Raw genomic sequence first — 71,074 nt, 5'->3', positions numbered from 1 at the left:
AAAAATCGGCAGTGCATACCATTCTAACACAAAATACAAAGATAACAATACGGCTGACATGTCTAATGTAATCGCTAAAGAGCATCGGGGAAGGAAAGGCTGGTTTTAAAGTTTTATTGTAAGCGAATTCAAACACTTTACACTTTACACAATCAATTCGGTAAGTCAGCGCCATTATATACTCATTTAATTTGTTGTCCATTCCATTATCACTGGGCTGGGTTTTTGTGATTTTACGGGCCCGCTGCATAGCTTAGAATTTCGAAACCGACCTGCAAAAGAAAACTTTGCCCACACCTGCATGGTCTATCCTCTTTTTTTTTTTTTTTTGCGATTAGGCCCAATGGTCGTACTCTTGCAGCCTAAACTACTGTACGTAATTACGATCAGATGCAATGATGCCCCCCCCAGCCCCCCACAAAAAAAAAAAAAATTGAAAAAAATTGGACAGGTTTAATTATGTCAACGACAGGCCCAGCAATGGGTCGTTTTCACTCACGTGATACACACGTTAGCAACGAGGCGCTGTCCGCCATCTTCCTTCCCTAACGCTTCGCGTTTTCTTCAGCGGCTCTATATCGGCTTGTGTTACCGACACCCGCTAGCGTCTCTCGAGCACACCACGGAGTCAGACAATTGCGTGCTCTTTCACTCAAATAAACAAAACGATTTTTGCCTATACGAGTCTGCCTATGTTTATTAATAAAAAAAATAAATAAATAAAAAAAAACCCTATGAAAACACCGTCACTATAACAATGGCTCTTCCTTCGTCAACACATTTACCAAGTCCACCGAACTCCTTGCACACTATTAAAACTCACTGTCTTGGCAATGTCTCCTCTAACACAATCACACAAAATCCTGTATCTATTACTATTCAAACTCACTGTCTTGGCAATGGTTCTTCTAACACAATCAAATCAAATCAAAATCAAATCAAAACAGACTTTATTGTCTGCCCAGGAGGACAGAAATTTGTCTTTGCTCACATACACATACAGACATTTAACAAACAGTTAGGAGTAAAAGTGAGGAGTAAAATAGTGTTGATTGCACCAGTCCATCAAGGCAGTGTATGTTTATCCTAACAACAAACCTTGGGTGACCAAGGGCCTAAAAGCATATCTCCACTGAATCTTCTACACATTATGAAGCACACTGTCTTGGCAATGGCTCTTCTAGCACAATCACAAAAATCCACGGAATCTACTATTAAAACTCACTGTCTTGGCAATCACACTTCGACTAACACAACCTCCAAACTAAAATGTACTCGATCTCTTACACACTAGTGAGACACACTGTCTAGCAAATGGCTCTCTACTCTTAAACAAGCGTCCACCTCTCTCCGAATCCTTTTCTCTTCTCCCTATTAAAACACACTGTCCCGGCAGTGGCTTCTCCCTTCAATAAGAAACACAATCCTCATCCCCTTCATTAAGTGTCCAGTTTCACCTCCTCTCACTCATTGCTTGCTACCCCAATCTCTCCCTCTCCAGTCACACCTTTTCTTTCTTTCTTCTTAAACATCAAACAAGAACTTTTGCACATTCAAATGCATATTTATTAATTCTTTTCAGAAAATTTTTTGTGTCTGCTGACAGAACATAACTTTAAAAAAATCATTACAGGGTAAGAAGGAACATATCAAAATCACAATCTAAATAACATCACTGATATGGATTACTAAGATTACTATTGGTTAAGTAATCTAAAATCCACAAAGAAGCTCTGGCATCAATATTGCTCTGAATTAGCTTCTGAGCAAGCAAACGGCATTTGCATTCAAATGACAATAACATTTGATTCAATTATACATGTTTGAGTAGCCTGTTAATAAGCAAAAATTATTAACAATATTCTGTCAACAGCAAATATTTTGATCAACATCATACAAAGCATGACATCTCCAGCAAAGAACAAATTCTATATTGTTCACAGTTTCACATCAATTTACCAAGTAACTTATCTGATCAGTTGGATATCGTCATGCTATTATAAATAAAGTGCGAAAGAAAAAGAACTACAGTAAGGTAATTGTGCATTTTATATCTGAGAATAACTTCTATGGTAATGTAAACATATACAGATTGCAAGCATGCATTCTGAAAATAAATGCTGATTTCAAACTAAAAAATTGCACTATAGCTACTCAATAGGCACTATGGATTTATGTAAATTTACAATGCAGCAACAAAGCCGAACTATTTGTCTATGACTGGATTATCATCACCAGGCTTTGTTGCCATCAGTCAATAGGCACTTTAGACTGCAAAATTCCAAACTTTCTGCGAACAAAGCCTATAACTCTCTCAACATGAATTCGTACAGAGGCTATTTTTCTCGAATTTTTCAACTTGTAGTGGGTGAAGTTGCTTTTTCCCATGGGTAAAATCTGGAATTATTAATTTAGCTTGATAAAAAAGAACTTCATCTTCAATGTTGAAACCTCTGTCGGCCATAATTACATCTCCTGGTAACAAGTTGGACAACAAAGAATATTTTCAATGATGTGTTTGTCTGAAGCCCTGCCACCAAATGCATCTGAAATGTAGCTGATTGAACCTTGTGGTGCGATCCCAATCAGATATTTGGCAGAATGATATTTTTATAGTTGGAATAAACTTGGATCTGATTGGTTTGGCCGAGGGTTTCTGTGCTTCAAGTTCAAAACAGTCAACAATAACAGCAACTTTATCTTTAAAGTTTTCTCTAAAGCACATAGGCATAGACAGTTTCAGAGCTTCTCTTGAAGGCCAGTGCAACAAAAAAGACAACCGTGCTACAAGTACATCAAGAGTTCTATGAAAACTCCTTTGCACAGTTGACACGGATACTTTCAGCTGATACCCTATATCCTGGAATTGGTAGTTCAGTCTGATCTTAATTAAAACACAGCAAAAACTCTTGCTCTTTGGACAGTGACTGTGTTTGATTAGACATGTATGGCTCTACCGATCTGAAAATAAGGTCCATTACTGCCAATGAAGGAAGTCCCGTGTAGAATGGAACTTTAGCTTCATCTTCAACATACACCTGTCTTTCATAAATAGAACAATGTTGTCTGTTTTAACGGAATCAAGAAGTCTGGTCTCAGAGTCCTGCATGATAGCATCTATATTTAGTCCAGTCAAATCTGTTTGAGTGTTCTGATTCATTTGAACATGAATCTTCTATGCCACCATATAAACTTTCTTCGCAAGCACTTGAGCAACCAAAATCTGTTTGAGTGTTCTGATCATTTGAACATGAATCTTCTATGTCACCATGTAAACTTTCTTCGCAAGCACTTGAGCAACCAAAAACACTTTCACATATTTTTCTTCCTGGCTTGTTCTCACTGCTGATTGATTTTCGCTTCTTGCTTGCAGTATGTAGAGTAGGTACGGATGCATTACTTCTTTTGCGAGACACAAGCCTTGAATACCTGTTTTTCGAAGTCTCAGCTTCTGAGCAAGTACTTGATCGCTCATGTCCCAAGTGTAGAGTGGGAAGCCACGAAGGTGTTCCGGAAATTCACATATGCTGGCTTTCCTAGACACAAGAATAAAACAACCCATGAATTACATCTTTGTGATATTAACTACAAAAAATAATAATAATCAGCACTGAAACAAAATAAACCAAATACACGTCTAAAAAGAAAAATAATGAAGTAGAAATAACATTTTTTATCCTCTCTCTCTATAGCTATAGTTTATTAGTCGTGGTCATGCATAATGAAAGTCTTGTTTTGATGTTCACTCAAATCACGTGAACTGTCACCAACCTACAATGAAGAGAATATTTATCACAATGTGTACAACATGCAGAACAATGTTAAATACTTTAGCAATTTGGAAAGCGTCTGGTTTCTTACCGCAACAAAGTGTTTCGAACAGATAACTATTTTGTTCCACTTCTCTTCTGTTGTATATCCTCTCGGTAAAGCAGACGACGTCGTTCTTCTGTAAGTTTTCTTGTTTTCGTCGCCTTGGTTCAAAAATTTTGGGTATCTTATGAAAAGATACATCTAGAGGAACATTTCGCTTACTGCAGGGCTTGTTTCCTCATCCTTTTATACCGCAGACGACCATGATAACCGATCAGTTGCCAGCAAGCTTCCGTAACCACTGCTTAGTAGGGAAAGAAAAATGGCCGCTGAAGCAGCTCGCAAAAACTGATGACGTCACGTGAAAACCACCCATTAGCACATGCAGTGTGTACTGTAAAGAAATCTATGCGTGTTTAAGGGCTGCTTCACAGGGGTTTTTTTTTTTCTTTATTTATTTAAGTATCAATAATTTTAGCTGGTACATGCAACTATATCAAGAAATGTGTAGTGCGTTCTGCAGGTCTGGTTTTTAGAAATTTTTATTACCACCGATTTAGAGTGCATCTCGATCTTTGATGCGAAGTAAGATCGATGTAGTACCCATAATCAAGATATGCATTATGTATGGTCCTCTCGAAACTGCTTTAAGGGCTGTTGGGTTTTATATAGTGAGTACGTGTGCCTGGGTTTGATGATGACGATGATGATTGTTATTATTTTAACGGTCCTTTACTTTTCCTGATAAATCATGTATCCATTTCTGCTGGCCAGCTTCTCGGTGAGTCCTAATCCACAATTAGTCCCAGCAAGAATAGTATCAATACCACCATGAACGCATGGGGATATTAGTTCGTGATACCACTGAGCTGAGCCAAGAGACGTAACTCAGATCGCCGAATTGAAGGAATGCAGTTACTTCCCATAATCGCGTCGAAGGTTGCCAGCAATAGATAAGTGTTCGATATCAACAATCTCACTCTCCATTGTGGACTACACGAAGTATGGAACAAGTCAGTAAGATTTTAGTACTCCGGGTAGGATAACAAATAAAACAATTCTGATTCTTTATTCTGTTACGTTAGGGACACTGAAAACTGACGACTTTTTTGCGTCGTTTTCTTCAGATCTTGATTTGGTGGTACAATGATAATTGATCTTCGATCTCGGCACTTGATCAGTTTTGATAATGCTGTTTGCTAATATATAATAACCTAAATTAATAAATGCACCTTAACTTTTCGCGTATTTTCAGCAGTTTATTTACAATTAATGTAAATGCGCATGTTTTGCGAATAAAACTTCTCCTATGTAGCCTTTTACTTCTTATGTCAAGTTAGTCTTGGTCACGGTTATGAGGTAAAATGCTGATCGGCAGGCATTATTCGGTCAACTTGAATTGCCCTTCATGTGCAGAACGTATACTTTGGCCTGCATGCACTTGCGGAAGAATGCTAGTCCTACGCCAGCCAAATCACAGATATTGACCTTCATTCAAGTATATTGCATATACTGTACATTATACAATAATCAGTGAATATGAGACAAATATGCTACTTTTCGTCACTACCCATTAATCCAATAGTGAATGAGAGGTGTAAGTTTTCTTTTATAAATTTAACCTTCAGTTGTGAATACTGCTTTACAGTGATAATAATAGTGAAAACATTGTAAAGCATTTGTAGGATACTTACTTTAGTTCGAAAGGTGGTGAAACCTACTAGAAGATTAGGTAAGACTCCCATGCTCGATGACTGGGTATTGGTGAATGAGAGTAAATTAATTTTAGACTCATTTTGCCTTGTAGTTAAAAGTGATCATGATGTATTATTCCCAGTTGTTTATTTTATTGGGTAATGATAACCAACATATGGCATATGTGTATAATTTAGGTGAAGGTAATTATGATAAATTAAGAGTGCAATTGTGTTTTTCACAAAGAGTTGCTACCAATAGAAACTTACTTCTGGCTATCATTAAATATGCTCTAAATTTGAATAGCTTCAAGAAGTCTCAGTAACATTCCAAAATTTATAGATTGGTTTTACAGCTTTGATGGATGTATGTGATACTCAGACTCAGACAATAATAGGGACATTAAGATGCGACAATAAATGGGTTGCAAGGCCTAGAAAATGATAGCCAGTCTCTGCTACTACTTCTTCATCAAATCACGGCTTATATATTCCAATGCAAATCAGTTCTACAATAAATTTTCATAACATTTATTTGTTAAGTAACTTTAAACAGTTTCTAAAGAAATGTAACTGCTTAGGATGGAATAGAGCTATTAAAAGAAATCTGTCGTTGAAAAAAGATTTTTAAAAATATGTTATTTCTAATCATACATAAAAGGTAGAAAAAAATCTTACATTAAATTACATTCAAGAATATTTACTCAAAAGCTTGGATAAATTTCATGAAGTACAAATCAACTGGTTTTTTTTTTAACAATATTTATAAATTGCACATAAATGAGGATTGTGATTTTCTACTGCGTGATCATAATGGTGTATGTGCCTTTTTCTCAAAACTGACAGAAATATGATTATTATCATTACTGGGGAGATCATTGTACCAAATATAAGACATGACATAATAATAATTATAATCATTTATTTATGATGTTTAATTTAGAATAAATAATTTAGCATACACATATGCACGCATACTTTTTCTCTCTCTTTTTTCTCCACCACTTGCAAGCAGATGCAAAAAAGTCAATCTCATATATTTCTGGTAAAGATGTACTTAAGGCATTTTTTAAATGTGCTACTTGCTTATTACTGTCACTCAGATGAATCATTATTGCTTGTTTTGTTACAGGTGTGTACATTTCCAGAGTTCTTTTTTCTTTATTTCTTTTTACCAGCTAATATAACTTTGTCTGAAGATGGAATTGTGAAAAGAAGGCAGTAAAACAACAAGATGGCATTTCTGACTAGGTGGGTAGCGTCATATGTCAGTTAAAAAATGTTAACAGGATTTTGACTTAGGTTATCAAATTTTAAAAAAATGAATACCATTGTCAGGAGTCTGTTTTGTTATGACAGTTCTTTCTTGCTACATTTATGTCTGTAAAACATATAATTTTCTTTATATTTGCTGCATGTCAAATACTTAGAACATGGGGGTTGTTTTGTTAGTGCAGTTTTATTGAGAATTTTAGAATTTTGAACATTTCTTATTAATATTGGAAAGATCTAAAGTATTATGTAGAAAAACTCGTTGAAATTTTTTTTCATGCTAGAATATGATTTAGATGATTTTGCATATTACTTGTAATATAATACCAGATTTTGTTCTTCATAGCAGTATGGCCAAATATAAAAGAAAACAGCCTTAAACATAGTGTATGGTCAGACAAAAATTAAAAAAGTAAAATGAATAATGATTTATCTGGATACAGTTGTGTTGAAAAGTTAGATATTAGAAACAAAGATCAGAAAAGATGAAATAAGTGAAAGGGAAATAATCATGTGCAATGATGCATTTAAGAAAGTAGTTTGAAACCCTTAAACATTACTTGTCTAGATGACATTAGAAAAATAGTTAAAGGCTACTGCAATACACTGGTCAGTAAACATGAATAAATATGTTGAAATGAACCACTAAGCAGGAATGAGAGTAAGATATAATGCAGAGTCCTTTTTAGAATCATGACTGTAAAGGAAAATATCAGTGGCTGTTTACTGAAAACTGCAGTATGAAATAGAAGGGGCACAGTTTCAAGAGAGCAGTGGTAGTATAGTGGTTAAAACACTCGCTTGTCACCACTGCAGTGAGCAGCTTAGGGTTCAGATCTCATCTTGGGACACTGTATGTGACACCTGTTTGCAGGGCTGGGCATTGGGGGTTTTCTCCGGGTACTTCGGTTTCCTCCCCACTCCCTTGTGAAGCACTTTTCTACTAAATAAATAAACCAACATACCGTTCAAAAGAGCATTTTGCTTTACATTACTTTTCTTTATTGTTGATTCATTATATCTGGTCCTTTTTAGCAACATTTTCTTCTCATTCTTTATCTAAAATTGCCTTTCTCATTAGAAAGAAAAAAAATATGTATTTAACCTTTCGACTGAAATATGAAACTATGTCTGTTTGGGTAGTACTAAAAGCTTGAACTAAATACTCTTGAGACATGAAAAGCTGGTGCAAAGCAATCTTTTTCTTCTGGGAGGAGATCAGTTGCAGAATATGGTTATGTGAGCAGGTATTTTATACATTAAATCTTGTTTATTTTATAGGGAAAGTGTCTTGGTTGATTCTGCTAATCGTGACAACCAGGACCTACTTCTTATGGCACTGACTGGTGCATATGGTAGCTACACGCAAGAAGAGGTGGATAATGCACTTATCCGAGCTGCCATCAATGGAAATAGTCGCTGTGTGTCACTGTTACTGGACTGGAATGCAGACTGTGATGCAGAGGACATGGATGGCGATACCCCTTTGATGCTAGCTGCCTGCAACAACCATGTTGATGTTGTGCAGCTACTCATCAATGCTGGTTGTGGTGTTAACCATGTTAGCGACCGTCATCGTACAGCTTTGCATATGGCAGCTTGGGTTGGCAATGTCAAGGTTTGCCAGATGCTTCTGCATGCAGGGGCAGATCCCACCATTCAAGAAATGTATGGTGACACTGCACTAATGCTTGCTGCACACCGGTCTCCAGATGTCGCTAGTCTTTTGGCAAAACACAAGCAGGCAATCAACATTAGAAATGAAAACGGAGACACTGCACTTAACTGTGCAGCAAAGTCAGGCCATACAGAGAGTGTTCGGGTTTTAGTAGAAGCAGGTGCAGATATCAATGCCAGAAACAGAAATGGAGAAACAGCTCTGATGTATGCCACATATGAAAATCATGTAGAAACAGCCAAACTCTTACTGCAGTTAGGAACAGATCCCAATATTGCCACCAATAGTGGGTTAGTGCCTCTCCACATTGCCTGCCAGAAAAAGATGGAAGAAATGTGTGAAGTACTTCTGCAAGGAGGAGCAGACCCAAATTTTTCCGACAAAAGTGGCCGGCGACCATTAAGTTTTGCAGTCAGCAGTGGAAGAGCAAGAATTGTGCTTCAGCTGATCCAAGCTGGAGCTTGTTCACAATATCAAGGGCCAGCACTTTTCAACAAGCGGACTGTTGTAGTCTCCCCTTTGTACAAAGCATTGCTTGATAAAAGGCTGGATATAGCAGAAATGCTATCAAGGACAGGGAGTAGCACCTCATCTGACCTGTTCCAAATCTACAAATGTGAAGAGCTACAGTCTGAGCTGGAAGATACAACACGTGGCCAAGAGGTGCTAAGCTACATCAAGAGCATTGCATGCTCACCTACAAGCTTGCGACTGACGTGTCTGCAGGTGATACACTCTATGGTTGGCAAACAACAAGGATGGCAAAATAAAATCAGGTCACTTCGTATTCCTAAACCTCTTATAGCATTTCTGTTACATGAGGATCTGATTCATTGTTAGTGTGCTTAATGTGTGCAAGCAAGTGTATTTACATACAAGCATACATACAATGTCTGTCAGTAACACATGCATGTGTATTTCCTTTTACATCATAGCATGTGTCATGTAAGAAACGTATAAGAATGCATGGACACGCATACACGTATATGCACAACAAGTCAAAGCTTTGCATTGATGGGCTGGTCATGTGTATTTGTAAATTATGAAGATGAAATTTCATGGGATTTGTGAAAAAAAATGATCCTGTGATTAATTTGGTACAATACAACTAAAACTGTTGTTGTAATTCTTGTAATATACTAATTTAAGCTATTCAAGTAATATATATATATTTTGGATATGCATACTTAACTGAATCTAGAGTATAATGCAGAAATGAATGTGTGATTTGGTGAAAATATCATACATTGTGGTAGAAATTATTCAATTGTGCCATGCATAGATTTTTATCTCCTACACTGAAAATTCATTGACAATATTCAATTATGTAAACCTAACAATATTTACAGAAATTTAGTAAAATTTTGGAAATTAGATTCTTTGGCTATCTTCAGTGTTAATTATGAGTTGAGCAGACTAATTTTTGTCTATAATATATTAATTTATTGGTAAACTAATTGATCAACAGCTGCAGTTAAGAAATGCTTTTTACATAAAGAAGGTTGATGGATTTTGTAATTGATTGAAAATACTGGACAGTGTTTGGAAATTGTTTTCTTCTTTTTAGAGCATGTAGGCAGTTGGATCAAAGAGGATACCCTTTGGTTGGATATTGATGTAAAAACTTTGAAACCCACCAGTGGCTCAGTTAAAAACTATGTATTTATTGTCATTGCACTATGTGAGGTGCACACAAGTACACAACGCGTACTTAAGATCTTTCACGATAAGCACAGCAATACTGTGAGACATTTCTCTAGTCAGATTTGCCTCATCCTGCTTAAAATTGAGGACTTTTTCTTTTGAGTGATGTTATTCATGTAAGAATTGTGTTTGTAGTGCATTAAAAGTAATATTTTTTGGGGCGAAAGTAAATTTCAGACTGACATAAATCTATGTTTATTTCAGTTATTTTGGATAGCTTTTCGCATTGTTTGAAGTACTGTCTGATATGTACTTACTAGGACTCCATCGCTTTGTTCATTAATATTTTAATCTAAGAGTTTTGTAGGTAAATGGTTTCTGTCCTTTGCATATTCCTTTGTCTGAGAACAGCCGGAGTCTTGATTAGTCACACTGTCAGCAAGTCAGATATTTGTTTTGGCATGTTTTTGAAGAAAGCCCAGACCTCTTGGTATTATTTGAGGTTAATTGGGGAGATACTATATGAGTGAATTGTTTGTAATTACATAAGAAAAACTCAAAAATGATAATTTAGTGATGTTTGACAATTACTTAAAAATCTAAAGGTCACATTTGTGCATTTTGTGTGAGACACAAAATAGGCAGGTCCAATAATGTGACTTTAAATTATCATTCTGCTTCTTTGGCTGGCAACAGCAATGGTGATGGTTCTTTATGTATATGTACAATATAACAGAAACTCAAATCTTAGTAAGAACCCAAATTATCAGATATGTTATATAGATTAAGAAAGTTGGACATCTCAGTTATCCCCGTTAAACTGACTTGATGAGTCCTGTAAAGTGTCCATGGTTAAGGTGATAGTGTTGACATCTGCATTGCCTGAGCCTGAGTAATACCATTGAGTCACACAACACATTGTAATTACCTGACCTTGCATGTGGTTTGCTTATAGTTTTGTAATGTGATATTTGGTTATTATATTGCATGCAATGTGAAGTCTTGTAATCTTATTGCTTGTAATTTGTAACTTGGTTGTTGATGAATAGTCCTGCTATGTTGGTTATTTCTAGTGTGTCAGTTGTGTTCATTTTTCATCTACCAGTCACAATTTCAATCATTGGAAACCATATAGGCAGTGCTTAATCAGTAATTTATTTTTAATGGCTTGTAGAGTTTCATAAGAGGGATTTATGTTGTCAGTTTTCAAGGTTAACCAGTTTTCTTCGCTTGACTTAATTATTCCCTATAATGCTATGTAGAATGCTGTGAAAGTATACAAGTCATGGGTGGATGCACTGAGCACACTTTTTGTGGACTGCTGTAGTATGGTATTGCTACAGTCTTTCAGTGTTTCTTGGGCAAAACAGGCTTAAGTCTTTGGTATATTGGAGTACTTGTCTAGCAAAAAAAGGTGTGATTTTTATTTACAGATGTTTTTATAACCTTTGTTCTCTTGTATCCAATTTCTTTACTGGAGTGTTGTTGATTACTTATCACACATAGCAAGATATGTGCCTGAGTTAAAGTTTAGATGCAGCAATGTGATGTGCATGTATACAAACCTCTCCTGTGATCTGAGCATGCTATACATTTGTTGAGCCACCCATTGGTGAAATAAACAGTTGGTCCCATTGTTTTTAATATTTTTTTACAGTGTGTTTAATGTGAGCCTGATGTGTCTCTGTTAGATAAAATAATCTACATAAAATTTGGACTGACTTGCCAAGATATAATAATTGTTACTGATGCCATGTAAAACTTAAGCAACCAGACTGGTCTGGGAAGCTTTTAAAGGCTAACCTGAGAGCAGAATCGTTTGGATTTAGTTTATTAAACGATGCTAGTTCCCATAACATAGTCCTCTTTTCCATTAAAGAAATTAAATCTATTGAACATCACATTTCTTACATGGGTTTGTAAAGAAATCCTAAGTTTGTCCTCTCCATTAACTTACGCTTGATGCTCATGTGTTGTTCAGCAACGTCATTAGCATTTAGGTCAATGCACAGTTGTCTCCAATAATAAACTAGCCAGGGTACCAGGCTATAGAACCACATTGTGACACTGCTTTATTTGTGAGATAATAATAATTCACTACACATTGCAACAAACTGATGAAAGTTGTATGTTTCCTGCCAGCATCATCCACTTTTCATGTCCAAAAAATCCCCAACACACACATATGTAGAATAGGCACATACACAAATCGCGTACAGTAGAAGCAAACACAACACAAACACCCACATGGGTCAAGCGATTACAACGAATTGAAAAGTGAGCTAGTAATTTCAGTGGAAGAGAAGTGAAGACCACGGACGTGTATAGTTCATGAACTGTTCAGAATAAATCTTAACACAGACTGGTTGAACAGCTGCAGCACTTGATCACATCACATCTATCTCGCTGAGCTGACGCCACGCAATGTCAATTAAATAAACTTGACTCCAGTAAAGTGGTATTAGTGTGCTATGTATATGTGTCCTTTACTGTACATCTTTTACTGCCATCAAAGTGCACTTGTTAATTCAGTTACTAATTTCTATGCGAACGCTGCGGCAAATCGTGTTGTGCTTCTTGATGCATCACTTTTTGCAGCTAAGGTGGATATTTGGAAGTCATCTGTACCTGGAAATCCAGTGGTGACCATATGTAGTCAAAATCCTAATCTCTTGATTGTTGAAGATTTCCACTGTGGTGTTTCAAATCAGTCTACCAGCAAAGCTGAACATTTGCTCTTCCTTCTTCGCTTTAGGATGAATTCTGTTGTGAAATGCGCTTGTTTGCTGACTCAGCTTTCCTGTCGGACATTAACAAACCTATTTTTATGGTAGAAAAATACCGATGCTGCTTCTCACGTTCCCATATGGGTAAGAAGTCTGAGAAAATGTACTTAGTGCTGCTCTGTAAATTGGACTAGTCCAAAAATACAAGTGCTGCAGCATGTGTTTGTACTACTTGGGAAAAGGAAACTCTGCTATCACTCCTTAAAGGTCCATAGTGGGGTGCAAATTTGTTTGATGGGTAAAATCTCGATACCATTTGCCCGAATCCAGGTGAATATCTCCCTTCCATTCTCGAAATACACACCTACAAACATCACCATGCAGAGAAGGAGGTCAAAGTCGTGAGTTAACGTAGAACACATACATATAATTACACATGGTCCCAACTCTCCCTCAGGGTAAATGTAACATGTACAATCTCGATGTCTGTCACTTCTTTCTGTGTCTTTGTAGGCGTGTAGAGCTGAACTGAACGTGGTTATTCACTCAAATCATGGGAAATATTATCTTGCACTAAGTTTGTACCCACTCAGCAGAAAGCAGAAGCCGTCACCCAACTATAATATATGTGGGCCATCGTGTCCCAAGCCAACGCACTCTAAGGGTAGCATCGACCCATTTCCTTCGGCCTCAAGAGTTTTTTTTTTTTTTAAACCCTTAAATTATCAGATTATATGTACCTGACAATAAACTGTGCTTAGTCAAACTTAGTGGAAACCTTCCTATCTCACTTAATCTCAGCACCCAAATGAACGCACCTTTCTTGGCCCGTACGTAGGATATGTTTGAGGCACACGCACGCACTCATAGCCGACCGAGATTTATCGTCTAGCTGTGCGGGAGCAGCGTGTACCCAAGTGTACTCAGGCTGCTTCGTTCCCTTTTAGGTAACCCGGCCTGTTCCTTTATTATTTTTTTTTTCCTTATTCCGAGTGCGGGAGAAGTACCATTGCGCGTATAGGTGTTCTGGTCCGCTGTCAAGTAGTCACGTGTACCTCTATCCCCTTAGTTATTATAGTAATTTCGTAGCACCAGTTTATAGCTATGTGTAGAGCAGGATGGAATGGGTTAGCATGTGTAAATACTGCAAATAAATTCATTTTGAAATTCATACGCCTCTATATCTTGTATGTGTGACTCAGCATTTGTCGTAGTGTCCTCGTCGTAAACGAAAATTGTACAGTTTCATCGGTAAAATATAGCGAACAAAAGCAGTTGTGAAACACCGAACAAACATGCATGATGAAAGTGTGAAGCCAACCGACACGGAGCTGAACGGTACATCAAAGCAAACACACTTTAGGAAAAAGCAGGGTCTTTTGTGAACTCCAACGTCCAAGGAGTGCAAAAAGTGTAAGTAGATGGAAGCGTGAGATAGAGCACTCGATGATCGAGTGTAAAAGCTTAGGACTGCAATGGGAGGTTCTACACGGAAAATGTCCTCCTAGTCCCTGGAACAATCAAGATAAACGGACTGATTGGCGTTATATAGGGCTTTTAGGAGCAGTGACTAAGCGATAGTCCGGCTGCAGTGTGCAGTCACCTTTGTAAAAAGCAGGCTAGTTCGGCTAAGGTGACCTTAGACTAGTCGGCATGACCTTATACTAGTTACGGACATGGGTTCTTTGGAACACTCTATCACAAGGTCTATTGACAAGTCCAATAGACAAATAAGTAAGGACTGGGGGAACTATAGTTTGTTGCGCTATTACGTGGTATTTCTGAAAATTTTTTCATGTTTTGTTCATTTAACATTTTTAGAAAGAGGTGAGAGAGAGAGCGCGCAGGCGGGTATAGCAGTGGGGTATCCAGCACCTCGCGCACACAGCGCTATTTGTGATTGGAAGACTCGCTGCAGTGTGTGTGTGTGCAGCCTCGTGTGTGTGAGGGTGTTGCCTGCTTTCTCGCGGGACACATCGTATGTGAGGTGGTACGTGTCTAAGCAGCAGTCAGCTGAAGGTTGCACCAACATGCCTGTGGCAGGAGCACTGGGCGCACCGGGGTAACTGCATTTATCATACTTTGTTTTCACAAGCTTGAGCGTCGATGATGAGTTGGCGAATGTTGTGCGGGTTTCACTGAACCCTTGCCTTGTTGCTCTATCGCGATTGCTCGAATATGTTCTTTCCCTACTTTCTTACTTAGAAGCGTTTATAGAGTTTATACACGTTGTTTAGTTTTATCTTATGACAGTTTGCATGTAGGTGTGTGTGTTTTCATGCACGTGTGTCTTTGCTTATATGCATGCTGGAATTATTTAGTTCGTGCGCTCGCTTCTTTAAAATTGTCCTCCACATTCCTGCGCATGTTTGACCGAGGTGCTCCCCACACGAGTTTTCAGTAATACAGTATTTTATGTGAAAAAAAAATATGGAAATACGAAAATAGGAGTTTTTAACTATTGGTACGATCTTTTTTTGGTAGCGGCGATTATTTTTTGTTAAATTAGGTTCGTTCTACACCCGATCCTAGTTTTCTGTCCTTGGTTTCCAATACTTGATTTGCATGTGCGCGCTGCAGCAATGCCGGCAGCGAGCTCGCCAACAAACGCTGTCGTCTGCACGCACTGACCTTGCCCTCTGGCACTAAAAGTCAGAAGCAGGCCATTCGAAACTGAAACACAACTGACGTTAAGTACATTGAAGGTGTGAATGAAAATAATTTATACTCAAATAGCATACCGGTCAAATGACATTCCTCTGCACGAAAAGTCCCCAAAACATGCAGTCACAGAGAAGGGTGTAGCAAAATGCTAATCCATTTTTTCCCAGTACTTTTATAAACTTTAAAATATGGGGAAAATGATTTCTGACAATGCATCCAGATTTCTTCATTTTCATTTATAATCTGTTAAGATTTCTATTCTCGTATAAATAAATAAGCTGACAAAAACACCGCACATTTGCTATTTTTATACCATCCTTCGAACAGTTGTGTCATGACAGTCAAACCCTCAGGCAGAAAAAAGAGAGATGGATAACAAGCGTGGACAGAATTGCTTTAAGGTGCAAAGATATTTTCTCATATCACAATGATACATCTTTCCTTAATGGGGACAGCACTACGACTGAAGTGTTCTTCAAACAGACGACACTGCACACACTCCTCCCCTCTTTCCACCAGGGTTCTTTTATTCACTGAGTCAGCACGCGTGTCATGAGTTACACACTGAGACAGCACGCTTGTCATGAGTTACATCAATGTTCCAGCCGCACTTGCGACATCTTGTGAAATCTTGCGACAAACTAAGGGAAGAACTAAGTCGGTGACAAGCGAATGATCTCCAAGCAACTTTCAGGGGAGTGGGGTATGAATGGTGATGGCTGATAATCAGTTATACGAGAGTGTTGCTCCCACTAGACTAGTTTTTTTTCTAGACGTGGTACTCCATGAAGATGGCGATGTACAAGTTTTAAGTACACTGTATAGGCTGAAGTAGAGAGACTACTTTTACAGTAGGATATAATCTCATAATCTCATAGTGTATATTTTAGCCACATATGTCTTAGAAGGGGATGGTTCACTAGGTTCTCACTATTTCACCGTACGCTAGTGTACTTTAACTATTTTCAATGATATATCCTTCTACTGAATGTTAAATCCTAGAACTATCACAGTCCTATGATATACTTGAAACGCAACATTTTTCTAATGAATCATTGAGAATTGAGCTGATTCTATTGTAAAGATCTTGAACACAATGCAGGCCCGGAACCAGTGTTCTTTGAGGAGAGAAGATATCTAACATTTCTCGCAGCTTCCAAAGTTGTGTTTATTCTGTCGCCTGAACTGCACTGACAAAAGAAGCATAGCGAAGAAGTTACTGGGCTCTAAAGTAGAGGACAATTATACAGGATTAATTAGGGTGTATTGGGGAAATCCACTGTTCATTTACCCTCAACGATATAAATGATTTCCTTTTGCACATCGAGTGAACGCAAAATATCTGAGCACTGAAGAGGAGCGTGTTTTCAAATGTTTGCATTGATCCTTCGACTTGCAAAACTTGAGTAAACATTTCAGAAAAGCTGAGTCACTGCTGTCAGTGTCGTGCTCCAGCTTTCTCTAGCGACATTTACCTGCAGTCTTCTCGCACATTGAACCCTTCCTTCGTTCCTTCCTTCGTTCGTTCGTTCCTTCCTTCCTTCCTTTCTTCCTTCCTTCATGACGGTCTCCATTTGATTTCAGATACGGTCACGACAGCAACGTTACTTTTTACCTGAATGGCCAGCACCACACAGGTGAGTTTTAGAAGTCGAGGAAAAGGCAAATAATTTTACTGTATGTTGAAGCTGTCATAAAAACGTGCCCAATTTACCCAATGGGCATGAAATAATAATAATAAAATACATTCGCTTCAGTGCAGACACCAATGATACTTTAATCCCCGAAGGCGATTTAATACTTCAGGTGTGTCCGCATCTTCTTTGTGACAGTCCATTTTATTTCCGTGAATTGTCACATGGCATGTATTCTCCCTCCCAACAGTGTCGCTGGGGATGGGGAGCGCTGGACAGCGAGGTCCAGCCTCAACGAGTACATCCGCGAGGCGGCAGGTCTGTCGGGCACCAAGGTCATGTGTCGCGAGTCTGGCTGTGGCTGCTGCGCCGTGACTGTTACCATACCCAACCCCCTCGGGTCAAACTTGTCGACGGTCTCCATCAACTCTGTGAGCCTCTTTGGTCTACTGGATTACTTCTCTGTCTGCTCTTTTTGGACTGATTTTCTGTCTGGTCTATTGGGCTGCTTCACTGAGTGACTATAATTTATAGGAGCTAACTGGACTCGTGCAGCTTTTCTTGCTGTTGTTGCTGTTATTACTACTACTAGTATTTATTGTTATCATTATTTATGGTCCCTTACTATTTTTATCATTAGTTGAAAGTTCCAGTTTTGATGTGTAATTGCGATCTCAGTCTTTGAGAACGTGACAGTAAAATATGATATTATAAATTAATCCATAACAGTTAAGAACATAATGGTAGTTTGTAACCCAGGCCACATAAACAAATAATGGTCTTGTTTAACATTAACCTCACCACACACACGGTATCAACTGAATGACTGTGCACAGTGTGCAGTGTGAGCTGGACAGCACAAAAAAAAAAAAAAAAAAACAATGCTGTGTGTGCAGTACGGTAAAAGAACTCAGTGGTGTGTGTGTGTAGAAGGGACAGTAAAAGCATTCAGTGCTCCGTGTGTACATAGGGTAACGAGCTGACTGAACAACAACAAAAAAAAGAGCCAGTAAAACCTATAACACCTGGTTACATCAGCAGTCATGCAGTGACTTATTACATGTAATCGGGGTTTAAACGTTTATATGCTTGTTGTTATTTGTGAGTCCTGTTCGTGATATGCAAGTAGCAGTTGTTGCGGTCATAAACATGTCATAAAGCTCTCTTGCCCAGTGTCTGTGTCCCTTGCTGAGTGTGGACGGCTGGCAGGTCACGACTATTGAAGGTATCGGAAACGACAAGGAAGGTTTCCACCCGATTCAAAAACGTATCGCCGACTTCAACGGCACCCAGTGTGGGTACTGCACTCCGGGAATGGTCATGACCATGTATGGGTAAGTGACCTATAAAACTGCCTTCGGTACACACCACCCTTTGAGATCTCCCATCTATAGTTGTGCTACCCTATGTACCCAGCCCAGAGTGCAGTTTGTTTACGTGATTGGCATTTCTGCTTGCGAGAAACAGAAACAGTTCACATTATTGACAGCGTGTTCTAACCTAGACATTACGTTGTCAAGCCAACCGTAGTTATACAGCAGGGTCAAAGGTTCCTAAGGGTAAAGTGACAAATAGCAATATCCGCGGGGGTCTAGACTCTAGATAATCTAGATAACTACAGAAATTAGGTCTTTTTTTTTTTTTTTTTGCTCCATTGGTGCTCACCTTTTGCCTCTGGATAACGATTAATTTCGCTTTATGAATACACCATTTGGGGGTTAAATTTTAATACCCAGGAGTTTAAATAGCAACATATTCTCAGTCCAGTCATTTGAACACTCACAGGCTGCTGCACTCTAGCAGCCAGCCCACGGAACAGGAAGTAGAGAACAACTTTGATGGCAACATCTGTCGCTGTACCGGTTATCGCTCCATCCTCGACTCTATGAAGTCCTTCGCCAAAGATACTAGCATTGCTGGTGGAGGTCTTATTGACATCGAGGTGAGAGGCAAACGACTGCCTTCGCTAACACAAAATCCTTTGAAAAGTTATTGTGTAGCAGCACTTCACAAGCTTTTAAAGTGTACCAGCCAAGTATGACTTTAATCGGTTCTACACACAAGCGACCTGGCGAACACGAGAAAATGCACGCACTTAGCCCATATGGCAGTTACATGCATAGCAGTTATACTTATGGCAGCTATATATGCATATCGAAAACCTTATGCTGCTGTTGCTGCGAGAGTTGTTAAATTGCTCGTTTTACGAATCGTGTTGCAGGATCTGAATAAAAAATTGTGCCCACAAACAGGTCAGCCTTGCAAAGACCACTCATCCAACGGTTCGTTAAACGGCGCCGCCAAAAACGGTGCCGCCAAAAATGGCGCCTCTAACGGCAGCAGCGCTCACCCGACCGGCCTGCACCTGCGGTATGGAGGGGTACACTGGTTCCGCCCCAATAGCCTGCAAGAACTGAGCACCATTTTGCGCAAGTGTGTGGACGACCAAGTGCGCATGCTCTTTGGAAACACGTCTGCAGGTAAATCTGAGAAAGGAAAAGAACAGAACGAAAGAACTAGCTTGTATTTAAAAGAAAAGATAGTGAATCGATTCCACAGTCTTCTCTTCAATTATCTTTTAATCGCAACCTTTGCAGACTAGAAAGCTGATTAATAAAAAACGGTTATGTGTTTATCTCAGGAATCTTCAAAGACGAAGGACCATTTGAAGTCTACGTTGATCTAAGAGGTGTGAAGGAATTGTATGATATCACAGTGAGTCTGACACTTTTCTTTTTAGTTTCAAAGTATTTAGTTCCATTTGTATGCTTCTTCTTCTTCTCATTCCTATTCACCCAGTGGAGGTTAGGGCTGTCGATTTGTATGCACTACACAGTTATCTTACGAAGACTCGCATGACTGGTCGTAAGTAATTGTAATTGAAAGTCGCTGAATGATTAAGAGTAAGAATATTGATTCAATTTTAAAAAAAAGTATGGCTTATGGCAACACGCGTGTGAGCAGACTGTGCCTTGCCCATGGTACCCTTTGCACTTCCCTACATACAGAGACAATTTTATGTTTCCTGGCCGCATAGCTCCTGTTGATTGTCTGTATCTGCTTCAGACGGTGTTTGTGCGATAAGCCGAGGTTTGTCTTATTTCACATCCAGACTATTATGCTTAGGTGACGGAGACCTCGGCCAAGTTTGGCGCAAATACATCTTTGACCAGTCTGATCCAGCACTTGACATCACTGAAGGACACACAGCCAGGCTTCCAGTACTTTGGTCATCTGGTCCGACATCTTAATCTGGTTGGCAACGTCCTCATGAGGAATGTCAGTGCACAAATATTTTCCCCGTGCAAGTTCTGCTAAATTGTTCAATAGTTTTTCTACTTTATTATAAGTAAAGATCATGAACAGAGTGTTAGGTTTCTTTTTCTATTTACTCTTTGCTGCAGCCTATCACTTCTTTTGTGTAGGTGATGTCAGCTGTCACTAGATGTCAGGCACATTCACTCTTTTCATTTCCTCTTTTGATCGTTTATTTTCTTCTCTATTTTTTTAAAACTAATTTCTGTATTGTCAGTGTGTATATTTCACATTAACAATGTTCGACATCTCCACGAAGACGATAAAATCACTCTTTAACCTGCATGTGTACCCAGGCAGCCAGTGTGGCGGGTAACCTGATGATTAAACATGCGCACCCCGACTTTCCCTCTGACGTGTTCACCATGATGGAGGCTGCAGGAGGCAAGGTTGAGGTGTTTGGTAAGAGTTGCTTTTCCTTCCTGGCGGTTAGTCTATCGTAAAGCGATTGAGTGAGGAACAATATTTGACTTTCCTGATTGCACTGGGAGCCACGCATGTACATCCAGACCCCATCCACCTATTGACACCCAAGCCTGTCCACAAGACGAGTAACAATCACGAAGAACAGAGCATAGTACTCTAATTTGTTTTTTTGTTCCCCAATTCCACTCCCCCCATCTCCCATTTATAATATGTTCCTCAACACCATCTGACACGAGGGCTACCTTGCTGACACATCGTGTTCTACATAGTTGCTTGCTTAGTCGAGTCGTGCACTGTACAACTTCTGTAAAATAAATCAAAATAACATCTTTTGAACGACTGATTTGACAGACACCAAGGACGAGTCGCTGAAAGCATACACAGTGCAGGATTTTGTGATGAAGGTAAACATGAAAGGAAAGGTGTTGACAGCGCTGGAAATACCAGCCTTCGAGCCTCTTGACCACTTCCGCTCTTTCAAAATTACTCCGCGGTCACAGGTAAGTTTAGAAATAGTAGGGCCTATCGCAAATGTCTGGTTTGTAACATTACATCATGTAATGTAAGAGTGTGTAATATAGTGTGCAGAATTACTTTTTATTTGTAATATTACAGCACGTAATAAAAGAGTATGAAATCTCACCTGAATTTAATTCTTGCATACTATATTACACACTCTTTTATTACATTCTGTAATATAGCAATTCAACAACATGTAATTCTCTAAAGCTGTACTTGTCTGCGCTAAAAGCACTTAAGAGAACAAGACACTGAGAACAGTCAGTATTTTTTGGTTTTATATTTTAATCATACGTTGACGAAGCCATTCAGCTGTTGTGTCTAATTTCCTAGCTGTTTGCAGAATAACCATGCAGTAGAAATAAATTGTGTGGTAAGGTGCTCAGTTCCACATAAATTTATAGAATAAATTCATTTTTTTAATTCATAAATCTTATGCCCCTGTACTTTTGAACCCCATAGCGGTTTTCAATGCACCGAGTAATTTTTTACATTGTTCTTACCAGAATGCTCATGCTTACATCAACGCCGGCTTCCGTTTCAAGATCAGTCAGGAGGGAAAGCAGGTGCTGGGCAGACCGGCCATCGTCATCGGCGGGGTGAACAACAAGTTTGTGAGTTGCTGCAATCTGACAGAGCATCTTTCTTTACCATTACATGCAAAGGCAAAATAGAAATCAGTTAATTGAACAAAAATCACCAGAAGATGAAATAGCTAAAAGCACCAAGTGTTAAAATATTCTAAAACCTGTGATACAGCTCCGTTGCACTTATGCAAAACGTTCACTTCAAAGTTGCTGGAACCACGATGAAAAAAAGCATTGAAATACGTAAAGACTCAAAGATAACTGAAAAGCATGTTGACACATTGTGTAAGCATCTTCCTGCACTGGCAGTAACAGTGTATGTGCTTTGTTTGGAAGATCCACGCTGAAAAGACTGAAGAGTTCCTCCGGGGTAAGACCCTCAAAGATGAGATTGTGAGAGGTGAGTGTTCTTTCTTTGTTTTTCTATTTTGAGAGTGGCTAGTTATCACTTACATTTGTTTCCTTCTAAAAGATATACAGGCGACTTTCAGTGGACCCGAGTTCCAACTGAAGTGTCTGGCAGAAAAACGGCGCTTGAGCTGATCTTGACTACTTGTGGTCCCTCTCTTTGTTGCCTCCAGGAACTGGGAGGGTCTTTTAGCCCTGAGACACCGCCACTGTCGTCAAGCTGACACAAAAGAAATATGCTAGAATGTTATCTACCCATGCCCCTGTTATTCATCACTTTTTTAATTCTTGCAGTTTTACTTTCGTTTGCTCGTTTCTTGTTCCTATTTTTTTATATATATTGTTGGGCTTTTAAAAATGATTTACTGTTTAAAGGCCGAACTTTTAGCCTACGGTGGAAAGTATGATTCGACTCGAGGAGGGGAGGCGAGGAGCACAGACAGTGCTGGAGACTTTAGTGGTCATTCTTATACCCTAGTGGTCATTTCTTGATAATTGCTTTTATCTGTCCGACAAGCAGGGCCACTGAGAGCCATCAGGGCTCTCTTAGCCCCTTGTAATTGTAATCGTAAATTATTTTCTCAGTATATAATAATATGCTTAAAATTCGATTGAGCAAGGCTGGGCTGCGGACCCGGGCTCAGCATCCCCCCTGCCTCCTTCCTCTCGTCAGGTCTGCCGACAAGTGCCTTCACCTCCCTCCGCCGAATATCATCTATTCCACTTTTAACTGATTTTGATAGTGCGAACACTTTTCCCCGTGATTGACTTCTTGCGCTGAAAGGCCTTAAGTACCAACTGCCAACCATTCTTTCTTTTGATCATTTTACTCAGGTGTCCTGTCACGTGTGTTCTTTTTGTGATTGTTCTCAGATGCCCTGGCGCTCATGAAATCGGAGATCGCCCCACGCCTGACCTGTGCTGTCCTCCGTGCAGTACAGAACTGACCTTGCTGTCAATCTGCTGTACAAGGTATTCACGTGACTGTCACTCAATGCGACATTACAGTTTATATCAACTACTCTTCACACACATTATCATCAGTGTACAGTTGATTTCAACTACCCATCACACATGTGCTGATTACATTGTCATCAGTCAGTGATAGCGACGACGGTAGTAGGCTTATGTTCGTACTTTTCATGGAAACGGTTGATGGTATAAGTCGTGTCTGGGTCCTCCTTACAGGTCTGCGAAAAATCTCCAATTTTTATTTGATAAATTTGACATTGTCAGTTATATGCCGACACGGTAATCAACTAAACGCTAATTAAGAAAATCTTAATTTTGAAATTAGACACTTCTGGAGTTCACCGGAAATGCCGATCCCAGACTTGCCTCTGGCGCTCCAAACATACAGCGCCCTCTGTCGTCTGGACTGCAGACGTATGAGGAGAAGAAGGAAGAGTTTCCGCTGAAGCAAGCCTTGCCTAAAAAAGACTGCCTTGCTGCAGGTTAAATGTTTTAACTCTTCTTATTTTCAATAAACTTCACTAGCTTTCGGAACCAATCCTCGTTTATCTAAATGTTTAACGTTACTTTGTGCTACAAGCTTCTGCTCTGTTCATTTTACAACATAGAAACATTTTTGTTAAAGATATTATCATTTATTTTGTCGTTTTTTCTACATTACATAATCATTTTCAGAAGCTTAAGAGGCAGTTAATCTAATTTCGTTTTCATAACACTCGATCCCGTTTGACCATGTGAAATGTATTTAATACTCTTAACTGCTATCACTAGTTCGTGTTTGTTACCACCGACCACGTTTCTTTCAATTTCTGTTTTCTTTAAAAACTGCTGCCAGCAGACTTCGTTCTTTTTCAATCGCTAACACGGTAAATGCTGACAATAATTTTTTTCTTTTGTTAGTATAGTTGGTTGGAGATGATTGTTCCAACTTCAGTCTCTTCTCTTTTGTTTCATGGCTTGTTCCCAACAGGCATCTGGACAAGCGGAGTTCGTCAACGACTTGCCAACATACAAGCACGAACTGTGTGGCGCCTTGGTGCTGACCACTGTCTCTAACTGCACTCTCCAGTCCGTGGATCCTTCGGCTGCTCTGGTCAGATTTCGTCGACACTGACCCATCGAAAATTCATTCTCTAATTTTGTTTTGTTGTGCATTATATTTGCTTTTGTCTCTTTTTATAAATGTTTTAAATACTAGCACGCTTAGTGACTTGTCGCTCTCTCGACTCACTGGAGGAAACGCACGCATCGATGTCTGATAAACACCACACTGCAGTCAGATGGGTGACTGAGGATTACAAACACACACCTATACACACCGCAGTGCAGTCAGGTGGCTGTCAGTGGGCTATACCCCTCTAGGCAGTCAATGGCTGCTTGCATACAAACGGGGATAGCATAAGAATGAAAAACCGAAAGTACAGAGAAGAATTTCAGAGATGTGTAGAGTGATCATTCGTGTTTGGCAGGAAAGGAAAACTTGCAACAAGCTGCTCTGTCCGGCGTGTAATGTTTGTTGTTTCTTCTGCCAGGCTGTGCCAGGTGTCCGCCATTTTATCACAGCGCGCGACATTCCAGAAGGAGGCAGCAACAATGCCTTCGCCGCCTATAAGGGGGCGTTCGTTTTCCCAGTGGAGGAGGTGCGCACTCATAACATTTATTGTATTAATATTAACAGCGAAAGACCACGTGGCGCTATTTGTAGTCTCAGCAGATAAAAATACATTGTTGTTGCTAGTTATTGCTAGCTGAATGCATCCACAGAATGAGTTACTAATGAGGGGAATAGTAACAAGTCCTAACATTATTTTTCACAGATTTTCGTCACGAAGAAAGTGGAGTATGCAGGCCAGGCGGTGGGCATGATTCTTGCAGGTAAATAATGGAAGTATTCAGCACCACCTAATTGTAGGCGAAACAGAAGTGTTCGTTCTTTAAAACTGCTAGTCATAGCGATAGTCCTCGATGTAGATTGCAAGTCACTCAACGTCCAACGTGAGAGAACGGATAGCCAAGGTGGCGCAAGGAGACAACAGAAAATCTACAGCGAAGCATGCTGAGTGACCAGATGCAATAATTTACAGTGGTCAAACACGTACGTTGCCAAACTGCTAACCCGATAATTTTCGAATTTGCGTGCTTGCTAGATGACGATCAGAGAAGAGATGGTGTATGAAAGTAGTTTGTGACAGACATCACGTGCGCTGTCCGCAGATAACCAACTTGTGGCCGATGAGGCGGCCAAGAAGGTGATTGTCAAGTACTCCGATATCCAGAAACCTATCCTGACCATACAGGAGGCCATTGACGCCAACAGCTTCCACTCCACCTTTGTCCAGCCGCATGTCGTGGGTAACCCTGATGGTTAGTACAGCAGCAAATATTTTCAGCATGCCTAACGTTTTTTTTCAAGTCAGTCTGCAAAAAGTGTGCTAATTTCATTCACTCGCTCACTTTTGCCTTTGCTCACTTTGGATTGAAAAAGAAAATTTTAAGTTTAGTAAATGGATTTATTTACGCCGTTGAAACGATGTTAGTACCAATGCCAGTTAACTTTTAAAATGTTGTATACCCTAATGTTTTACGGTGCAATGTTTTCTTTTCAGATGAACTCCAGAAGTCAGCAAAGACGCTGAGTGGGGAAATTAAAATGGGAACACAGTATCATTTCTACATGGAAACCCTTGTAAGACAACGCTTTTGATATACGACGTAGTTTTATAGAAAAATAATAACGATACCCGACATTACCTCGGTGATGCCATTTCGACTGACAGGCTGTCAGTGCTTAGCGCGTCCGGACCACATAAAAGGGCAGAGGGAGTGAGAAGGAAGACGCCGCAGGCCTTCTCACTGGTTTTCACACACACACACAGAGCATATCCTCTGAAATCACTGTCGAAATCTTCACTGCCCAGTAGACTTTAAATTTCAATAACTCGAAACATCTTTACCCTCTGTATTTTTTCTCTCGGTCTTTAAGTGTATGTGTGTGTGTGTGAGAGAGAGAGATTCTGTACCTGTTTACTTAGATAGTTTCGCCTCCCACACCTAAAAATGAACAAAGGTAGCGGCCCCTGTTTATTTCACTGACAAGTGACACCTGGGTGACCAGGGAAGTTCAGCTTTAGTGGTTCGTTGCTTTAAAAACGTTTTGCTATACATTAAGGTGACCAGACGTTTCGGGAGCGAAAGCGGGACAGGTGCCGATGATGGTGTCGTCACCGACAAAGAACGCCGAAAAAAGTGGGGGGGGGGTTGTACGGTATTCAGATTTTTAAAGACAACCGGGACATTTGATGGACTTGCCAGAAAGCCAGAAAGCGGGACATTGGGCGTCCCGCCCGATATTCAGGCGGGACACGAGGTCAAAAGCGGGACTGTCCCGCCTAATGCGGGACGTCTGGTCACCTTATATACATGCATGAAATGGACCAGTCAACTGAATGCCGAACACTCTCAGTTGTGCTTCCTGTTTGTCCTGACTGAAGGTAAAGCAGGTGTTTTGTGTCGTCGCTGTTGCAGGCTGCGCTGTGCGTGCCGTCTGAGGACGCCATGGAGGTGTACGCCACGTCACAGGCGCCCGACATTCTGCAGTGCTGCATGTCTGGCGTCCTCAACAAGCCAATCAATTAGTGAGATCATTTGATCTACACTCTCAGTCTTGCCTGTCTGCTTCATTTTCTTATCACATAATCACATGGCCAACACCCATCCACAGGCTATGACGACTGTAGCCAAACTCAGAAAATTATCTTTTTACATGCCCTTAAAATGCGAGTTAAACCCAAGCGGAACGCGTTATTTATGCAGACTAATGCAATGTTGTGTTCTCAATATTTCATTCTATTCGTTACAATACCTTACGTTTCTTAGAGGAACAAGCGGGCAAAATAATGTCCGGCACAGTTTAGGTTCTAAATACCACGATATTCTTTTTCTCAGCATCAATGTTCATTCCTTGCGCCTGGGCGGAGGCTTCGGCGGCAAGTTTGCCCAGAGCAATCACCTGGCCAACGCTGCAGCCATCGCCGCATATGCAACAGGAAGGTGAGGACCTGACCACATGAAGTTGACCTCAAGTGGTTCACTCCCTTTAGAGCAAGCCCAACTCTCCCGGGTAAACGGGTAGCCGAGTGCTTAGAGTGCTGGCGTCCTAACCGAAAGGTGCACTGGATCGATATCATGTAGCGCAGCAATCTTCGACCAGTCTACCTAACTGTTGGAATGGGTACCTAAAGGTTGGGGAGGATAATGCAGCGAGGGAGAAGAGATGGGGAAAACTGACCTGAAAAGGTTAGGGACGACCTTTGCCTTTCTCTCTGCTTCTAACGCCCCTGATGTAGCAGTTGCCATCCACAGTGTGCGTGGGGAAGAAGAGGACGGGAGGGGTGGGAATAAAGTTTTCCAGACAAGGTCTCGGCCACTTTCCACTCCTTGGTGGATAGAACTAATCAATCTGACCCCTCCTTGCCAGCAGTGCCTATGCATGTCATGACCAGGTCCTGTCTGTGTAATGTGCAGGCCTGTGAGGACCTCGCTCAGCTTGTCCGCCAACATGCAGTATACAGGAATGCGCTTTCCAGTCTTGACTCGATATAAGGTTAGACTTGTATTTGTCGGCTCCATGGCATGCTATGGATATCTGTTGTCTTAAATTAATAATGTCCTTGATGAATATTTCGCTGTTAGGAGAGTGTGTTCAAGTGGTGCAAGCCAAAAATATAACAAAAATCGTAATATTAAAATAATAAGTATTAAAGGCAGCTTATTCCCGTGATACTTTAACCGGCTTATGATTTTAAATCATTTTAATCATTTATATTACGCTTGCTGTCAGGAAATTTATTCCAGCAGTATATATTTCCCCGTGTTTGCCAGACCTTTTGATTCATTTTTTCATCATTTTCTTTTTTGACTTGCCTAAAAGGCGGGCTTCTCTGAGAATGGCAAACTGAATGCCATCGTGGCCGACATTTACATTGATGGAGGAGCGACCAGTGGAATTGTCTATGGGCTGTACGAACTCCAGCACCAACTCGACCAAGGCAAGGAAGCAGACTAATGTATACAAAGCAACTCCACTCAGTGGTGTTGCTGAGCTTATTCACGTATTCACATGTACATGCAGGCTAATCTGACTCACGTGTTCATGCGTGTACAGGTTACCAGTAAAAACAAACAAAAAAGTTTATTTTATATAGTCATCACAAAAATGTTGCTGACCACATGTTTTGTAAAGTTACAGGAAAACTGAATTGAACAACTAGCGAATCAGCTCACTGAGTTATGTATCTGCCATAGGTTTCTATGTGCCCAACTGGAAGATCAATCCATACATGGCCAAGACAAATAAAGTGCCAACTACCTATTGCAGAGGTCCAGGTGGGTTCATGATGGTGCCAACTGGCCTGTTGACTTATGTTCACCTACGTAACCTAATGGATTAACGTTTCACTCAGATTTGTTTCATTGCATTTTGTACCCTACTTGCGGCAAACCTGGAGTATTAGTGTGGCTGTATGGTGCGAGTGAGGAAAAGAAGAAGCAAAAATACATTTTCAATCAACAAGCCAACACTATAATCACTTGCGGTGTGTGTTCGCCTGACATGTCAGAAGTGTAGTCACGTGTGTTGTTGGGAGGGTGGAGCTGTTCGCATGGTAGCCAGCTAAACCTATCTTCTCATCTCTGTGGGCATGAACAGGCCCTACTCCTGCTGCAGCCATCATAGAGACCATCCTTGAGCACGTGGCCAAGGAGGTGAAGCAACACCCCATCCTCGTCAAGGAGCTCAATTTGTACGAGAGACACCAGGTAAGCTACTGTCTCCTAGCTCTTGACGAAACACCAGGTAAGCTAGTGTCTCCTAGCTCTTGACAAGAGACAATCTGTTAGACTGAACATGAGACCTGAGTACCGGTAGTCCTCGACTTACGACGTTGATCCGTTCTTACGCGGCGTCGTAAACCGAATTTCGACGTAAGTCGGATCATACGTTCATACAGTACTGTACCATAACACATAAAAAACAGTACAGTACTGCAAACACTTAGCCTATCCAAACACCTATCCTAACACAGTACCCTACATAATTATCAATAAACATAAGTACAGTAAAATGGTGTGCAGTACAGTACGTTTAATAATGAAATACTGTACTGTAAGTGCTAAATCTCGTAAGTCGGAATGAGCGTCGCATAAAGCGTCGTAACCACGAAACGACGTAACTCGAGACCGTCGTAACCTGAGGACTACCGGTACATCTCTTGTCCAGACGTGTAGTCAATAGTTTTTATATGGGCCAGTATCTGCTGAATGCAGTCAGATTAAAACTGTGTTGCCAATGACCTTTACAAAATGCTGGGTTCAGATTAATTTGGCATCTTGATAGCAACTGAACATTGGTTGCTATCTTAATTTATGGCAACTGAACACTCTGTTTGGTAGTTATTCGTGCATCTATGCTTGAGGGTGTGAATGCCTTATGTATTCATGTTCTCATTCGTGTGTGTACCTGTGTCAGTGTGTGTTGCATGTGTGCCAGTGTGTGTATATTGCACATGTGTCAATGTGTGTATATTGTACGCGTGCCAGTGTGTGAGTGTATGGCTCACGCACGTGTCTGTCTTACAGATGTACATACATGACTGTTAATGTATATAGACATATGTGTCAGCACACGTGTGTGTTGTGTACAGACGGACCTGAACGGCATGGTGCTTACCTACTGTACCATGCGAGACGTGTGGCAGCGACTGAAGCAAGTGGCCCAAGTGGAGCAGCGCATGGCTGAAGTTGAGGAGTTCAACCGGGTCAGTTACACTGGCTTGACCTTCCGTTCTCACTGTGAACTGCTGTATTAGACGTTATATTCTTCTTCAGCTGAATACTTACTTTTTCATCCTCCTCATCCTCCTCACGTCTTTTTCTTCAAGAATTTCACGTCCTGTGTAAGGCTGGCAAAGCGATGTCACGATGTTCGACAATAACAGAAGGTGCTCATTGTCAAGTGACAACATGGTGGATTTTTATGCCAGGGAAACCTCTGGAAGAAGAAGGGGATCACCATGTGCGCTGCTAAGTACGGGATGATTACTGCAGACACGGGTTTTCCCTGCTCGGTGTCAGTCTTCGCCCAGGACGGCACGGTCACCGTAGTGCAGAGCGGCGTGGACATGGGCCAAGGGCTGTACACTAAGGTAGGGCCTCTATTTCCGGACTCTTTTAAGCTGCTGTTGCTCTGTGACCCTTAAGACGAGAAGAGACTGATGTCAAGACAATGGGGCTGACGAAAATTTTCCGTGGCGGTTTTTCAGGTAGCTCAAGTTGTGGCACATACTCTTGGCATTCCTATGGACATGATCAAGATTCGCCCATGTTTGACCCACTATGTACCCAACGGAGCTGTGACAGGAGGCAGCACAACTAGCGAGAGGGCAGTAAATGTGAGTTGATAGATTATCGTTGTGGATAGCTTGATGTTCTGACATTTTATTTCCGTACGTTAAACAAAAGGAGGTTCACGATTTGGAGCACACGTCAACTGAAACCGATTCTGTGCGCATGCGAATGAATGGCGGCTTACAAAGTGTATCGTGGTTTGCTAGCTTTTGTTTGAAGACGGGATTTCAAGGCAGCCCTGTTACACTGTCAAATATCACGTGCTTTTCTTACATCGTCGCGTTTGTTTACGTATCTGCATGTCGGCTGTTTTTATTCAAGGCGGCACTCCGATGTTGTAACATTCTTCGAGAGAGACTGGAACCAGTTAGAGCCAAGATGCCTGATGCTGACTGGAAAACTTTGTGCCTGAATGCTCAGAAGTTCAAGGTTGACCTCTCTGCACATGCGACGTTAGTATCAATAAGCAATAGTGAGGCAAGATATTGATCCAGCCAGATGTTGGTCTAGTGTGATCTTATCTGATTGATAATATATGTACCTGATATAATATGTTTTTACTTGATATGTAAAATAATCTGTAAAATGTAATCTGGAAGCTTTATGTAAGGATGTTTGACTTCTGTTTCTGGAGTCAACGGACCACAGCATAAAGTGGGTGTGCCGATGCATCATATAAAGTTGTATGTCGTAAACCTTGTGAAACAGGCACGTGGACAGGACAGAGGTGTAATGAAGCCGCTGCCTCGGGCTGATTACACTCTGGAGGTCTCCGACACGTGCATGTACGCAATACACTTATACTAAGTGATCTTACAAATAACTCCGAGCCCCAAGCACACGTCCCCAAAAAACTAACTCAACAAAATAGAGAGCTTTTACGATAGTTACGTAACTGCAAATAAACATCAAATGATTCCAAACGGCTTGTTTCCCGAGGTTTCCGTCAATCTGTTGATCCAGACAGCATGTGAGTCAATGCATTCCCTCAGCTAACACACTGCCCAGTAGAGTCGTTCATACACTCATCCGTCACTTAACTTTACACACGAATGTCTCTTGCTCCTTTATGAACTTGGCGAAGCATATCCGTCGTCGATCGTCGTTGACCTCACACATGCATCGAAACAACTACCCCACAAAGACAGTTCCCACTGCTCATTGCAATTCCCCTTTTTCCCTACTTGTACCACCTGTAATGCAACAGGAACAAGAGACGCCACGAACTGGATCATGGTTGTTGTTCACTACTAATGTTCATTATCAATGTTTATTTTCAGTGTTCACTAACAGCCGGCTGCAAAAAACTCAAAATTGTTGTATCTGCGCCAGGTACACACGTAGACTTAAAGCATACGTAACGGTCAACGTTGACCAGTATTCACCTGCAGATCCCAGCCGCTGACCGATACCCAGGGGAGATAACGGGCAGCGGGGTCTATGAATTTCTTTCTCTCGGCGGCCTGGCGCCACAGAACGACACCCGCGGTGTTCCACAAACCAACCCGCTACTCGTTTTCAGTATCTGCAGGTCCGTTTGACTGCTCATTCGCCCTACCCGTGTACAATGTAGAAGTGCGACACCAACACTACAGCTCTAGTCCTAGTTATCTCATGAAGTGTGTACCACAACTTTGTACCCTAAGGAACATCGCACAGTTTACCTGATTTTCGCAGATTCTTGCGCGCCTGCTCGCATACAGACAGTTAAATACATACAGACAGTTCCTGTTCTTATAAAAAAAAAAAAAAAACAACAAACAAACACGTACGTCAGCTTCCCATGTGATCATGTTGTGTGCAGGCCCTTCAATGCGGACTTGCCGGAAGCAGCGGGCCACTTCAACTACCACACCTACTGCTCCGGTGTCATGCAGACTGAGCTGGACGTGCTGACCGGGGAGTACGCCATCTCACGCGTCGACATCATGTTTGACTGCGGGGAGAGGTGAGTCACTACACCTGCACCATGCATGTCGACTAGTTGTGTGGTGAGATGTAAGTCACTACACCATTGCCTTGTCGTGCGGTGTCATTTCACCAGCACCAGAAATTGGGTACTTAAACAAGCACCATGTCGTGTGGCGTGAGGTGAGTCCTTACACCATCATCATGATTTGTGTAGCAAAAGGCGAGTCCTGGCACTGACACTTTAAAAAGTCCTCGTTCCAGCAACACTTGTGTCGAGAAGCATCCTGCTGAATGGTTTGGTGCATCTACCTGACATCAGAGAGCATCAGTACTAGTACTAACGGAGATTATTCAAACACGTGTTTTTCTGCGCAGCTTGAACCCCATGATCGACATCGGCCAGATCGAGGGCGGCTTTGTCATGGGCCTGGGCTTTAGCCTCCTGGAGGACATCGTATTGGACTCGAACACGGGTCGTGTGCTGAATGATGGAACGTGGGTGAGTCATAGACACAATTTACCTTTCTCAACAAGGTGGCGTGATGCTTGTAGATATAATGGCCATGCACTCTGCCTCTCGTAGCAAGATCATGTGGTGAAAACTGCATTAAGTTCACAAGACAAGATAGAATGTTAAGAGGGCTTTAGGTTAATGGAAATGTGATTTTCAAGAAGCTTGTCAGATGGAGTCCCCGAAAAGTACAAAAATTGTTGGCTTGTTACTGATGTAACACTGTGCTGTTTTTTACAGTGCTTTCCATGTTATATCTACTCATGCTTCAGTGTTTGCCAGCTTGTGTTCGTGACTGATTAGTGTATTGTCTGTGTTCGGTACTGGGTCAGTAATAGGTAGGTTTTCTGTGTTCGGTTCTACGACTTACTTGGTTTACACCTCTATGTGCAGGAGTACAAGCCGCCTACATCAAAAGACATTCCCATCGACTGGAGGGTCCACATGCTGCCTGATGCCCCCAACCCTGTTGGTGTCCGCAGCTCTAAAGGTGAGTCACGTGGCCACATAAAGCTTTGATAATCTTTACTGGCGAGAGCCTTGATTGTGATAAGGTACACAGCAGCATCAGCAGTAACAGGTTGGAGCCCAGCCCTTACTAATCCATATGATATTTTATTTCAAACAACCTACAGTATGCTCCACGAACTCAGCTTGCTGAAGTTTCTGCTTAGCATGTGTTTTTACTTGTACAACCTTTGCCATATCTCCACTTAAAGGACTGCAAGAGTTTGAAAATGAGCCATTATTTCACACACCATTCTTGTTTCTCATTCGTCAAGTCTTACTGCAGATGTCGCTACTTCCTTTGACTTCTATATATGCCTCTTTCCTCTTCCAAACAAAACAAAACAAAAAAAAGAGTATAAAAAAGTTATATGTGAAAAGTGATTCCGTAAGTGTTTTCTGTTTTGCCGGCCAGCTTCAGGAGAGCCTCCTACGGCCCTGGGAGTGGGAGTGCTTTTAGCTTTGAAACAAAGCATGGAGGATGCACAGAAGGACCTGACTGGATCTTCCTCTTTTATACCAGTCGGTAGGTGTGATTTTCTATGTACTTTATACCAGTCGGTAGGTGTGATTTTCGGTGACCATGAACTGCCGCAGTAAATGACTGGTGACGATTGGTTAAGAGAAGTATTATAAAAGTAGCCGTAACAGAGGTAGCCATGATGAGTGCCAGACAAGATGGTGACAGCTGTAGATGATTAGTGATGGTAATACGACGCTGATCCACGCCTGTTTCTCTTCCAGATATTCCGCTGACAGTCGAGAAAATTCAGCAGGGAATCGGAACAAAAGTGGACCACATGAAAATGTAGGACGACGGTCACAACTTCTGTCGAGGACAACATCAGGCACAATGCCTACCTTGTCATACGAAAGTGACTTTGCTGCTACATCGCAGTGTTGTCCAGTGATTTTCGGCTCGGAACTCCTTATTGGACAATGGTGACTTGGACTTTTTCAGCTAGATGTTATTATTAAAACCCATAGCCAAATATTCTAGAGAAATATAGCGAGAGACCAAACTATTGTACGAAAAAAGCTACTAGGCGAGAGAGAACGAACACAGAATAGAGACAATCAGGAAACATTAAAGTAGTGAAAAGTAAGATTGTTATATTTTTGAATTATCACAACATTAATGTAGATATTAAAATATTGACACGCATACAAAAAATCCAGAACGGCTGTGACTGCGACATCTTAGCGCTGTCGTCTTGTGCTCACTATTATAAATGTTAATATTTCTTGCTACAAGATGTGTCAACTGCACCTAGCTCTTTCGTGCTTTTTCCCAGTTTGGTTAAATGGATAAGTAGCCCATATTTCCTCTTAAAGAAATAATCTTGTGATGTTTATGCAAACAGCTGATTTACAAAAGTGACGGCATTACAAAGTGTTGTCTAAACATTTAACAGTAAAACTGTTTACAGTGTTACTTTGTTCATTATTAGTGTTATGTTTATTAAAGCATTTGTAAATTTAGCTGTATTGCCTTTGTATGGCTGCGAGACCGGTATTTTCATTCTCCTTCTGTGGCTGCCTCCATTCTATCCCGTTCTTCTGTTATTCTCGACTATTCATTCTTTCTCGGGTGATCACGGCGTAGCCCCCAGGATATCCGAGCAGTTACAACATACTCGAGCCCCGCATTTCTCAAACTGTTCAGCAAAATATGTTGGCAAATCAAAATCTAAGGGAATAATTAACGAGGCATCTGAGTACACTATCACATGGCAGCAACCCAATAGGTTCTGCACCTTCTGAGACTTACAACTCGAGTCTTACATATTTGAAGGGTACTCCACTTTACCGCGAGTGTAAATAACTGGCAGTCACCCCATACCAAACAGACATGAGAACATACTATGCAACAACCCCGCGGGTTCTGCTGAATGCCCAAACTCTCTAACAAAGTTTTACAAGTGCTTTGACTTGGGTACCCTGCTATACCACTTAGGTGGACATAATTGGGCACTGCTCTGTCCCAATACGGGTACACAGTAGCAGTGTTGATGCAAGGGCTGGTCAAGCGAACTTTTTACATTGTTGTAAACAGCATTAAGATGTTTTCTGACGTGTGTCACGAGCGAAGAGGGGGGGATTTGGTGTTTAACGCCGTGTCAGCAACTGAGGCTATATTACGGCAAGCAGCCAGCCCTGTAAACAGATGCCACGTGCAGAGAAAGAACAGCCTGCCCGAGACGAGAAATGAACTCTGGGCAGCCAACCTTCACTGTATTGGTGACAGGCGCTAACAGCGCTAACCGTTGCGCCACCGGGCCGCTTGTCACGAGCGAAGAGATGGTCCGTGAGCGACCGTCTGTACCTGTCCGTTTGTCGGCTCTACTTTGAGTAAACCGAGTGTTTAGGGGATGGGGTGGATTTCTGAGATTGAGCAGTGTCTCGACAGTCCTCGAAAAGTCGAGAAAATTCAACCGCAGCTGGTAGTTGCTTAATATCATTTAAAAGGTGACACGTGTATACCTTGTTCATACATTGTTCGTACTGATGCAGACGTCTAACTCCAACAGACGAGCAACCTGAACCAAACAATTTTTCAGAACACTAACGCAAAGTGTCACAAGTTCTCAAGCACAAAAATTACAAGGTTCAACCAAAAGATTAAATTAATACTAAAAGTCAGGCTCGCTAGTTGTAACGGACCGGTTGCGCAATGGAATATTTGTTATGAAACATTACAACACACACACACTAACAATCATTCGCATCTGCACAATCAATAACTGAGGTGTAAGAAACAAAGAGAGAAAATTAAAATAAAAGAGACAATGGAGTTAATAAAATTTATACAGCGATATACCAAGCAATATAAGAATTCTAATCCAAACATCTCTCTCGATGTCGATCACAGCTTCAGACCTCATCCACGATCATTCTGGATTGAGTCATTGATCAGTATATCAGTATGTTATTTGTGTTCGACATCAAGAGTCACAATTTATGTGTAGATTATATTTACCACAGTTCAGTTCACACATTCTTTAATGTGCCGATCAATTCAGTTCACATCTATTTGTCAGTCCTGTGGTGACACAAAAGTTTGCAATGGCGATAGCTGCTCACGCCCGCACATACAGGTACAAAGTAAAATAAACAATTTTTTTTGGTCTCGTTAAGAAAGACATCATCTCGCTACCCAATTATTCCTTTTCGTTTGACAGACAAGTGAAAAGAGAAATTTGCAGACAGGGCTGTTATTAATAACGTCTGCTGAATTTCTTGCGATTTACTTGAATTCGTCGGCGACATTCATCGTTCGCAGAGCAGATCGACCTCTGTTGTCGTAGTAGTTGAAGGTGCCGGTGTCGTGCGGCGTGCAGATGATCCTGGCTGCGGTTGATTTTCACTGGGTGAGTCTTGAGCGATTCCTTGGCCAGCTCGCTGTATGTCATCACTGGTCGCACTGACATTGTCTTTCTCTCCCTGGCTGCTCTTGAGATTTTTCAAGAGTTCATTGGTGTTTGACAGTTGACAAAGGAAATCCAGAAGACAACCACTGTTAAAAGTGAACGGCAATCTTTAAGTTGTAGGGTGTTCGACAAGTTGATTTTACACTGGTAGTAAGAGATGTGTGGTATAACCGTATAGGTTTGCTAACAGTCACACCGACCGATCGCTTCATTCTAGCTAAGTCCTGTAGCCAGACAAAATTTATATGAGGAGCGAGCACAAAAACAGCGATTAACCCGTTGTTAAGCTACTGTTGTGAGCAGACTAGGAACAGAATCAATAGTAACCACTGACGTGGTTAACAATAGACTCTGTGAGGTTGACCCAAGTTCATGGTTAACCAGCTTGTGGTGCTGGTCGAAGGAAGAGGGAAGCACGTGTGGGTACAAACACACAGGCAGGCCCTGTTTTTACACCCTGCTTTAATTATAAACTTACATTTCTTTCACGAAAAATCCGTTTATATCATATTTCGAAAATGTGTCTTGTTCAAAATGCTTTTTGTCCATAGCCTTACATGGTATTGTGCTTGCTAGAATGCTCCAATCTTTATACACAAGACTTTATTTAGGTTTCTTTTTTTTTATGTTTGTTTTAAAGTATGGCAGCTATGATGTCACTCTGCTCATCGGTTTTCTGGGCTGGCTTCGCGTTGGTGATCGCAGCCAGCTTAGTTGTGCTGTTTTACTTGGCTTATTTCTACGAATCTAATTACTTACATCCCTACCAGAATCTTTTTTGCTTCTGGTCTGGTCAGTGTATGCTATCTTCCTCCTATCACCAAAACGATGAAGTATGGTTATTGGCTTGTTAGCTCTGCTGAGCAGTGCAACTCCTTTCTTTTAAATCCGCCACTTACCACTGAGCCTTTTAAATCATCCACTTACCATTGTGTCTTTTAAAGGTGACTTAAAAATGCATCTTGAGCATTACCCAACTACTCTCTCTCTCCTGTTGTACAGATCAAGATACATCCCTTGAATGTCTCCAAATTAGTCCATCCTGCCCACACTCCTATGTAATTTTACCTCTACTGTGTCAGGTGTCACGGTCTTCTGTACTTCATCCTCATCGCTGGCCATCTTTCAGCTCCTTCATACACTACAGATTAACCTAGTTTTTGTAACAAGTGTTTAGTACTCCTATATAATGTATATTTAATGACCAGTAACAAAAGGTAATTCAATAATGATGAGAGGGAACTATGCTTTTTCATCTGTCATTCTATCAAGTCATCTCTGGTACTATCCTCTATCAAAGTAGAGGACACTACTGTCCCTTTGACATCTTCTACCTGCGGTTTGGGCTGCTTCATCTCCAGTGATGTGTCCAATGACTATCATAGCTGTAATCTTGTGCTGGCCATGGTTAAGATGCAAATACTGTGTGTGTGTGTGAGAGAGCGTATGAATGCACCTGTATATTTTTAGAAAGAGAAATAACTATTATCTTACACCCTTTCCTTTATTAATTTTATTCCATATTTGTGGCCTTATGATGTGAAGCACAGACAGCCTGGCCAATAGATGGGATTCCATGCTAAATAAACATTAATATTATTACACAATTACATGAAAATGAGAAAAATCTGGATGAGTATATTTTTGAATGTCAGAGCTGAACTAAAATACGGAAAATTCAGGAAGGGGGAATTATTCACTGAAAATAAAACTAGCTGGTTAATTTGCGTACTTATCTCATCACAACCTCACTTTAACTCTAAAAAAATACATCTGGCCCTTCAGCAACTATTAAGTCAGGGCCGCCCAACTGTGTCCAGTTTCAAAATCTATGTAAACATAAAGGGATGAAATCCAGCCATTGAGCCTGATGAATCACGTTTGAAAAGAGTTACAGCCCTTAATACAAGAGCAGGAAGACTTTAAAGAGACGAATTTGTATGTACCTTTCTGTTCAAAAAGTATGGGTGAGACGTGGACACTTGGAGAAAGCTAGCAATTTTTCATCCTTTTCAAGCTTATTTCTGACGCTAAAGTTGTTCTTCATCATCGTATGTTTATTCACTTTTACATAGTGTGTCTACCATCCAAATCCTGAATACAGGACTAAACGTTGCAGTGATTAACTGTGCCTTAGCCTGTATCAAAATTTTCTTTTTAAGAAATACAATTTTATAAGCCTATCCTCCTTTGGATTTACGAGAAAATGTAATTTCATGATGGAAAGAAGCAAAAACAGTTTCTTTCTTGTTACTTTAAACTTTTATTGTAATTCTGATCTTCCTGCCATGTCTTTTTTTTTTTTGATGATTTCTTAAATACTTCAAATTCATACATATCTGGCAATCAGAATCAAACATCAAGCCCCAGACTCAAAATGTTACAAATATGGACAGTTTGCTAAATGTCATTGATCCATTTTAAAGAATTGGCAATGGGAAAGACCACCATTTCATTTCAGGTGATAAACAAGAAAGGACAGCTGTCTACTTTGACTTGATTTAATTACAAGCAACAGATTTATGTTCCAGAAAATTTAGTAATGATAAAGCTGATATTTAGTAACTGTTTATTCTTATCTAAATTCAGTAAATGTGGAAATTGTAAAAGCCCATCCTGCTTTGAATGAACGAAAATCACCGTGAAGCACAAGAGTTAAACTCCTATGTTAGACCAGTGGTTCTCAAAGTGTGGTCCGCAGACCACTTGTATATTGATTTCACATGAGTTTTAATTTTATTGATGCCCAAATGCTCGTTTGCAAAAAATGCTTGCTTACCAACAACATCTTTATGTCACAGCATGAGCATAGCGTCATTTAACTGTGTCATCTGTTACCCTTAGTAAAGCAGTACACTTCCTAATTTTTAATTTTTATGTGTACTGTGCAAAGCATGTAATTTTATGTAAACTTATTACTATACCACTGTCACAAAAATACATTTAGTTTTGAATTATAATGAAATAAATGTGGCAATTTAAATTAAATACAGTGATTTTAGGTGCTGGTGGAGCGCCGTATTTTTTACTTTAGTAAAGTGGTCCTTGGTCCGAAATACTCTGAGAACCACTGAGCTAGACCACTAAGTCCTAACCAAAAAAAAGATATAAGCATCTTTGACTTCAGGCTGAGCAGTCTGTAGAACTGAATAAATCCCTAACATTGAATGCCTCATCAAAATGCTAACAAAATATTTTACTCGAGATCTCATCATACTGCTTTCTATGGAAGTTTTTCATGCTAAAGTAAAGGCTACATTATACATTAAAATATCACTACTGCACTCAAGTTTCTGCATAATTTTCACATTTCACTGATTGCATGCTAAAAATGTAATCCAGTTACAGTCTGCTTTGGCTCACATGGTCGCACACAAGCTAAGCAGAATTTTAGGCACTATAATGTATTTCAGTGATGACCATTTTCACTGTCACTTTCATGTGCTGTACCATTCTTTTTCTTCTTCATGAAACTCTCCACTGCGATGGTGATGACCATAGCACCCACTGCATACTTCAGGCCTCGACCCAAGCTCTTAAGAGCATTTCTATATTCATTTCCATAGAACTTAGGATCGTAACGCCACACTTCATTCCTGAAAAAAGAAAAACTGTAAGTCAAAACACAAACACTAACCTGTCGTAATAAATGACTGGCAAAACAATAGTAAATAATGCCAACTTGCACCCTTATATTTTCATTTTACAAGAACTTCTAAGATATGAAGTAGCTTTACAACTTCTGACGCAATTTTAACAGTTACGGCCTATCATAATTTCTACATTTTACTGTGCAATTTAATACCTTTTGTCATTTGTAATTAAATATACTACAGCTGTCAATGTCAGTCAAAAGCCAATAAACCTTTTTCTACCTACTTTGTATTTTTAAATGTTCATATATAAGTACAATTATAAGAAAAACTGAGCTTAATGATCTACTAAAAATAATATAAACTTTGCTGATAGTTAACTCTCATTATACTCTCTAGTCTCTTACCAATAATTACCATTATACCTTGTTTCAACAATAGTCGTATATCTATAATGATTTTATCTTTAACACATCTAAAATTATCTATAGCGTCAGCGAGTGTGTACTGTTCACTCCTCATAGCCCAAAGTATATCAGCCTCACAAATCAATGACGTGCTATTATTATTTTTTTTTATATTTCAAGATTTGGTATCATTTTTAACTTTTATTGTTGTTAAAGTTGCAACCCCCACGTGTGAGAAACAAACCTGATCCAAGGATCTTTCAAACCTTGCGCAGCAAGCAGCCTCTTAAGCTGTTCTAGCTCCGGTATACCGTTGATTTTATAACTTTTCCAGTCAGGAGCCTGAAAGTGTTCCCCATGGCCATGTCCCATTATGAATGTGCAGTTGTCGCTAACCTTCAGGAGCCCGACAATCTCCGGTAGCGGAAGTACGCAAGGGAGGTCAGTGTAGTTCAAACATCAATGAGCATAATCCCTTGGATGATTTTCTAAAATATTTGCTAGAAGATACACATTTAAAAAATAAATTTCCAATAAAAGATAGACATGCACATACTGATAGCATACGATAAAAATCATAATATTACTTATCTTGAATTTTATTATTACAAGATTAGAAATAGCGCTTGATAAATATCCTGAAACTCTTTTTGTCATTAATGTACATGAAAATGAGAAAAAAACAAACAAATGCGTTGTTTATAGACTGTTGACCCTACCACAAGGGATGGGTATCTACAATTTATACAGGTATACAATTATATATATATACCTAAATCACACATATTGACTTAAAATTAATGTAAAGTTAGACCTATAAATTTAAAATAAAACTGGTAAAACTGAATTTTTGCTGGTAGGAATTTTTAGACGTGGGTCTCCATCACTTGATTCTGCCAAATGTGTCCAAAGCCAAATCTAAACACTCAATTCTACATGAGACAAGAGGCAGTTAGCGGTCTAGAAGAAGGGGAACAAGTCGCCAAGCTTTGTGATGTTGTTATTTCCCTTTAACTTTCGCCTTAGGTGGGTAGGACGACATGAAGACCAACTGACATTTCTTCCTCCCCCTGTCGTGTGAATTCAAGTAGAAGAGCACGTAGTGCAGGAGGAGGGTTGCGTTTGACCGGTGGTCAGTGGGAATAAGAGAGCTGCAGACTTTCGTATCAAAACCATTGTCAGCTCTAATTATTCGCATGGGTTATCATAGATTAAAGCCTCGATCAGCTTCTATCCAAAAGCAGGAAGAGAGTGGTGGGTGCATCCCGGTACAGTAGTGCACCGCAGTCAGAAGCTCAGGGTTCAGATCTCGTTTCGGGACACTTCATGTACGTGACATTTGTTCCCAGGTCTGGGCGTCGGGGGTTTTCTCCTGGCACTCCGGCTTCCTGCCCCCTTCATTTTCCCCCATTTCATATCTAATTCGTCAAAACAATAACAAATTATCATGTCATTAAGTCGTTACTGTTGCTGTTACTGTTGTGTTACTGTTGTTGTTACTGTTGTTGTTACTGTTGTGACATTTCATGTCACTAATTCTGCCTGGATTTGGGTTTGGCATGTTAATCAGACTTTAACCAGGATTCCTGCTCATAGCACCGATAATAACTCTTATACTATCGACCTGCTTTGTATGTACTTCCGACTTATTAGGAGCGTTTAGCAGAATTAACCCCTGTAACCTGATATTAACCTGATAGTAACCTGATAGTTTGTGTCGTCATCATCTTTATTGTTACTTGCTGTTGCTGCTTACCTACAATTCTTCTGTTTTTTTAAGTACTGCTCTTTTCGCGTTTCGTTTCTGAATGCTTCTGTATATTTTACATCAAGGAACAAAATTCCTACAAGCCACACGAATCTGATTTTGATAGGAAATTGTATGATTTCGTGTCCAGTTTGGAGCTTTCTCCGCCTAAAGAGACTTTTCGCAGTTCTTTCCAGTTTTATCAAGTGGATTTGCACGCTCATGAGCTCATTAGTGCAGGCCCTCTCTCTCTCTGTCACACACACACCACACGTATTACACACACACGCACGCACAAAATACACAAACAGCAGAAGAGAGAGAGAGAGAGAAAAGAACCTGTAAACACAAGACAGAAGAAGGGAGAAAAATGGAATTGGTGAGTGAATGTACAAGAAATTGTCAGAAAATGGCGAACTTGCTTTATGACCCACTACCTACTGTTTTCATTATGCTTGCAAAAGTTTTGAAATAAACATTTCATATTTTCTACCTTCAGTAACATAACCGTTTTACATTTTTCTACCTTATACGGTATCAACGCTTGGCAATCCCTTACTTCATTTCCATCACTACTTCATTCGACAGCAGAAGTGAAGCCGAGGCTGCCACGTGAGATGCTATCGGAGGCAGGAGAGGAAAGAGCTGTTTCTTTACGCCTCGTGGCCCGGGGGAAGGCAATTTTTAACTGTAGTCCTGTCCTCCCGATGTCAGCGCAGAAGTGAACTGACAGTAAAGAGTCGCTAAAGCTGAATTCCGAAAATGTAAAGCCCTTTCCTGTAAACAAGAAAACAAATTTAAATTCCGTTTGCGTAGCTTAAATTGAAAGTCTAAAAAAAACTGGACAATATTTTTTAAGGATTGACAACCTCCCCGGAATTGTGTTAACAATCGTTCACAAACAGCACTTTGGGGAAAAGAATGGTTTTCATTCACATCACCCAATAGCAAAGCCCACAAACTGCTCAAGATTCTCCTCGTTGTGGGACGTGACGAAGTCTGAAGCTTGACAGCTTTAGGAGTTAAACTCAGTTACGAACCTGCCTTTTCTTAAACCTGCTTCAAGCTCAGCCTAAGCATAACACTTCTGCCCTTGCATCACGGAGACCTTGGTACAAAGTGCATCTTCTGTCCTGACCTTTTTATTAACCTTTTTATTATTTTCAGCTCAGAATTCGCACACAAAATCACACAGGCACACATTTCACAGTTTGCATTCTGATGTGTGCTTCCTTCATTGCGGCTTTGTTTTGTCTTCTATTTTCATTGCTCACCCCTAACTTTTCACTCCCACAGATCATGTGATATACTTCTTTCGATGAAAGTGTATAAAGTAAATTGGTCTGTTCAGCTATGTCAGTCCATTCTTTTCTGTTTGTTCTCGTAATCTCCCTCTTATCATCGTTTCTCTCTCGCTCTCTGTGTCAAAAGCATAATTTATATCAAAATGAGGCTTTAATTCGTAATAAATGAAATAACATTGTAAAACAGAGATAAAAACTAACTGTCATCAAGTAGAGAGCAGTGACACACTCTTTGATGTCTGTGACATCACGACTGTCCTTATCTATTGGAGTTCTCGCGAGCTGGTGGTGAAAGATGAGAGAAAACCTCGCGTGTGTCGTGATTGTCACGTGGACACTGCATCCGAGTGGTTTGTCTGAACACGTTTGTGGGGTTTTTTCGTCATGTCCCCCTGAAGTCAAAGCAAAATTTGGTAATTGTATTCAAATTATTCCAGAGATGTCCTCCCCAGTTATTTTTATTAATTTCCTCGCGTTTAGCGCTGACAGTTTTTACTTTTGAATTTGTATGCCGCTGCTGATAAAGATTCACGGCTTTTTTTAAAGGTCAATTTAAAAGTTTGGAAAAAACTTCAGGGATGTTCCTGAAAATTGTATCTGACAGGACAAATCTGACAGATTTTCTTTCATGTGTCCCACAATTTTTCTGCTTAGATTAGTTATTTGGCATTTATCCAATCCCTACATGCCCAGGGTCCATGGGACATATTTTTCTATCCCGTCCCATCCCGTCCCATGGCAATTTAGCCTGTCCCATCCCGTCCCCATCCCAGGGATGTTTACCATGGATTCCCATGGTATTTAAAAATCCTATGGACAACCACTTGAAACCACTTTTCGGCTTCTATTGTTCTATAATGTCCTGCTACTTCACATACAATAGATGATTCAGAGGAAAGATTTTAAAATCCTTGAAATGAAATAACAGTTAAATTTATTTTGCAATATCAAGTATTTTTTCGACTACCATGGGAAATCAAATGTGTGCTGTCCCATCCCATCCCATCCATACATGGGACGATTTCCATGGGATTCCCAATGGGATTCCCATTGCCTATGGACAACACTCTAATGCCTAAAATAAATTCTACCAGAGGAAATCTAATACTTACTATTACTAATGTATATAAATAATTTCAAAAAATACATAATAATGGGATTCTTCATATAACACATAATCCTCTTTGCCGCAGTTCTTATGCAATTTTTCTAAAAAACTGCAAGACACCAAACCACATAATAATATCAACCTTGTACAACAAGATTTCATATATACATTGCAGCTTGCAATACTGAAACATATAGTTTTTAATCGTTGAAATGCAGTAGACCAGAACTGCAAACCTACTAGAATATCTGGAAGAAAAATGTGGGCCATTAGGACCCCAAATACTTAAGTTTAAGAAAGAGCTCGGTGGTGGGGACCACAGCAAGCAGCATTGAGAATAGCGGAACAAAATTGAGAAATCCTGGGAGAGAGCAGGAAGCAGATGACACATTATTGGACAATAGCACGTAAGAAGGATAATGAAGTCAACAACTTTTTCATTTTCAAAGTTCCATCGCTATCTTAATAATGATTTAGTTTATTCGATGAAAGCGGGGCCTGCTTTAAGCAAAACAAGCAAATAATGTTGGCCCCATCTCAGCTCGTTTGGACGTTTTCGCTTAGCTTTACTTATTCCAAACACCATCACCCTGGCTTACTTTTCTGAATCGCTTCTTCTCGAAGAACTTAATCTCCAATACTATGCCTAACAGGGACTACGAAAAAGACTTTGCAGCTCTACCAGCGGCAGTTTGGGGCGATACTGAGTGATGGCTGTCCATCTACTTCAGAATGTTTGTTCTTAACTAAACCAAGAGGCTTCGTTATTAACATGCATGCAATTCAGTGTAGGCAAATTATGCCGAGGCAAATTGCGCGGCGGACCTGAAGAGCCGCCTCCTGCTGCAGGTTTTTTCCCCATGGTTGTGGCTGCTGTTGCCGGCAGTTAATAAAACATTAAATGTCACAGGTGATAACCAAACTTTCTTGGTAGGACAGGGATAGAATGTTGATATAAGTTCGCAGAGAATTTAGCCTGCAACCAAAAATGTTTTATACACAAATCTGTACCATCATCACCACTGTCGTCATATTTATCATCATCAGCTGTCATCAATATTACCTTCATCTGCTTATTCGCAAGAAACGTAGAAAATTACCGAAGTGAATTTTCATTTTTATTTATCGAGTAATTTCCAGCAAGGAATCTCTCTATGTATTATTTATCTACCCATGCTTTTTCCTCTCTCTTCTGTCTCATAATAATCTATTCTCCAGTCTTTCAATGTGACCAAGGATTATGATCAATGTAACGTAAGGAAGTTTGAAAACGTTCGATAATTTACATACGTATATATTACCTCTTAACCAGTCTTCCAGCCAATCGTGAAAGAATTTATCCTAGAGGCAGAAGCCTGATTTCTTTTTTTCTTTTTAGCCCTCCTCCTGCCTCTTACCGGCTATTCTGGGATGTCTTCCAACTCACTGGGGCCCCAATCTTGACGACCGGCTTTTAATTGCTTGAATAAAACTCGACAGGAAAATATGCTCTTACGTGAAACTGCGACAGCAAGGTACATGCAGCACTGAGTAATATAGTCACGATCTCTACCCAGACTCACACCGAAAAGCACGGTAACCTCCCTTCTCCACGGGAAATGACGAAACGGGAGAGAGAGGTGGGGAGAGGAATAGAGGATATAGATAAACAAAGAGAACAATACGAGCCCAGGCACGAGAGAAAATAGACAGGACCGACAGAAAAGAGATATACGGGAACGCAAAGGAAACGCAAGAATGGAGAGAGAAGAGAAGAAAAAGAGAACAGAGAGATAGAAAAGGGGACTGGGGAACATAGCAGACGCGGACAACAAGAGAGTAAGAGGTAGGGCGAGAGACTGAGAGAAAAAGACCACTGAGCAGAAAGACTTCTATCCTCCTTCGAACCAGACTACTGTCATGGTCAGGACACCTAGAATGTATTTCCACAAACACAAAACAAAAACCACTAGAGATATAAAATACAGGACGTCGGAGAAGGATACACCTACACACTGCGGAACAGCCGCAAATAACACAAACAAAGACAATGAAATTTTCAAACTTTATTTTTATTGCTTTTTGTCTTTCTTTTATCTCCTCTTTCTTTCCTCAGTACACCACTGTTAGTTTGGCTCTAGTATTGGTTTGTTTCATTTTGACAACTCCAAAGGAAAAGGAGTAAGAGAGGAAAAAGAGCAACAACAATAACAACAAATTTATAGTTTGCAACTGAAACTCATTTAATTTTATTTGCAAGCTTTTCAAAACCTTCCCCCTTCATCTCATGATTCACAAACTTACAAAGAATTCAAGTTTCTTATCTTGCAGGTGAAGTACAGGCCTATACAAACAAAATCAGTGGCTGAAGGCACTGGTCATTCACATGCGATTAATCAATAAACAAAAACCTGCAGTATATCAGCCAAAGACACTAACTCCCAAATTCTACAAACAATGGAAACAACACAAAAATTTAACACACTGCACTGGTCCTACAGTTAGACTCACGCACTCTGACACGCTGCCGGGCCATGCGATATAAGGATAAACGCAACGGCATAATATAATCAGCACTTACTAACATCTGAAGTTGAGTGATTTGCCTTTAGCCTTCTTTAAGATGTTGGGCAATCTTCGGCCATCTGTTACAACAACAATAATTAGTTTGATTTGCATTTATTTCAACAGCAGTTCCTTTGGTTGAACAAGAGAAAAACATGAACACACCATTATCACACATGACTTAAAGTACCATTATCTTAAGATGTTATTCCTTTGTGTTCAATAATTTCATCAGACTTTGTCTAGGACTGTGTGACTCCCCACTTGATAATCAATATACATCTATTTAATGAATAAAATACCTTATAAGCACGATAAGAAAGATCGTGAGAGAATATATTGCACATGGTCCTTTAATGTTTTGTAGGGGTTGCAGACGATGTATTGATTCACTTCCAACTGCTTTTTCACTGCCGATGACATTCTGGGATTTTGCCTTGCCTTTTCCCATTTCCCTTCTTAAGTTCTCAATACATACTTCAGTCAGTCAGTTATGCCCGCTTCGCCCCCATCCTGGTGCATAGGCCATCGCGAACCGCCCGTCCAAACGCCTCCTGTCCTGGGCTTACCGCACCAGCTGACCCCATCCAAATCCGGTGAGCTTTGGTGTCGGCGCGAGGTCCCGTCTCCAAGGTGTTTCTCGCCTTCCTCGCTTCTCTTTCCCTGGGGGTTCCATGTCAGCGACTTCTTGTGACGTTGGCGGTGTTGTATTCCTTAGGGTGGTCAGCCAACCCCATCTATCTCCGGCAGCATTTCCTCTCTATTTCAGGCTGTTGGTTTCGTTCTCTCCCAGTATCTCGCTGCGGGAAATTTACATCATTAAGATACCATTGAGTGAAGTGAGAGAGACTGTGAGTTGAGAGGTGTGAGTGTGGAGTGTGATAGAGTGAAGTTGAGAAGTGTGATGTGAGAGAAAGTGAGTGAGAGTAGTGAGTTAGTGTGAGAGTGAGTGAGTGTGAGAGAGTGAGTGTGAGTGAGAGTGTTGTTGAGGAGTCGAGAAGTGAGTTGAGTTGGGTGAGTGTGAGAAGAGTGAGTGAGGAGTGAGTGAGACGTGATCGTGAGTGAAAGTGTCGAACGCAGACGCACGCAGAGATCTCGAGCATCGCCAGCATAGATAGAGAAGATGAAACGTGGAAGTGCAGTGAGAGTGAGTGAGGGTGATGAGTGAGTGAGAGTAGGAGGTGTGAGAGTTGAGTGAGAGTGTGTGAGAGTGTGTCGAGAGTGGGTGAAGTGTGAGAGAGGAGTCGAGACGTTGAGTGAGAGTGTGTGAGAGTGAGAGCTGTGAGAGAGTGAGAGTAGAGTGAGAGGTGTGAGGTTTTAGAGTTGAGAGAATGTGAGTGAGTGAGTGTGAAGAGTGAGGAAGTGTAAGAGAGTGATTGGGAAGTGCAATGAAGAGAGAGTGAGTGCAGAGAGAGTGGAGTGAGTGAGAGAGAGTTGTGTTCGAGAAAGTTGAGTGAGAGTTTGTGAGTGTAAGAGTGAGTGTGAGAGAGGAGTGTGAGTGAGAGTGGTTGGTGTGAGAGAGTGAGTGAGCAGTAAGTGAGTGAGACGTGAGTGAGTGCGGTATTGAGTGTGAGAGAGAGTGAGTGTTAAGTTGAGTGAGAGTGAGTGAGAGTGAGTGAGAGTGAGTGAGAGTGATGGGAAGTTGAGAGTGTGTGAAGAGTGAGAGTGATGAGAGTGTTGAGGAAGTGAGCAGTGAGTTGGAGAGATGTGAGTGTGAGAGAGAGCATGAGAGAGTGAGCATAGAGAAGAAGATGAGCTGTAGAGAGAGTGAGTGAGTGAGAGTGAGTGAGTGTGAGTGAGTGAAGTTAGTGTGGTGTGTGTGAGTGAGTGAGAGAGTGAGTGTGAGTGAGTGAGTGTGTGTTGAGTGGAGTGTGAGGAGAGTGAGTGAGAGTGTTAGAGAGTGTGTGACGTGAGTGAGAGTGTGTCAAGAAGATGAACGTGTGAGAGAGAAGTGCAGTGAGCAGTTGTGAGTGAGTGGGAATGTGAAGACGTGAGTAAGTGAGTGAGTGATGTGAGTGGAGAGTGACGTGAGAGTGACGTGCAACCGTGGGTGTGAGTGAGTGAGAAGTGAGTGAGAAGTAGAGAGTGAGTGTGAGAGGAGTGGTAGTGAGAGTGAGTAGAGTGTGTCGAGTGTGAGAGAGTGAGTGTGAGTGAGAATGAGGGAGTTGAGCTGAGAGAGTGATTGTAAGTGTGGTGAGAGTGTGAAGTGTGAGAGAGTGAGTGTTGAGAGAGTGAGTGAGGAGTAAGGTGTGAGTAAGTGAAGTGAGTGAAGTGGGAGTGAGTGTGATGTAGTGAGAGAGAGGAGAGAAGTGAGTGTTAGTGGAGTGTGAGAGAAGTGAGTAGAGGAGTAGAGTGATGAAAGGTGTTAGGGGTTGTTGTGAGAGTGAGTGAGAGTGTGTGAGAGTGAGTGAGAGTGTGACGTGAGTGAGTGTGAAGTGAGTGTGAGAGTGAGGAGTGAGTGTGAGAGTGAGTGTGAGAGGAGTAGTGAGTGAGAGTGAGAGTAGTGAGTTGTGAGTGTAGTGCAGAGTGATGAGTGAGTGAGGTTGTGAGAGTGAGTGAGTGGAGAGAGAGTTTAGAGTGAGTGAGGAGTGAGTGAGAGTGTGTAAGAGTGAAGTGTGAGAGGAGTGAGTGAGAGTGAGTGTGAGTGAGTGTGAGAGTAGTGAGAGAGTGAGTGGGAGTGTGGAGTGTAGAGAGTAGTGAGAGTGAGTGAGTGAGTGGAGTGAGAGTGAGAGAGTGGTGAGAGTGATGAGTGTGAGAAGTGGTGAGAGTGTAGTGAGATGAGAGTGAGTGAGTGTTTTAGAGAGTGTGTGAGTGAGTGGTGAGTGAGAGTGTGTGAGATGAGTGGGTGAGGGTGAGTGGGTGTCGAAGAGTGAGTAAGTGAGTGAGAGTGACGTGAGTGTCGAGAGTGACTGGAGTGAGTGAGAGTGAGTGGTGATGTGAGAGTTGAGTTGTGACGAGTTGAGTGTGAGTGGTGAGTCGTGAAGTGCAGTGAGTGTGAGAGAGTGTGAGTGAGTTTGTGAGTGTCTGAGAGTGGTGTTGAGAGTGTAGTGTGAGAGTGGAGTGTGGAGTGAGTGAGTGATGTGTGGGAGTGAGTGAGTGAGGATAGAGTGTGAGAGAGGTGAAGTGAGTGGAGAGTGATGAGTGTAGTAGAGTGAGGAGTTGGAGAGGAGAGCGAGTGGAGTGAGTGAGTGATTGAGTGAGTGAGTGAGATGAGTGTGGAATTAGTGAGTGAGAGTGATGAGTGTGAAAGAGTGAGTGAGAGTGTGTTGAGTGTGAGAGATGTGACAGTGAGAGTGAGCTGAATGTGAGAACTGAGTGTCGGAGATTGAGAGAGGGTTGGAGTGTGAGAGAGTGAGGTTGAAGTGCATCGTGAGAGTGGAGTGTGAACGTGAGTCGTGAAGGAGGTGAGGGGAAGTGAGCTGTGATGTGAGTGTTGAGGAGAAGTGGAGTGAGTGAGAGTGAGTGAAATGAGTTTGAGTGTGGAGAGGTGAGTGAGAGTGTGCAGTTTAGTGGGTGTGAGATGAGTACAGTGAGTGAGAGTGAGTGAGTGTTGAGAGTGAGTGTGAGTGAGTAAGAGTGAGTGAGGTTGAGAGTGGATGAGGTGTAGAGGGTGTGAGAAGAGGGTGAGAGTGAGAGTGTGTAAGAGGAGGTGTGAGAGAGTGACAGTGAGTTGTGAGTGAACAGTGTGAGTGAGTTGAGGGTGGAGTAATAAGTGAGTGAGAGTGATGAGTCGTGGGTGAAGAGTGAGTGAGAGTGTGTGAGTGTCTGAGAGATGTGAGTGAGAGTGAGTCGAATGTGAGGTGAGTTGAGAGTGAGGAGTGAGTGAGTGTAAGGTGATGTGAGGTGAGAGCTGAGTGAGAGTGAGTGAGAGTGTGTAAGAGTGAGAGTAGTGGAGATGATTAGGAGAGTGTGTGAGAGTTAGGAGTGTAGAGAAATGAAGGAGAGGGTGAGTGAGTGGGTGTGAGAGTGAGTAATGTGAGTGAGAGTCAGTGAGTGTGAGTGAGTGAATGGGGAGAGTGAGCTTGTGAGAGTGAGTGAGTGAGAGTGAAGAGTGAGTATGAGTGAGAGAGTGAGTGGTGGAGAGTGAGTGTGAGAGTGTAGTGGTGTGGAGAGAGTGGAGTGAGTGTGACAGAAGTGGTGAGAAGAGAGTTGAGTGAGGTGAGTGAAAGTGTTAGGGGTGTGTTGAGAGTGATGCTGAGAGTGTGTGAGAGGAGGGGAGTGTGAGTGAGTGCGGTGTGGAGAGTGAGTTAATGAGTGCAGAGTGGAGTGAGTCGTGAGAGTGGAGTTGTGAGAGTTGAGTGAGTGTTGAGAGTGAGTGTAGAGTGGTTGCAGTGACGCTGAAGAGTCGAGAGCAAGTGAGTAGTTGAGGGTGAGCAGTGAGAGAGTGGCATGAGTGAAGTGTGAGTCGTGGTAGTGTGAGGAGAGTCAGTGAGAAGTCCACGCATATCAAACCCCACACCAAAGCTGAGTGTGAGAAGAAGATGGGGTGTTTGCTGAGTCGAGAGTGAGTAGTGCTGATGTGGCAGTGGAGAGTGAGAGAGTGTTAGAGAGTCAGTGCCTGTCCGAGCAAGCCGATTAGGAGAGCTCAATACACCGTAGGCACGGTGCAACAAAGTGGAACGCCGAGAAACAGATGATCGAGTAAACCGTAAGATGATAGAACGTGAAAAACAAGAAGGAGTTGTAGTTGTGGAGTGAGTAAGGAAATCGACAGTGAGAAGTGTGCATGTGAGAACTGCACGCTAGTGACAAAAAACCACCACACAACGAGAGAGATGTGAGGATAAGAGTGAGAGATAAGAGTGAGAGAGTGGTGTGAAGAAGTGGGAGTAATGCTCCGGCCAGTGGTAGAGAGATGGAAAGTGAGTGAAAAAGTGATGAGTTAGCGTCGAGCAGTGTTGAGTTGTGAGGTTGTGGAGTGGAGTGGAGGAGTGAGTGAGTGGAGAGGTGAGTGAAGAGTAGTGTGAGGTGATGTGAGGTGAGTGAGAGAGGGTAGTGAGTGAGAGTGTGAGGGAGTAGTGGAGGAGTGAGTGAGAGGTGGGAGTGGAAAGTGTTTAGGGGGTGTGAGAGTGAGTGAGAGTGTGTGAAGGGAGTGAGTGAGAGTGGAGTGAGTGGGGTGTTGAAGAGTGATGTAAGTGAGTGAGATGAGTGAGTGTGAGGAGTGGGAGAGTGAGTGGAGTGGAGAGAGTGTGATGAGTGAGATGTGAGTGTGAGGTGAGTTGAGGTGAGGTGAGTGAGTGATGTTGAGAGAGTGAGTGGAGAGTGTGAGGTGGTAATTGAGTGAGAGGTGTTGAGATGAGTGACGTGGAGTGAGAGTGTGGTGGGTAGTGTTGAGAGGTGTGAGGAGTGAGTGATAGAGTGAATGAGTGAGTGTGATGTGGGTTAGTGTGGGAGAGTCAGTTTAGGAGGGTGAGGATGGAGAGATGGATGTGTGAGTGTGTGAAGTGAGTGTGTGAGTGAGAGAGTGGTGAGAGTGTTTAAGAGTGGTGTGAGAGAGGAGTGAGAGGAGGGTTGAGATGAGAGTGTGAGGTGAGTGGTGTGTGATGTAGTGAGTGAGCGTGAGAGAGTGGGTGGAGTGAGTGGTGTGGAAAGTGAGTGAGAGGTTCAGTGGTGAGTTGAGTGTAAGAGTGGTAGTGAGAGTGAGAGATGTGAGAGTAGATGGAGTGTGAAGAGTGAGTAGAGAATGTCGGAGAGTGGTGAGAGAGGAGTGAGAGTGTGAGGAGTGAGTGGAGAATGAGTGAGAGTGAAGTGAGTGGGTGTTGAGAGTTTGAAGTGAGTGAGGAAGTGAGTAGTAGTGAGAGTGAGTGTGGGATGTAGTGAGAGTGAGTGAGTGTGAGTTGTGGAGAGTGAGTGAGTGAGGAGTAGAGTGAGAGAGTGATGTGCAGTGAGAGTGAGTGAGTGGTTGAGTGTGGGAGTGTTGAGTGTGAGAGTGGTGTGAGTGAGGTGAGTGAGTGGAGTGAGTGTGAGTGATGTGAGAGTGAAGATGTAGTTGGTAGCTGTGAGAAGTCAGTTGAGAGGTGAGGGAGTGAGATTGAGAGTGAGTGTGTGTGAGTGGGTGTGAGTAGAGTGAGAGGAGTGAGTGAGAGTGCTTAGAGAGTTGTGTGAGACGTGAAGAGAGTTGAGTAGTGTGAGAGTGAGTGATGGGTGAGAGTGCGTGCAGTGTGAGAGGAGGAGGTTGAGTGGCTTGAGAATGTGATGATGCGAGTGAGAGAGAAGGTGGGTGTGAGGTGAGAGTGAGTGAGAGTGAGTGGAGAAGTGTGTTGAGAGTGGAGTGAGATTTTCAGAGTGTTAGGAGAGTAGTGGAGTGTAAAGGAGTGTGAGAGTGAAGAGAGTGAGTGAGAGGGTGAGAGTTGGAGTTGTGAGAGAGTAGTGAGAGTGAGTTGAGGAGTGAGTGAGAGTGAGTGTGAGTGGGTGAGAGGTAGTGTGAAGATTGAGTGTGAGTGGGTGAGTGAGCAGGTGTGAGTGAGTGATGTGAGAGTGAGTTGAAATTGAAGTGAGTGGGGTGTGAGGTGATGGGAGGAGTGTGAGTGAGTGGGTGTGAGATGTGGTAGGATGAGAGAGTCAGTGAAGTGAGTGAGTGTGAGAGAGTGAGTGTGAGTGAGTGTGAAGAGTGAGTAGTTGAGTGCAGTGAGGTGAGAGAGTGACGAGATGAGTGTGAGTGGTGTGAGTGAGCTTGAGAGTGAGAGTGAGGTGTGAGAGTGAGTGTGAGGTTGAGTGAGAGAGTGAAGTGAGTGAGTGAGGGGAGAGTGAGTGAAAGAGTTGTGTAGAGTGAGAGTGTGGAGAGAGGATGTGAGTGTGTGAGAGTGAGTGAAGTGTGAGAGTGAGTGAGTGTGTGTGAGTGAGTGAGTGAGAGTGAGGTGAGTGACGAGTGTGAGAGTGAGTGTGAGAGTGCTGTTTGAGTGTGAGAGAGTGAGTGAGAGGCAGTGAGTGATGAGTGAGTGAGAGACGTGAGTGAGTGAGTGTGAGAGGTGAGTTGTAAGAGTCGTGAGAGTGTGAGTGTGAGTGAGAGTGTGTGAGAGTGTGAGTGGAGAGTGAGTGAGGTGTGAGTGAGTGTTAGAGAGTGAGTGAGAGGGTGAGTGAGGGGTGTGTGAGTGAGTAAGAGTGAGAGGTGAGTGAGGAGTGTGTGTGTGAGAGTGGTTGAGTGAGTAAAACAAGTGAGTGTGAGAGTGCTGAGAGAGTGAGTGAGTGATAGATCAGTTTGAGTGAGTGAGAGTCAGAGTGATAATGTGAGTGATGAGAGTGAGAGAGTGAGTGAGTGTGGAGAAGTGGAGTGTGAGAGTGAGAGTGAGTGAGAGTGGAGAGAGTGTAGTGAGAGTAGAGTTGAGAGGAGTGTGAGAGAGTGAGAGTGAATCGAGTTAGAGAGTGTGGTAGGGTAGTGAGTCAGTGAGAGGGTGCAGTGAGTGTGAGAGAGTGAGTGTGATGTGAGTGAGTGGAGTGAGTGTAGTGAGTGAGTGAGAGTGAGTGTGAGTATTGAGTGGGTGAGAGAGAGAGTGAGAGTGTGAGAGTTGAGGAGTGTGGAGAGTGAGGTGAGAGTGAGTGAGATGTGTGGAGAGAGTGGAGATGAGTGTGAGAGTAGTGAGCGTGAGCGTGAGGAGTGATGTGAGGAGGTAGAGTGATCGATTGAGATGTGGTGTGTGAGGGAGAGTCAGTGAGAGTGAGTGAAGTGTAGAGAGAGGAGTAGTGAGTGAGTAGTGTGTAGTGAGTGTTGAGTGAGGTGAGAGTGAGTGAGAGTGTTTAGAGAGTGTGTGAGGAGTGAGAGAGAGTGGTTGAGAGTGTGATGAGAGTGTGAGTGAGTGGGGTGTGAGAGTGAGTTGAGTAGAGTGAGAGTGTGAGAGTGGTGAGAGTGAGTGAGTTGGAGAGTGAGTTGAGTGAGAGTGATGAGGTTGAGAGTGGTAGTGAGTGAAGTTGAGTGAGAGTGAGTGAGTGTGAGGAGTTGAGTGAGAGTGAGTGTAGTGTGAGAGTGGTGTGTGAGTGGAGTGTGAGTGGAGTGGTGAGTGCAGAGTGAGTGTGAGTGACGGTGAGTGAATGTGGAGTGTGAGGTGGACGGAGTGTGTGTGAGAGTGTAGAGAGTGAGGTGAGATGGTAGTGGGAGTGTGAGTGTGAGTGAGTGGAGTGAGTGAAGTGAGTGTGAGTGTGAGTGAGTGAGTGAGTGAGTGAGTGAGTGAGTGAGTGAGAGGAGTTGAGGTGGGTGACGTGAGTGGAAGTGAGAGTGTGAGTGTGGAGTAGGTGGTGAGTGGTGAGAGTGAGGAGTGAGAGTGTGTGAGAGTTGAGTAGAGTGTGGAGTGGTGGGGTGTGAGTGAGTGTGAGAGTGAGTGAGTGTGAGTGTGAGAGTGAGTGTGAGTGAGTGAAAGTGAGTGTGAGGTGTGAGAGTGAGAGTGATGTGTGAGTCTGAGGTGAGTTCGTGAGTGAGTGATGTGAGAGTGAGAGTGGTGAGAGTTGAGAGAAGTGAGTATGAGTGAGAGAGTGATGAGTGAGGAGTGAGAGTGATGTGAAGGTGACGTGTGTTGAGAGTGAGAGTGTGAGTGAGCAGAGTGAGTGTGATGAGTGAGAAGTGAGGTGAGTGTGGTCGTGCAGTGAGTGTGAGAGAGTGAGTCGTGCACGTGTGTGATGAGAGTGAGTGAGTGAGAGAGTCAGTTGAGAGAGTGGATGAGTAGAGTGTGTGTGAGAAGTGAGGATGTGAGAGAGTGAGAGTGTGTGAGTGAGAAGGAATGTGAGAGAGTGTGAGTGTGTGAGATGTGAGTAAGAAAGTGTGTGAGAGTGTGAGAGAGTGAGTGAGTGAGTGTGTGATGAGTGTGGAGTGAGACAGAGAGTGAGTGTGAGTGAGGGTGAGTGTGAGTGTGAGTGTGTGTGTGAGCTGAGTGAGAGTGTGAGTGAGTGAGTGAGAGTGAGAGTGTGTGAGTGTGAGTGGGAGTGAGTGCGAGGTGAGAGTGAGTGAGTGAGTGTGATTGAGTGAGTGTGAGAGTGAGTAGAGTGAGTGAGAGGTCGAGTGAGTGAGAGTGCGTGAGTGAGAGTGTGAAGTGAGTGAGTGAGTGACAGGTGAGAGAGTGAGTGAGTGAGTGAGTGAGCAGTGAGTGAAGTGAGTGTGAGAGAGTGAGAGTGGAGAAGTGAGTGAGTGAGTGAGTGAGAGTGAGTGTGAGTGAGTGAGAGAAGAGGAGTGTAGAGAGTGAGAGTGAGATGAGTGAGAGAGTGAGAGGAGTGAGTGTGAGAGGAGTGAGAGTGAGAGCTGAGGAGTGTGAGTGAGTGAGTGTAGTGAGTGTGAGAGTGTGAGTGAGTGAGAGAGTGTGAGTGAGAGTGTGAGAGTGAGTGTGAGAGAGTGAGTGAGAGTGAGTGAGAGTGGAGTGAGTGAGTGTGAGATGAGTGAGTGTGTGAGAGTGAGAGTGAGTGAGTGTGAGTGAGACGTGAGAGTGAGTGAGAGTGTGATGAGTGAGTTGAGTGAGTTGGAGTGAGAGTGAGTGTGAGGTGAGTGAGAGAAGAGAGTGTGAGTGAGAGTGTGAGGTGAGTGAGTGTGAGTTGAGTGAGAGTGTGTGAGAGTGAGTGAGTGAGAGTGTGTGAGTTGTGAGTGTGAGAGTGTGAGTGAGGAGGTGAGTGTGTGGAGGGGGTGAGTGTGAGTGAGGAGAGTGAGTGAGTGAGAGTGAGTGAGAGTAGAGTGAGTGAGTGTGAGTGAGTGTGAGAGAGTGAGTGGTGAGAGAGAGTGGAGTGTGAGAGTGAGTGAGAGTGAGTGAGTGAGTGAGTGAGTGAGTGAGAGCAGTGATGTGAGGAGTGTGAGTGTGAGGGAGTGAGTGGAGTGCGAGAGTGAGTGTGAGTGAGTGAGTGTGAGTGCAGTGAGTGTGAGGGAGTGAGTGAGAGAGAGTGTGAGAAGTGAGAGTGTGTGAGACTGAGTGAGAGGAGTTGAGTGAGTGTGAGTCATGGAGTGAGTGGAGTGAGTGGAGGAATGAGAGTGAGTGCAGTGTGAGTGAGAGAGTTGGCAGTGAGTGAGTGGATGAGTGAGTGAGTGAGTGAGAGTGGAGTGTGAGTGCGTGAGTGAGGTGAGATGAGAGTGTGAGTGAGTGTTGTGTGAGAGGTGAGTGAGAGTGAGAGTGAGTGAGTGAGTGAGAGTGCAGTGAGTGAGTGAGTGAAGAGAGTGAGTGTGAGTGAGTAATGAGTGAGGTGTGAGTGTGGTGATAGTGTGAGAGTGAGAGTGAGTGTGAGTGTGAGACAGAGAGTGAGTGTGAGTGAGAGTGAGTGAGTGTGAGAGAGTTAGTGAAGTGTTCAGAGTGTGAGTGAGGTGAGGGTGTTGAAAGAGTGAGAGTGTGTGAGAGGTGTGAGAGTGAGAGAGAGTGAGTGTGACGAGAGTGAGTGAGAGAGTGTGAGTGTGGTGAAGAGTGAGTGAGTGTGAGAGTGGTCGTGAGAGAGTGGGGGAGTGTGAGTGAGTGAGAGTGAGTGAGAGTGTTGAGAGTGTGTGAGAGTGTGAGTGGAGTGGCAGTTAGTGAGTGTGAGAGAGTGAGTGAGAGTGAGTGAGTGTGAGAGTGAGTGTGAGTGAGTGTGAGGTGAGTGTGGAGAGTGAGAGTGTGAGTGAGTGAGTGAGTGAGAGTGAGAGAGTGACTGAGAGTATGTGAGAGTGGAGTGAAGAGTGAGTAGAGTGAGGTGAGACGTGAGTGAGTGAGTGAGTGAGTGTTGAGAGTGAGAGTGAGTGAGAGTGAGAGTGAGTGAGTGTGAGAGTGTGAGAGAGTGCGTGAGTGAGAGTGAGTGTAGTGTGAGAGGAGTGAGTTGAGAGTGTGAGAGTGTGTGAGTGAGTGAGAGTGAGTGAGAGTGAGTGTGAGAGAGTGTGAAGTGAGAGAGTGAGTGTGAGTGAGTGAGTGTGAGAGAGTGAGTGTGAGTGAGTGGAGTGAGTGACAGAGTGAGTGGAGTGAGTGTGAGTCTAGAGAGAGTGAGTGTGAGTGAGTGAGGGAGTGTGTGAGAGTGAAGTGAGTGAGTGTGAGATGATTGAGAGTGAGTGAGAGTGAGTGTGAGGTGAGTGTGATTGAGTGAGAGTGAGTGTGAGTGAGAGGTGAGTGAGATGAGAGTGAGTGAGTGTGAGTGTGAGAGTGAGTGTGAGAGAGTGAGTGAGAGTGTGAGAGTGAGTGAGAGTGAGTTGAGAGGTGAGTTGTGAGAGTGAGAGTGAGTGTGAGCGTGAGAGTGAGAGTGAGTGAGAGTGAGTGAGTGTGAGAGAGTGAGTGAGTGTGAGAGTGAGGAGAGTGAGTGAGAGAGTGAGTGAGTAGTGTGAGCGGAGTGAGTGTGAGAGTGAGTGAGAGTGAGAGTGAGAGAGTGAGAGAGAGTGAGTGAGTGAGAGTGAGTGAGTGTGAGAGTGAGGTGAGAGTGAGAGAGAGTGAGTGAGAGAGTGAGTGAGAGAGTGAGTGAGAGAGAGTGTGAGAGTGAGACTGAGAGAGTGAGTGAGAGTGAGTGAGTGAGAGATGAGTGAGAGAGTGAGAGAGAGAGAGAACACTGCACGGAATAGAAAGGAATACATCCCTGGTTAGCCGCCGTTGGTTTGTTCGGCGTAGTCGCTGTCCTTTCCAAGCCAGCTGTTGTTGAGGTCGATGGTGTGATCGTCGTAGTCACCGAGCAACATCAGCTGACCACGTTGATGGCAGTGGTGGTCATGCCAGTCTGTTAATCCAGTCTCATTAGTCGAGAAATAGTTGGTAGAGTAACGACAGGGAAACTGTAACAACACAGTGTGTCAAAACAATAAGATATCTCTTACAGAAAAACACAATAAGGGAATACCATCGTAATACTCTGTATGCAATAACATGTTTAGTGTAAGTTGCAATTGTTTCTTTTATCTTTTGCTGCCTCAACGAAAAGATTATTAAGGGAGGAGAAATACATTTAGTTTTGTAAACAAGATGCTGATGTACCCTGTAAGTAATCCTGGTAGCCTCTGTTGCTTTACTCGGCGTGGTCACTGGCCGCCATAATCCGTGTCAGGTGATCGTTGATGTCTTGGTGGACAAAGTCGCTGTCCTTCCTAGCCACATGTTGTTGGTGTCAGTTGACAGTCGTAGTCACGTGCAGCATTAGGTAGAGCCATCAGTAGAGCCCCCCACTCTTGTCTTATCCAGTGCCCTTAGTCAAGAACACTTTGGTCGGTGTGACGAACAGGAAACTGTTAAAAAGTAAGCGGAGTGTGTCAAACAATTAGAAATCTCTTTAGTCCGAAATGACTGTTGTTAACAAAATAAATCGGATGCCATCATAATACTCTGTATGCGAAACGTGTTTCACTTTATCGACAAACTGAAGTGGGTTCATTATCGTGGTCATCTCGATTTACCAAGGGTAGACGGACAATAAGTTTGTTTTGAAAACTACGATGCCGGTGTACCTTGTTAATACAACTGTTTGGTAGCCGCTGTTGTTCTGGCGTGGTCACTGAGCGCAGTTAACCGAGTCTGTGTTGGTCGGTGTAGTCGCTGTCCTCTCCTGGCTAGTTGTTGTTGAGGTCGATGGTGTGGTTGCCGTAGTCATGAGCTCACGACGATGGTAGCTGCTTCCTCCTGGCTGTTTTCAAGCCAGTCCCAGACCAGAATGGATTGGAGGTAGGGGGGAGAGACTGGGGAAAATGAGAGTGAAAAGGGAAGAGAAACGACGAAGGGTGCAGGAATGGTGGGAGAATGAAAAGAGGGGTTACAAGAATGAAGACATGGAGAGGGGAGATAGTAGGTAAGGACAGGAGATTATAGGAAGGAGTGATGCTAAAGGATACGAATGAGAGAGAGAGAAAAGAATAGGAATAAGAATAGAAGGAACAGAAAAAAGAGATGACCAGACAACTGCTGATGATGAAGCGTAGAGTGCTCTGGCACTAACATGTGCCACCTCATGTCTCTCTCGTCCTATATATAGGCCGCACTGCTGTCTCGAGCTGAACAGCGCCTAACAAGGACCAACGCTTATCTACCAGCCTCGGGCTCTGTGTCTGCGACCAGACAACTGCTGATGATGAAGCGTAGAGTGCTCTGGCACTAACATGTGCCACCTCATGTCTCTCTCGTCCTATAGGCCGCACTGCTGTCTCGAGCTGAACAGCGCCTAACAAGGACCAACGCTTATCTACCAGCCTCGAGCTCTGTGTCTGCGACCAGACAACTGCTGATGATGAAGCGTAGAGTGCTCTGGCACTAACATGTGCCACCTCATGTCTCTCTCGTCCTATAGGCCGCACTGCTGTCTCGAGCTGAACAGCGCCTAACAAGGACCAACGCTTATCTACCAGCCTCGAGCTCTGTGTCTGTGACCAGACAACTGCTGATGATGAAGCGTAGAGTGCTCTGGCACTAACATGTGCCACCCCATGTCTCTCTTGTCCTATTGGCCGGACTGCTGTCTCGAGGACACAGCGCCTAACAAGGACCAACGCTTATCTACAGCCTCGAGCTCTGTGTCTGCGACCAGACAACTGCTTGATGCTGTCTCGATGAACGCCGTAGAGTGCTCTGGCACTAAACATGTGCCACCTCATGTCTCTCTCGTCCTATTGGCCGGACTGCTGTCTCGAGCGAACAGCGCCTAACAAGGACCAACGCTTATCTACCAGCCTCGAGCTCTGTGTCTGCGACCAGACAACTGCTGATGATGAAGCGTTAGAGTGCTCTGGCACTAACATGTGCCACCTCATGTCTCTCTCGTCCTATAGGCCGGACTGCTGTCTCGAGCTGAACAGCGCCTAACAAGGACCAACGCTATCTACCAGCCTCGAGCTCTGTGTCTGCGACCAGACAACTGCTGATGATGAAGCGTAGAGTGCTCTGGCACTAACATGTGCCACCTATGTCTCTCTCGTCCTATAGGCCGCCGCGACTGCTGTCTCGAGCTGAACAGCGCCTAACAAGGACCAACGCTTATCTACCAGCCTCGAGCTCTGTGTCTGCGACCAGACAACTGCTGATGATGAAGCGTAGAGTGCTCTGGCACTAACATGTGCCACCCATGTCTCTCTCGTCCTATAGGCCGCTGCTGTCTCGAGCTGAACAGCGCCTAACAAGGACCAACGCTTATTCTACCAGCCTCGAGCTCTGTGTCTGCGACCAGACAACTGCTGATGATGAAGCGTAGAGTGCTCTGGCACTAACATGTGCCACCCCATGTCTCTCTGTCCTATAGGCCGGACTGCTGTCTCGAGCTGAACAGCGCCTAACAAGGACCAACGCTTATCTACCAGCCTCGAGCTCTGTGTCTGCGACCAGACAACTGCTGATGATGAAGCGTAGAGTGCTCTGGCACTAACATGTGCCACCTCATGTCTCTCTCGTCCTATAGCCGGGACTGCTGTCTCGAGCTGAACAGCGCCTAACAAGGACCAACGCTTATCTACCAGCCTCGAGCTCTGTGTCTGCGACCAGACAACTGCTGATGATGAAGCGTTAGAGTGCTCTGCACTAACATGTGCCACCTCATGTCTCTCGTGTCCTATAGGCCGCACTGCTGTCTCGAGCTGAACAAGCGCCTAACAAGGACCAACGCTTATCTACCAGCCTCGAGCTCTGTGTCTGCGACCAGACAACTGCTGATGATGAAGCGTAGAGTGCTCTGGCACTAACATGTGCCACCTCATGTCTCTCTCGTCCTATAGGCCGCACTGCTGTCTCGAGCTGAACAGCGCCTAACAAGGACCAACGCTTATCTACCAGCCTCGAGCTCTGTGTCTGCCACCAGACAACTGCTGATGATGAAGCGTTAGAGTGCTCTGGCACTAACATGTGCCACCTCATGTCTCTCTCGTCCTATAGGCCGCACTGCTGTCTCGAGCTGAACAGCGCCTAACAAGGACCAACGCTTATCTACCAGCCTCGAGCTCTGTGTCTGCGACCAGACAACTGCTGATGATGAAGCGTAGAGTGCTCTGGCACTAACATGTGCCACCTCATGTCTCTCTTCGTCCTATAGGCCGGACTGCTGTCTCGAGCTGAACAGCGCCTAACAAGGCCAACGCTTATCTACCAGCCTCGAGCTCTGTGTCTGACCAGACAACTGGCTGATGATGAAGCGTAGATGCTCTGGCACTAACATGTGCCACCCCATGTCTCTCTCGTCCTATATATAGGCCGCACTGCTGTCTCGAGCTGAACAGCGCCTAAACAAGGACCAACGCTTATCTACCAGCCTCGAGCTCTGTGTCTGCGACCAGACAACTGCTGATGATGAAGCGTAGAGTGCTCTGGCACTAACATGTGCCAACCTCATGTCTCTCTCGTCCTATAGGCCGCACTGCTGTCTCGAGCTGAACAGCGCCTAACAACCTCATGGACCAACGCTCTATCTACCAGCCTCGAGCTCTGTGTCTGCGACCAGACAACTGCTGATGATGAAGCGTTAGAGTGCTCTGGCCACTAACATGTGCCAACCTCATGTCTCTCTCGTCCTATAGGCCGCACTGCTGTCTCGAGCTGAACAGCGCCTAACAAGGACCAACGCTTATCTACCAGCCTCGAGCTCTGTGTCTGTGACCAGACAACTGCTGATGATGAAGCGTAGAGTGCTCTGGCATAACATGTGCCAACCCCATGTCTCTCGTGTCCTATAGGCCGGACTGCTGTCTCGAGCGAACAGCGCCTAACAAGGACCAACGCTTATCTACCAGCCTCGAGCTCTGTGTCTGCGACCAGACAACTGCTGATGATGAAGCGTAGAGTGCTCTGGCACTAACATGTGCCACCCATGTCTCTCTCGTCCTATAGGCCGCACCTGCTGTCTCGAGCTGAACAGCGCCTAACAAGGACCAACGCTTATCTACCAGCCTCGAGCTCTGTGTCTGCGACCAGACAACTGCTGATGATGAAGCGTAGAGTGCTCTGGCACTAACATGTGCCACCCACATATAGGCCGCACTGCTGTCTCGAGCTTAACAGCGACTAACAAGGACCAACGCTTATCTTACCAGCCTCGAGCTCTGTGTCTGCGACCAGACAACTGCTGATGATGAAGCGTAGCACCACCCTGATCTTAGGCCGCACTGCTGTCTCGAGCTGAACAGCGCCTAACAAGGACCAACGCTTATCTACCAGCCTCGAGCTCTGTGTCTGCGACCAGACAACTGCTGATGATGAAGTTGCTCTGCTCCACACACCCCCATGTCTCGTCCTATAGGCCGGACTTGCTGTCTCGAAGCTCAGCGCCTAACAAGGACCAACGCTATCTACCAGCCTCCGAGCTCTGTGTCTCCAGACAACTGCTGACATGATGAAGCGTAGAGTGCTCTGGCACTTAACATGTGCCACCCCATGTCTCTCGTGTCCTATAGGCTGCACTGCTGTCTCGAGCTGAACAGCGCCTACAAGGACCAACGCTTATCTACCAGCCTCGAGCTCTGTGTCTGCGACCAGACAACTGCTGATGATGAAGCGTTAGAGTGCTCTGGCACATAACATGTGCCACACCATGTCTCTCTCGTCCTATAGGCCGGACTGCTGTCTCGGCTGAAACAGCGCCTAACAAGGACCAACGCTTATCTACCAGCCTCGAGCTCTGTGTCTGCGACCAGACAACTGCTGATGATGAAGCGTAGAGTGCTCTGGCACTAACATGTGCCACCCCATGTCTCTCTCGTCCTATAGGCCGGACTGCTGTCTCGAGGTTAACAGCGCCTAACAAGGACCAACGCTTATCTACCAGCCTCGAGCTCTGTGTCTGCGACCAGACAGATGCTGATGGTGAAGCGTTGCACACTCGGTAACTGCCATGAGCACCACTTGTCCGTCTCGTCGGGAAGGTTGGAAGGCAGTAAGGGTTGAGAAGGAAGAGAAGGTGAATGAAGGGGTGGTAAGTGGAAGGAAGAGATAGGAAAGGTTTGATGGAAAGGAAAAGGTAATAAAGGGTGGAGAAAGGGGTAAAGTTGGATTTGTAAGGAAGGAGAGAGAGGGAGTTGGATGGTAACAAAGTGTGAGAGGTAGAGGGTGAAAAGTTGAGAAGGTTTAGAAATTGGTGAAGCAAATGTGTGTAGAAGGGCAAAATAGGGAGGCTATTGAAGGTTTGTGGAAGGAAGAGGTTGGAAATGATGAAATGATGACAAGAGGGAAAAAGATTTGTCTGGGATTAAAGAAGATAATTGATGAAGTATATGGTGTGGGAAGCAAGGAGTGAGTTGGTGGAAAAGGAAGGAATGGAATAACCTGAAAACATAAAAGAGAAAAGTACAACTGTGGCTAATATAATGCAACCAAAAAGCATTGTGTAAGCTAATATCATTGTGTAAATATGTGCTGCCAATTACTATACACCATTATACATAGTGAAAAAATGAGGTGGCTTGATGGATAAAAGAGTGAAATTCCCACAAAAAACCTAGAGGCAGTTCCTTCCAAAGCCAATCACCATGCAAGTAGTGGAAGAAGTAGTTGAGTGCCTATGTATTTGTGTGTGTGTGCTTGCATGCGCGCTTTGAAGTGAATGCAACAAATGCAGATAACAATTGTCATTCAATGGAACTCAACTATGTCATTCAATAAAGTGACAATCTAAATACACAAACACTAAATCTTAATTGCAAAAGCAGTTACATGAAATCAATGTGTCTACATTATTATTAATCCTTGAAAGTGACATTGCAAGTGAAATTACTAAAATACATGTGTCAAGGGAGTTGAAGAGATGTGTTGTGGAGTGCGCGGTAACAGTTCTTATTCAAGGAAATTTAAATATGTCATTGAATGAAAGGATCCTCAATTTTAATCAAAAATGTCTATATTAAGTTTGGTGCCCACTTACCTTTATGGGCTGACCTGACCTGGTTTTAAAAGCTGGTTTACCAAACCTGTTATCTGTAAATGATGAAGAGCACACATTAATAAAGCAATGGTATTTTGAGGTAACTGTAAACCCATATACAATTAAACATTCTGACCAAATTCCTTCAATTCTAGACCACGTGTAATAGTTTAAGAGCACCTAGATTGATAGTATCTGTATAGCACCAAAGAATGAAAAGAGTCAATTATTATCATGAATAGAAGGTCAGAGTTCATGAGTAACATTAAAAGAAAGCACATGACAACCTAGGAATAAGGGGAGTTAAGAGTTTACTTAGCTGTAGACTGTACTGGCATTACTCATTAAATGTGCAAATACGGTACTCGACTGATCAACATACTTTCTCATATTCTTTGTCTAAACCAGGCATGTAAATTCCTCCATTAATCTTGGTTCCAAACTGTGTGAGTCTCAGTGTGTATATGCGCCTGTGTGTGTGTGCCTGTGAATGTATGTGGTGGGAAGTGAATCCTTGGAGTGCAGGTAATAATTGTCATTGCAGAAAATTAAATATTTCATATAATAAAGAAATACATGTAGTTTAAATTCTATTTATTAATTGTAAAGACCAAAACACTGTTTCCTGACATGAAGACTTAATGGATAAATGTACACACACAAACACATACACCCGAGACAGAAACCAATACACACAAATGCATGCACAAAGCAGTATTGTTCACTGTGCCTCCGAGGACTACACAGAGTAACAAAGTGGTTAGAAGTAGTTGAGTGCCTATTGTATTTTGTGTGTGGCTTGCATGCGCGCTTTGAAGTGGAATGCAACAAATGCAGATAACAATTGTCATTCAATGGAACTCAACTATCATTCAATAAAGTGACAATCTAAATACACAAACACTAAATCTTAATTGCAAAAGCAGTTACATGAAATCAATGTGTCTACATTATTATAATCCTTGAAAGTGACATTGCAAGTGAAATTACTAAAATACATGTGTCAAGGAGTTGAGAGATGTGTTGTGGAGTGCGAGAACGTAACAGTTCTTATTTCAAGAAATTTAAATATGTCATTGAATGAAAGGAATCCTCAATTTTAATCAAAAATGTCTATATTAAGTTTGGTGCCACTTACCTTATGGGCTGACCTGACCTGGTTTTAAAAGCTGGTTTACCAAACCTGTTATCTGTAAATGATGAAGAGCACACATTAATAAAGCAATGGTATTTTGAGGTAACTGTAAACCCATATACAATAAACATTCTGACCAAATTCCTTCAATTCTAGACCACGTGTAATAGTTAAGAGCACCTAGATTGATAGTATCTGTTATAGCACCAAAGAATGAAAAGAGTCAATATTATCATGAATAAGAAGGTCAGAGTTCATGGTAACATTAAAGAAAGCACATGACAACCTAGGAATAAGGGGAGTTAAGAGTTTACTTAGCTGTAGACTGTACTGCATTACTCATTAAATGTGCAAATACGGTACTCGACTGATCAACATATTTCTCATATTCTTTGTCTAAACCAGGCATGTAAATTCCTCCATTAATCTTGGTTCCAAACTGGTGTGTGTGAGTCTCAGTGTTGTATATGCGCACGGTGTGTGTTGTGCCTGTGAATCCTAGTGTGCAGGGTAATAATTGTCATTGCAGAAAATTAAATATTTCATATAATAAAGAAATAGTTTAAATTCTATTTATTAATTGTAAAGACCAAAACACTGTTTCCTGACATGAAGTCTTAATGGATAAATGTACACACACAAACACATACACCCCGAGACAGAAACCAATACACACAAATGCAATGAACAAAGCAGGTATTGTTCACTGTGCCTCCGAGACTACACAGAGTAACAAAGTGGTTATTCCTTGACCTATAATCATTGTAATGACTAAATTTAGTCATCGTACCTTTGCTAGAAAGTGTAGTTTGATGCTTTACAGTCGTGCAGCTCTGCACAGAATTGACCTGGCGAGAAGTCTTTCGTAGCTTGCACACAGGTGAGCACGAGCTCTGGTCATGGTGAGTCTCGCAACCTGCGGACTGCACGTGATTTGTTGACATCTGGGCTAGAGCACGTGAACCGCTGTCTGTGTTGTCCCATCTGTGTTTATAGGACATCCTGGAAACATGGCACATTACCCCTACCGGGAGATATACAAAGGGAGACAAGAGTTGAGGGGAGAAGAAAAAGAGAGAGCAGCTTGAGAGAAGGCGCGACGAGTCATCGCCAACCGGTTTGACTAAGGACAAAGTCTGTGCTCGGAGCTACGTTCTGTCTACGGCTGTCTCACGTGTGACTCAGTGTTCCTGCTAGCAGTGTGTTGCACCAGGCACAAGTCTGGAGGGATGTGTCAGTCAGCCTGCCAGACATAGTATTGTAGTGTCTGACAGCAACAGCATAAGTTTGAATCTGAACAGTGAAGACATAATATTTTGCGGTGATTTTACCTCTCTCGCAAGTCGTAATATCTAGAGAAGATGAGAAAGAAGTGAAGGTCTAACTAATCATTCTTGACAAACGAGCACTTTCTATCCGTATTTGCCCGTAGGTTACCCAGTTACAGTGTTCCTCGCTACTTCGCGGTTCATATATCGCGGATTCACTACTTCGCGTTTTTTTTTTTTTTTTGAGTGAAGTATCGATGATACTTCCGCGCTTCTACAAAATACCAGAGATATTTCAACAGGAAAAAGACGAAAAATGAAGCTGTATTAGTATCTGCTTGGAGAATTTAAGACTTCAACAAAAGAAAACGGGAATTTGATTATGAAAAACATAATCTGTTATTGCACTGGAGTCTAGACAACACAGTGCGCTTGAAGAAATATGGTTTGCCCTCACTCAAGTAAATGAAAAATTCTTTGTTCAGCCTGATGTCAAGGCTACGCACTTACAGCATCATTCCTTGATGTGTTCTTCAGACTTTTAAATGTTGCCAATCGTACAGAATGGACCAGAAATCTGCGGACTGGAAAAGCTGCCTCAGTGCTGTCGAAAGAGTTCACCCTTGTGCCTGAAAATATTCCATGCTGTTGATGTTCACAGACTAAGCGACCTGGTCTACAATTAACTTTAAAGGTACCCACCCATCCCGAGAAAGTCACGTGCTAGATGTACACGATGCTGGTTGAAGATGTTAGAAAAGGATAAGTAAAGACTGTCGCCTTTCCCCACAAAAACTTAATTCTTTGAAAACTTCGATGAAAATGGCAAAAGTTAAGTGAGTCCCAAGTGTGAGGCATGTGTTTATGTCTATCAGTGTAAGTTTGGGTTGTTTGTTACAAACGGGGTTAGGGTGGTGGCAGAGTGACAGCATGTTTGCATGTCTCCAATGAGATCCACGTCTATTGTAGATGGAATGAACATGTGAACAGTAGTGAGCGTGTTAAACATGTAGAGAATATCAAGCAACCATCATTGCTTGTTATGTATCATCAATCAGAGTAGATAAGAACCTACATTTTTTTGTATTGACAAAATTTCCGATTTGACGATGACCGATCTAGAAACACATATTTACAGATACCGGAATCACTCGATGGAAAATATTCTCTGCTCGTGTTGTGGGGAAATGTTATGAAGATGAAATCTTACTGTGTGCTTGTCTGCCCCCATTCGAGGTAGCCTGAGGATAAAAATTATTGATCTTAAATAATTAGAAACCCAATGTCTTCGAGCTCATATTACTTCTGTCTAAATTATTGAAGCTATAATTGCAGAAAATTATGTATATTTCTTTTTTTCTTTCTTATGCAGCTTAAGCCTTGAAAGCGATTTCATAAACAGGAAGATTTAAATTGTATGATGATGATGATGATGATGATGTAGTTTTATAGCGCGCCAGTATCCGCATCACAAAGATGCGCTCAATGCGCTATTTTTTTGGTAATCCAGCAGCCACCAAACTGTAGGTCAAATGAAAACTTCAAAAAAGTTTAAACAAGTGAGTCTTCAGATGTTTCTTGAAAGATCCAATACTATCAGACTCCTTGGTCGAGAGGGGAAGCGAGTTCCAGTTCTGTGTATTCAGCTTTACACAGTTTTTGTTTGTTCGCCTTGTCGCAATAAATAAAATATATCATTGTTATCTTAAACACATCCTTCAAAGGGACTCAAGACCTTATTAAAACCAATCATCAGTAACCTAAACCAACGCAGGATGAAAAAGTCCAGTATGGAATGTTAATGCTTTGGACTAACCAAGCCCATACTCTCTAAAATCTGTTAATTTCCCTGCGGACAAATTTCATCGCAAATATGCTTTTTAGAACCAAAATAGATGTGTGCACCCCAGTACAATAGTTATAAAATTAAAATGTCTCACTTACCCCCTTTAATCCCGCAACACTTATCCTTACACAGCCCCATCATGCTGGCACCCAACCTTATCTATCCTCCAACGTCGTGTTAATTGCTCTTCTCCCGTTGGAGGCGTCGTCCCGTTGTCCAGATTGCATGAGAGACAGTTGATCTCCGGCTCCCCGGCTAACGCCGCTCTGTCTGGTGACAACACTAAGGCTAGAAAGCAGCGAGGCCTAGGGAATTGTTCTTCTCCTAATTGGGAGAGCCCCACGTCGCATCATGCCCTTCACGCCTGCCATCCGGACCGGCAGCGGGGTTGGTTGGGCTGACTGGAGTGCGACAGGTGCATCTATTGATCAATCCGTATTTGCTTGCCGTGGGACCTTATATTCATGGTTAACCAGTCCACCAGGAGATTCATCATTCAAGGAGTCCACTCTCTGGGCCCAGCAATAGGAGAAACATACAAAATAGGAAGAAGAAGAAAAAGGAAAAAATTCTTAACTTCTCTAAAGAGGTGTCGATGGATCCAATCTATACTGTTTTTATTTTGGAGTGTTCTAGGTGAAAGTGAAATCTATCAAAGACTAGAAAGTAACATGATATTAAGCGTAGATTACAACGTTGTTTCCATCTATAAAATGTGATAATGACAGTTAGTAGTTGATAATCCTTTGCTCTTGAACTAAGACCATTAATTGAGGAGTTTATAGTCCTTACTAACCGCTTAATACAATTAAACCACTCATACAGAGTGTCTGGGTGCTAAACTACGCCTTCCCACCCAGCACACCACTTCTTAGAATAAAGCTGAAAGAAGGATCAGCTGAATGGTGAGATGCTAGTTAAGAAGCAAAGGATGAAACAAAAATTCTAGTAAACATTATTCCTCACCAACCACACCCGCCCGAGCATAACGGACATGAGCACTGGGATGTCCAGGGCGTGACCGAGAGGTGCACGCAATGTACGGGGCGGAGTTGTGGCGGAGAGTACGACACTTCCATTATCGTTGTGCGCCTCAAGCTCAGCCAGTCCGATGATGCTGTCCATACAAAAGCTACATTGCAGCAGCCAAACCTGCAATCGGCATCCTGGAGCCAGCAGAGCACCCTTTCGGTTGTGTTGGGATCTTGGAGGAGAAGCAGGACCGTATATCCGGAAAATATGATGGAGTGTTCTGTCTAGGACGGAGGATCTCGCGCTGTCG

General features: G+C 42.6%; 3 protein-coding genes and 1 long non-coding RNA gene across 9 annotated transcripts; 2 read left to right on the top strand and 2 right to left on the bottom strand.

Annotated features, from left to right (window-relative positions):
• Window positions 1–4,307: 4,307 nt before the first annotated feature.
• LOC112569842 (ankyrin-1-like) lies at window positions 4,308–11,745 on the top strand. Of its 5 annotated transcripts, none has more exons than XM_025247899.1 (3): window positions 4,308–4,815; window positions 6,686–6,758; window positions 8,061–11,745. In XM_025247899.1, exons 2-3 carry the CDS (start codon window positions 6,742–6,744, stop codon window positions 9,295–9,297), a joined length of 1,254 nt encoding a protein of 417 aa, XP_025103684.1. In that variant the 5' UTR covers window positions 4,308–4,815; window positions 6,686–6,741; the 3' UTR covers window positions 9,298–11,745. The 5 variants fall into 5 exon arrangements, with proteins under 5 accessions (XP_025103684.1, XP_025103668.1, XP_025103676.1 ...); XM_025247883.1 differs by having other exon boundaries at window positions 4,309–4,815; window positions 6,640–6,758; XM_025247891.1 differs by having other exon boundaries at window positions 4,309–4,826.
• Window positions 11,746–14,503: 2,758 nt separating this feature from the next.
• LOC112560812 (xanthine dehydrogenase-like) lies at window positions 14,504–34,995 on the top strand. The gene is given in 35 exon segments (XM_025232878.1): window positions 14,504–14,602; window positions 17,076–17,128; window positions 17,376–17,556; window positions 18,299–18,459; window positions 18,911–19,067; window positions 19,347–19,605; window positions 19,767–19,840; window positions 20,252–20,404; window positions 20,737–20,842; window positions 21,218–21,366; window positions 21,892–21,999; window positions 22,309–22,372; window positions 23,254–23,315; window positions 23,678–23,814; window positions 23,816–23,834; window positions 24,323–24,445; window positions 24,885–24,992; window positions 25,170–25,227; window positions 25,567–25,716; window positions 25,959–26,038; window positions 26,878–26,987; window positions 27,298–27,402; window positions 27,877–27,955; window positions 28,283–28,400; window positions 28,657–28,737; window positions 29,060–29,169; window positions 30,054–30,167; window positions 30,393–30,554; window positions 30,672–30,800; window positions 31,078–31,208; window positions 32,561–32,704; window positions 33,043–33,166; window positions 33,572–33,668; window positions 34,101–34,211; window positions 34,430–34,995. Coding segments are annotated over 35 exon segments (3,984 nt in total). The 3' UTR covers window positions 34,498–34,995.
• A 4,160-nt stretch (window positions 34,996–39,155) lies between these two features.
• LOC112570954 (NADH dehydrogenase [ubiquinone] 1 beta subcomplex subunit 3-like) lies at window positions 39,156–41,555 on the bottom strand. Its single transcript, XM_025249710.1, has 2 exons — window positions 41,361–41,555; window positions 39,156–40,712 (listed from the first exon to the last, which is right to left on the bottom strand). The coding sequence occupies exons 1-2, from the start codon at window positions 41,486–41,488 to the stop codon at window positions 40,526–40,528; spliced, it is 315 nt and encodes a 104-aa protein (XP_025105495.1). The 5' UTR covers window positions 41,489–41,555; the 3' UTR covers window positions 39,156–40,525.
• Window positions 41,556–59,352: 17,797 nt separating this feature from the next.
• LOC112571815 lies at window positions 59,353–60,450 on the bottom strand. Of its 2 annotated transcripts, XR_003100893.1 has the most exons (3): window positions 60,166–60,450; window positions 59,699–59,946; window positions 59,353–59,499 (listed from the first exon to the last, which is right to left on the bottom strand). It is a non-coding gene; the product is annotated as an uncharacterized LOC112571815 (long non-coding RNA). The 2 variants fall into 2 exon arrangements; XR_003100892.1 differs by lacking the exon at window positions 60,166–60,450 and having other exon boundaries at window positions 59,699–60,140.
• Between the last annotated feature and the right edge of the window lie 10,624 nt (window positions 60,451–71,074).

The sequence above is a fragment of the Pomacea canaliculata genome, linkage group LG1 (genome assembly GCF_003073045.1).
Source record: "Pomacea canaliculata isolate SZHN2017 linkage group LG1, ASM307304v1, whole genome shotgun sequence".
Classification (NCBI taxonomy): domain Eukaryota; kingdom Metazoa; phylum Mollusca; class Gastropoda; order Architaenioglossa; family Ampullariidae; genus Pomacea; species Pomacea canaliculata.
The sequence above is the reverse complement of the archived record's forward strand: the minus strand, read 5'-3'. Positions and strand labels throughout refer to the sequence as shown.

Bases quoted from the DNA above. Each gene is read 5' to 3' on its own strand.
- LOC112570954 (XM_025249710.1), bottom strand. From the start codon at position 41,488: ATGGGACATGGCCATGGGGAACACTTTCAGGCTCCTGACTGGAAAAGT. The intron at 40,713-41,360 runs GTTTGTTTCTCA...TTCTTTTTTCAG, and splicing joins TTGAAAGATCCTTGGATCAG to GAATGAAGTGTGGCGTTACG.